This window comes from Hemicordylus capensis, chromosome 1, assembly GCF_027244095.1.
Source record: "Hemicordylus capensis ecotype Gifberg chromosome 1, rHemCap1.1.pri, whole genome shotgun sequence".
NCBI classification, from domain to species: Eukaryota; Metazoa; Chordata; class Lepidosauria; order Squamata; family Cordylidae; genus Hemicordylus; species Hemicordylus capensis.
The window spans coordinates 107,993,405-108,054,352 of NC_069657.1; the positions used below are offsets into that span (position 1 = coordinate 107,993,405).

Below are 60,948 nucleotides of genomic sequence, written 5' to 3' on the forward strand. Positions count from 1 at the left end.
GAATCCTTCAAATGGCTGATGCTGGAGTCTAACTTAAGTTTCTTTTTAGGTTGTGAGTCCTTTCGGGAGAACAAGCATGAAAATAAATCCACCAGTATTTATGAAATAAGAACTTCTTTCTATCACAGTGAGAAATTTCAAAGCCTAACAGCTAGAAAATAGTTTCCTGATTCTATTTTTGTAACTTGGTGTTTTTAACCTTCAGTATAGTACTGATATATTTTCACCACGAGTGGTGGCTTGTGGGACACTTGTCTGTAGTGTCATACAGCCTTTTCAGATGTGATTTGAAAAGCTATTTTATTTATGAAAGCAATAAATATAAAAACAGATATATCTATAGACTAGAGATGTTCAAAAAAAATTTCTTGCCACTTTCTGCCCCCAATCTGCCCCAAAGACACCAAAACTTCAAATATTCCCAAAAAATCAGGCTTCTGCCCAATCCCCCTGAAATTGGGGTGGCAGCCTACACCCATTAGGCACTACCACCCCACCACACTCTTTTGGGGCAGATCCACTTTCTGCCCCCAAACTGCCCCAAAGTCACTAAAACTTCAAAAATTCTCAAAAAATCAGCCCTTTGTCCAATCACCCTGAAATTGGGGTGGTAGCCTCCACCCATTAGGCACTACCACCCCACCCCACTATTCTGCCCCAGTCCCCACTTTATGCCCCAATCTGCCCCAATCTGCCCCAAAGACATGAAAACTTCAGAAATTCCCCAAAAATCAGCCCTTTGCCCAATCCCCCTGAAATTGGGGTGGTATCCTGCACCCATTAGGCACTACCACCCCACTCCACTCCTTTTGCCCAGATCCCATGCTATGCCCCCAAACTGCCCCAAAGTCACTAAAATTTCAAAAATTCCCCCAAAATCAGCCCTTTGTCCAATTCCCCTGAAATTGGGGTGGTAGACTCCACCCATTGGGCACTACCACCCCACCCCAAAATTTTTCCCCGGGCCCCTTTTTACCCCCCGAATCGATTCAGATTTGGATTAAATCCAAATCCGAACCAAATCAAGGGTGATTCGGGTGGCCCATATTCGGGCACAAAACAGAACAGGGGTGATTCGGTTCGGGTCCCGAACCGAACCACCGAATTCCTGAATTGCACACCCCTACTATAGACTGAACTAAGCCAGGGAGAAGACTTCACCCAACAGGCTTGTTTCTCCGCACCCCCGCCCTCAAGTTATTTAGAGTCATCTATATGTTATCTTTTGCTATCTTGAATCAGCATTGTCTCCTCCTGTGCAGTATGAGATGATGCCTTTCAGCATCTTCCTATATCGCTGCTGCCCAATATAGTACCAGTGGGGATTTGAACCGGCAACCTTCTGCTTGTTAGTCAAGCATTTCCCTGCTGCACCATTAAGTGGCTAGATTTAATGTAGGCCAAGGGTTTTTTTTACCGCCCATGCTTAATGTTAACAGACTAGCTTGCAATGCCATTTTTGTGTGCTTCAGGGCACACCACAAATCAGAAACAAAGCCATTTTCTTAGCCTGTTTGCAAGAAAAGCTATAGCTGGCTGCATTCCAGAAATTACAGGTGTAGTGATAGTCAAGACTGAGGAGAACTAGGCCTCAGTTAGAGTAACTGCTTGGAAAGTGGACCTCTCCAGATAAGCAAGAAAGCCTGCGGGAATCAAATCCCAATCCCAATCCCAACTACACAAATCCATAGTGAGGGACAGGGTTTACTGGACAACAGTCTATAGAGAAGTAGAGGACGGGTGTGTTAGAGTTCGGTTGTTCCCTAGAGGCCTCTGTAGGAGGTGAGATCAGCAACTACTAGGGTTGTGCACAAATCAATTTTTTAAATTCGATTTGTGCCCCAAACAAATCACTCCTGATTTGTTTTGTGTCCAACACTATCCCCCAAATCACCCCAGAGTCTATTTGTATTTGCTTCGATTTGATTTTGATTTGGACCGATTCGGATCACTTAACAAGGCCCTAGGGGCACCAGATTTGGGTGGTGTGTAGGTCCCCATGGGTGCCATCTATGATATAACCGCAAAATCCGGTTCTTTTGCTGGGTGGTATTGACACCAATTGATACATACACAGAGGAAAAGCGTAAACCATTTACTTCTGCAGAAAAGTAGGCAGCTCGGGGTGAACCCAAATTGAGAGCAAAGTTACAGAGTTGTAGGCAACTATTTATACATTCAAAAGTTCTTTGTTCTACATATCTATGACATAGCAATATATTGAAAGAAGACACTTTAGCAATTACATACGTAGATCAATCTCCATCTGCATCAAACAACAAGCAATTGACACCACATTGACATATGATGGTCCTAAGTGTTGGCTAACTTCTAGAATTTCAGTAATCAACAAGTTGTGGTCCTACTCCTTCTGCTTTGTTTCCTAGCATTTGTTATTGTAATCTAGGGCGCCAGATGCCTGCTATCTGCAAGGTTGTGGTTTGTTCTTATTCCTGTGTGAAGCAAGCAATAAAAGAATGCATTTACATTCCTAAAGGTCAGGAAATGAGTGCAAGGGGAAAAGGCAAGTGAGGGGCCCCTTGTACTGGTTTCTGGAAGTGACTAGAAGCTACTATAGGGTTCCAAAATGGCTGAGCTTTGGTTCACTTTTCAGAGATACTGAGTTTGCATAGGTGGTCTGGGGGGTATATCAGTCCCCCCTTTGGAGCCAGAGTCCAGCTCCCCCTGGACTCGCCGCTCCAATCTCAGTGCTGACATATAGATTTGGAGATCTGACCTCTGGTTCTGAGGCTCAATCCTACAGCAGGAAACTATCACTTGAATGAGGGAGGGTATGTATTGTATGAAGCAACATAAGACAATACTTAAGAAAATAATATAGATCATAATTTTTACAATAATTGTCCACCATTGTCCCGTAGGAAGCCATGACCACAGTGCCTCCCAAAAGTTGTTGGAGGAGGATAACATATCTTCTAGTGTACTCCTATCTCTTTGGAGATTTTCCACTATGTGGCGGAGATCCTCCTGGGAGGTTTCTAATTTCCCAGTCTCCTCAACATACATACAACAGGTTTGGTTTAGATATTTACATACGCCCCCCTGTGAAACCAGTATAGAGTCTAAAGCAAGTCGGTTCTGCATCACCACCTTTTGGAGGGAAGAAACTTCGATTTGCAAAGCTGTAGTCATAGTTACAGTATCATTAGCCAATTTTTCAAGAGATATAGACATATTGCGAACAAATCTGTCCGGGGTATGGATATCCTTGTAATTCTTTGCAACCCCATAGGAGGGGAAGAGACTCCACCCAACCTGTGTCCAGACACTGTAGGTTGAGATCCCAGTGTCTTTCTTGGGGGACTCTCGCTTAAACCTGGATTCTAAGTGTTTAGAATATCTGATTGCATCTACTGGTAAGGTATGGATTCCTCCCGGCCAGATCCCCCAAATTTCAAGGCAGTGGACTCTTGGTTGATTTTTAATGCATTTTTAACTGATTTTGAACATTTCCGCCATAGGAAACAATGGGTATTTGAAGTTGCTATATCCTAACCCTAATACGGATCCCCAGCTTTCTTAAAAAAGAGGGGGGATAGCTAAGTTCTAGCCCTTGAAGAAGTGGAGTTATGGAGCAAATGTGCAGTCATTATTTTTCAAGTGTTTGGATTCTTTGGCATATAATAACTTTTCCTCATAATGGATTCCTATGAGGATTCATTGCACACCTTCATTTTTTCTGTCCATTTTGACTGTCATTTGACTGTGCCAACTGTCAACTGCCATGTGCCAACTACACCCCCACCTGCAAAGCAGTGGGGTACTCATTTTAATTTTTAGTCATATTGAAATGTTTAGATTCTTTGGTGTCTAATAACCTTTCCTCCTAATGCATCCCTATGAATTCCTTTGAGGATTCATTATATGCTTTCGTTTCTTCTATTCATTTTGACTGTCATTGGACAGTGCCAACTGTCAACTGTCATGTGTCAACTACACCCCCCCCACACACACACACACTGAGGTACTCAGTTTATTTTATTTTATTGTATTGTATTTTTGAAGTTTTTAGATACTTTGGTGACTTCATTACACACCTTCATTTCTTCTGTTCATTTTGACCCCACTGCTTTGCAGGTGGGGATGGGGAATTAGTGGCATCCCATGTCCCAACTACCCCCCAGCCCACAAACTACTGGGTATTCAGTTTATATTTTAGGAATTTTTGAGGTGTTTAGACTCTTCGGTGTGTAATTAATCCTCATAGGGATTCATTATGAGGAAAGGTTATTAGATACCAAAAAGCCTAAACACTTGGAAAAAAAAATCCTTCAACATAAACTGGGTAGGAGTGGGGTGTAGTTTGCACATGGCAGTTGACAGTTGGCACTGTTGAAAAGACAGTCAAAATGAATAGAAGAAATGAAGGTATGTAATGAATCCTCATAGGGATTCATTGAGGGAAAGTTATTATACACCAAATAATCCAAACACTTGAAAAATAGTGACCACACATTTTGCTCCATAACTCCACTTCTACAAGGGCTAGAGCATAGCTTTGCTTTTAAAATGAAAATTAATTCTGGGGGAATTAATGGGATGGATCTGAATCTCGAATTGATTTGAATTGAATCAGGCGTGATTAGATTTGTACCCTAATCTAGCCAATGGACCACAGGGATGATTTGTTTTGTCTCCAAATCATTCGAATCAGCTAGATTCAGGTACAAATCTAATTGTACATGAAACAATTTGCACATCCCTAGCAACTACTGAAAGGAAAGGGGAGACTAACAGCCTTGGGCTGGGAATCAACTGGACATCCTTACCTGGAAGTAAATAGGAAAGATAGGGACCAGTTCAGCTAGATATGTCAGGGAAATCACTACATGAGATTTTACCTTGGGAACATCCACTCATACTTCTTCCATTTCACCAGCAATACATCTTCAATATGAACTATTGGGTCTAATCTTTTAAGCTGGGAATAGAGACCATTTTAATGATCATTTGGTATAAATATTATTGAAAAATACAGATCTATTTTTATTTCACTATTATTATAATGCATGCAATTGCACAGTCTTTTAATCACATGATTTTATTAAAATATCATTATATGCCATTTGGATTCTCTGTTAATACTCGCATATATTGTTGAATCCATATACGGTTTGTTTTCTCTTGCCTCCAGGTCATTGCAAGACTGCAAATGGAGCAGGGAGATGCCCCTCTGATTGCATCTGAGAATATGCAGACCAAATCAGAGCTACAAAAGAGACAAAAAGTGATGGAATACTGGCTTACTTATTTTACTGTGAGCCTTCATGATAATGCAGTCCTCAAGGCAGATTTTTTTCAGGATCTTTTTCACTCCTGCTTTTCCATTTCAACAAGATTTGGTGAGTAATGCTAAAGAGTGAGATGCTCCCCCTCCCATTTCTATTCAGATCGCTACCTTCAGCAATCAACCTGCAAAGCAATTCTTTGTTTATGAAGCACCCAAGAGGCAACACCCAGTCTAATTGATACCAGAAATTCATACCTTACATGGAGCTGGCATTTCAAAACACTTCCGCTTTTCAAACTCTACCAATTGTCCCCCAAAGGACTAAAATAATGCCCTCAGGCTACCTTTTGATATAAATACCTTGCCCAAGAGGGCATCAATATCTTGCATCAATCCCTTGCACTCTTGCACCCTGACATGCTGCTCTCACACCCCATTTCAACACGTGCCTGAGCCAACTGGAGAGAAGGACCCCATCTATACCAGGTAGATATGGAAAACATCTCTATTCTTTCTCTTTTTCTCACCCCATGATCTCTATCCCCCTTCCTAGCGCTATGACATGGTGAGTGTGTTTTGGGAGCCACCTAAGCCATCTCCAGAGAGTCTGCAATACCTCTTTACAGGGGGACCATCATTAGCAACATTGGTACATGCTAATCTTTTGCTAAAGCCTTCTCTTTTCACTTTCTGTACTCCTACTACCCTTCAATAAAGAAACACTATGTTTTCAAGGCTCATATCTACACTCTAAGGTCATTCACACAACTGGAAACTGTGTCCTACCCAGGTTTGGGAGCTGTGTGTGCTCCCAATTTTTGGTTTTGTGGGTGCAAACAACTAGGTAGGAGGAGGAGAAATGATTGTATGGAATCAAGGTAGGAAGAAAAGCTACCCAGCACTGTTCTGTCCAGCTTTCCCTCCTACCTTGATTCCACACCATCACTTCTCCCTCCTACCTAGTTGTTTGCACCCACACAACCAAAAATTGGGATCATACACAGTTCCCAAACCTGGGTAGGAAACAGTTTTCAGTTGTATGAAGGATCTCTCTTTGTCATTTCCAATGCATCCACACTGTGATCAGTCCTGGCTGCTCTATAGGTGGCACTTAATGGTTGGAAGCAAGCCAGGATGCTGGGAACTGTTGCAAACAGCCCTGATTGCTCACATGATCGGGGCTGTGAGGTAAGATGGAGCTTTCCTTCTCTTACCTCAGTTGATACCATGGTAAAATATAGGGTAGTCCTGATCTGGAGCTGCAGGGTAGGAGTGGGTCCTGTGCTCCACATGAGACTCTCTACCCTGGTTTTCCCACTCCTGCCCTGCTTTAGACATTCCTGAGAATGACCTTATTGCCTCATGCTCCTATGGTAAAATCAAATTACCATATGGTGGGAGGGGGGCATGCTGGTTTACAATAGATTTCTTTGCTGGAATAGCTTTCTGTTTGTTCCAGATGGGAATTCTTACACACAATGATATCATCACACAAAAACAAAGCTTTTTCTCTCCAAAAGAGGGATATTTCAGTTGAAAAAATGGCATGTAAATTAGCCTGTGGTAACTTGTCCAAAGCCACTGTGTCTACTTCATGGCTGAGAAAGGATCTGAAGCAAGAGTTTCTATATTTTTCCTGGCAGGGCTCCTGTGACATTAACACCAAATGTAACACCTTGTACTCAGAACAAATCCATCAAAAGGATTGATCTTGCACACCAGAGCACTGAGGAAACAGCTCAGAGGATCAAATCCTTGATCTTCAGGTGTTTTCTCACATGAGGCTGGAACTGGCTTTTTGCTTCTGCCTTCTGTCTTGAATTAGCAGTAATCACCTGTGTGGCACAACAAGTTGGAAAGAGATCGGCTTAAAGTGACATTAAAAAGAAAAAAGACTGAAAGCCTTTTGTGAAAAAGGCATAAGCCTGGGTGCAACGGGACCCCTCTTTACTTCACTTGCAGCATTTCAAACTGTTCTCATGCTGCAGCTGCTAGTCTAATTGTTAGGAAGGCTCTGCAGATTTGTAGATTGCAGTGCTCCATTTTGATCCACATGTAACAAAAGCAGCCCCCCCCCCCGCCGGTGTTCTTGCTTTGTTTCTGTTGGGATGCCATGTTACCTGGCCGCTTGGGTGGCCCTGTAGAGGCTGGTGAAGGGTGTGGCATCCCTCCTCTGCGGCTTTCATTCCGTTTAGAGGGCAGTGGGGATTAGAAGGGACCAGGCTGGTTGGATCCCAGTGGGGTTGAGAGGGCCAGGCAGGGAAAGCAGCAGGAAACAGCTCCCTGGAGATAGCTAGATTGGGTGTGGCAGGAACTGGAAGCAAGGACAGGAAGGGGGAGGGGTTGGAAGTAGGCTTTAAGCCCTGTCAGCTCTGCACTGGGGTATTTAAAGCCAAGGCAGCTGATGATGAGGGGCTGCCTCTGAGTATGGGAGCCAGGAGAGGGAACTGGCTGAATGCAACAAGCCTGGAGGAGGAGGAGGAGGAGGAGGACAAGGACATGCCAACCTCCTCCCCTGGCTGTTCCTGAGGCTGACCTTTTTGGGGTTGCTCCAGTCATTTTGGAATTGAAGAAGGGCTAGGAGCCCACCATGTCCCCTGGGAGTCTGCCAGTTTCAACAGCCTCTTACTAAATGAAAATGCAAAGACCTTAAACTAGAGGTTGCAAGAGGATTCAGTTTTCTGCCCGCCTTTTTGGTAAAAATGTAGTACTGAGGAGCAGATCAGATTCAGCAGCAAGCTCTAGTAGCTTCTGTGTTACTTCTTGAGACTTACTGCACACAAGTGGGTACCAGAAGCAATTGATTAGCTTAGAAAGGGTCTCTTAAGAAGCCCTTTTCATATGTTTCAAAAATTGGGACACGTATTTCTATATGGCATCCAGAGTGCTCTCTGAAGTCCCACCCCCGACATGTCTTTCTCCCTCTCCCTGTGCTACTCACACTTACAATAGGATGTTCATCTGAAGAGGTGAATGCCCTGAGCATAATGGCAGCCACTACCAATCATGCGAATGGCTACCATCATTCTTAGGGTGTTTTCCTCTTCAGGTGAACATCCTAAGTATGAGCACCATGGGGATATGGAGTAAGAAATGTGCTGGGACAGAACTTCCAGGAGTGCTTGGGTCAGCGTACATGACTATGTGTCCCAGTTTTGAAATATCTGAAGGGGGCTAGAGGATAAGACAGTACTCCATACTATAATAAAGCAGGAGATGGGCTGCTCTTTAAATCCAAGAAGGCTGCTTTGGATTGCTATAAGAACTAATGGCTAAAAACAATATTTAAGAATTTAGAGGGAACAAAATGAGAAGATGAGCTTTGGGAGGCAGGGGAATCTATTTAAAGGTATGGAATTTTGGAATACTCTCTGTAGAGCAGGGAGCAAAGATCCTAGAACTGGACACATGTATGGAAGATTTTTATTCTGTCCTTTCAGTCCAGATAGGAGAGCTTGTACTTCTCAGAGATAATTTGGCTGGTCACAGTTACAAAAAGAAGGCTGAACTAGATAGATTTTTAGTCTGATCAAGCAGGGCTATTCACCTGTTTTTATCACCTTTTCCAGTGCAGTTCTTTTAATCAGAGACAATGACGACTGAACCAGGGACCTTCTGCTTGAAAAGCCTCCTAAACTCTAACTGGATCCTAAGAAACTGCCTTATTCCAAGTGTGTCAGATTGGCCACCTAACCCAGAACTTTCGATTTACTGGCAGAAACTGTCTAGGGATACAGGTAGTCCAAGTGCTTTACCTACCGCACTGTCAGACATGATCTGTGGAGCTGCCATAGCATGACAGATTGCACCATCAGTGCTTCCTGCACCCTACAGGCATGGGGCCAAGTGGAAGCCACTGTTCTCGCAAGAAAAGTGGCAACTGGAACTGACGACTCCTGTGGGTCTGCCATGGAGTAATTGTTTTATCTCCTGATGGCATGGAAACCAGTTCAGTGAATGTCAACCTTATATGCAGCAGGAGCACTTTAGGGAGCAGGCAACACCACTACTGTAACTTTTTATACATACAGCAGAACAGCACAGATTCTTCCACAGACACAGTTTAGCTCTCTACTTTCTCAGTACTCCCAAACTAAAACCAAACCAAACATGGTTCTTGGGTTTTATTATTCTTAGCTTTTTTTAATTTTGTAAAATGGAAAAAATTTGGTCCAACTCTGTCAACATGTACACGTAGTACCTTGCAAAGCTTCAAAATTTTCACTGGACTGTGGTACTCCAGGACTACCACCCAAAATGTGTGCTTATTTTATGATGGCTGCTAGTTCGGTGGCTATAGGCCACCTCCAGCCTCAGAGGCAAGATGCTTCTAAATACCAGTTGCAGAGGAGCAACCGCAAGAGAGAGGGCATGCTCTCATCTCTTGCCTTGGGCTTATCGGAGGTATATGGTGGGAGGAGGCACTATAACCCCTGCACCTTGCGTCCCCGGTCCTTGGCCTCCAAAGTATTGGGGGGGCTCCAAATTGCCGGGAGGGGGGGCTCCGGCAGCCACCCCACACCCACCCCACTGTGCTGAACTTCTGGGTTTTTAAAAATTTTGCTGCTGCATGGCCAAGGGGCCGCTGCCGGGGTGTGTGTGTGTGTGTGTGTGTGTGTGTGTGTGTGTGTGTGTGCCCAGCGTTCCTTCTCCCCCTTCCCCCGGCAGTGGCAGCCAGAGTGACGCTGAGCTTCTCCATTCGGCCCAGCGTCTCTTTCTAACTGTGAGGCACACCTGCACAGTTGAGATAGATCATCGCAAGCCCGTGACATCACCACCACCCCCGGCAGCCACCCTTCAGCTGTGTGGCAGCTGAAATAATAAGAAAACAAAATGGAGGTTCAGTGAGGCAGGAGCCCCCCCCCCAAGTAGGTTTCAGGGGGCCTCGCACTGGGGGGGGGGCCTCGCGGCAGGGGTGGTCCAGACACCAAAATTGCCTAGGTGTGCCCCTGCTGGTGGGCTACTGTGTGAAGCAGGCTGTTGGACTAGATAGGCCTTGGGCCTGATCCAGCAGGGTTGTTCTTATGTTGGTAGGATATTTTCCCCACATTGTCTTGAAGAGATGCAACTTCTTCTCCTTTCCAGTTTCAGGAAACTTGCAGGGCATATCCATTAATGGGAACTACTACAGTGTCAGCACAAATGTCGTTGCAAGCAATTTCAAGCCGGACTGGCCCAAGCCACACACACCACCGGTACATGAAGCAGCATGGTGAACTATCATCCCCATACTTTCTCCCCAGCTTTACATATCCTTGTCATGCCAGGTCTTCCTTCCTGGCAGGTCTCCCTTTCCACTTCTGCACCGCAGAGGAGCTCCTCCACCTCATCTTTCCATCTCCTTCTTGGTCATGTGGAAACCAAACCATTTTTCCCTGTCCTCCTCACCCTTGCAGGGTCCCCTCTACTACCACCTACCCCACCCTGGCCATGTCTGTTTTCTTCCCCCACAGTACCCAATCTGTGCACTTTTCCTTCTCTCCAGGTGAACTGGAGAGATCCCAGCTGTTCCCCTCCCCTTTTCTTTACATAGAGACACATTGGCAATGCTGATTACTCACCTGTCTCTGGCATTTTAAAAACTTAGTGGGGAAGAGAATGAATGGAAATATGGAGGAGAGGAAAGTGCTGGGCGAGAACAGAGAAGCTACCCTTTACTGTACTCTCCTCCTCCACAATTCTTTCAGTTCCCTTTCTCTCTAGCTTCTGAACATGCCAGAGGTGAGAGCAAAAAAGGAGGACAGCAGCAGATGTCCTACCACTAGGTAATGTTTGGGGGAGAGTTGGGGGGCAGCAAGCCATCAAAGGCAACCAGAGGTGTTGGGGGACAGCTAGTGGGCTATTTGCCTCCTCTGCCAATCTGCCACCTGAGATGGCCACCTCACTTAGCCTCATTAGCATTCTGGCCATGAGTTCAAGTACTTCTTCTTTGCAGCCACAAGCTATTGAGGCTCACAGGTTGTTGGCCATTGTGGCTGCGGATTATGAGTCCCACAACATCTGGGAACCCAAGTCTCAGAACCCCTGCATTATAGTGTTGGCAGCTTCAAAGATACTACCAAATTTCTTGGATTAATTTCTGGAGTTAGAGTTGGGAACAAATTGTTTGGGGTTCCTAATGAGAACTTTCTGGGTTCTAAGATAAAGGTCCCAAGAAAAAGGTGCAAGAGGCCTGCATGGCTATAGGCCACCTTCAGGTTCAGAGGCAGGACGCTCTGAATACCAGGTGCAGGGGAGCAACAGCAGGGAAGGAGGCATCTCCAGCTTCCCAGAGCCATCTGGTTGGCCTCTGTGGGAGTGATGTCATCTGCTTCAGAGTTTAGAGCTACTGTGCATGTCTGTTGAGGCCTAGTGCATGTCCTCAACAAAGCGACATCCCAGAGGCCTCATCAAAAGTGTGCCAAGGGTTCTGCGCTCCATTCTGCCAGTGGTATCCACAGCTTGCAATTTACAATGCCCAGCAAGGGCGATGTGTTTCGCTGTGTCTTAAATCAAATGAAAATTCCTGAGGATATGTAATGTGAAAAATGGGAATAGAAAAGGTTAACCAATAGGTTCAGTACCCACAGGATTTGTTTGTACTTGCCATAACACCAGTACCAGGAGCAGAACATGGAATAGTTGCTCTTCTTAGTCTGTCAAAGCACACAGAAGCCTCTCTAGTGACCTTCCAAAACAAGAGAACTTTTATGCTTCCAGATTGTGTGAAAAAACTCTAATTCTTTTCTGATGCCTTTGGCAATCACCTGCACAAGATCATGACAGAGGTGTTTGGGGAAGGTCACTGTGCATTTGCGAAAGCCAGAACACATATGCATAGTAATGCTGCCTTTTGCTTCAACACGCTCCATGCCTCAAAAAGGACAAAAGCTGACCTTTAGAAATATGGCTTAAAACTACTGTGGGGCTAATATTAATACCACCCCCTTTTCACTGACCTTTATTATGAGGGTCTACGTTCCCAACTGGCAAGACACTCTACCGGGTCTCTGTGTACAATGTCTCACCACGAGTCACTGGACTTCAGCAGCAATGGTGCTTACCTTTGTCTTTAGTGCTACATGTAGCTATTCCTAAAATTAAAAAGCCAGTTTCACTGTGAATTAATACAGGCTATCCAGAACACCTCTACAAAGCTCCATTGTGTCACATTTCCCACCCTGAAGAATAAGAAGCACCTCACTCTGTTAGAATGTCAATTAAATGAAACTAGAACTATATGTTTGTGTGTACACACACACACACACACACAAATATGAAAGCCTGTGTATTGCTATGCTGACTGCTAAACACAACTTCTGTATGGCGGGTTCCTCAAAGCTCTAATGTACAGAGTAGACTGCTGCTATCACAAAGAGAATTCAGCGTCACTGCTCAATGACTTCTGATGGCATGAAGACTCTCCTCTTTATGATAAGAAGATAAGCAGCTTATTTAGATGTTTGTTCAGCAGCAGCAGCTTCCACCTGGTGATATGCTAACTCCCAACTCTTTGATGACAACTGCCACTTATTGGATAATAGCACTCACAGAGGAGCACAGAAGTCATCACAACCTGTTATAGGTTACTTCAAAATCACTTTTCACATAGCTTAAGATAACAGCACACACATGTTCATAAAAGTAATGTGTGGGGGGGGGAAGATTCACACACATGTTCGTTTCTAAGAATAGTGTGAACTAAAATAGCATCTGGAGGTTGTCTGGAAGTCCCATATCTTCTCTTGGGGAAAATGCACATTCCCCTTCCCTTGATACATCCCATAATACCTAAAAGAAATATAAGGAAGAACAGGTCAGAAATGAAGTAAATATTTCTTCCTTATTGCTATCAGGCTCAGCTGCTGGCACAACAGCATTTGTGAAATGTACCACCTTAAGCTGAATCCCACATGTTTAAGCAATGGAGAACAGCATAATCAGAGCATGTGATAAATTGAATGGCAGGTAGGTAAGAATGAAATAAGGCATAATACAGTAGGCTGGTTCTTACAACTTGTGCAATAACAGAGGAAGGGGAAAGGGGTGATTTGAGAGGCACACACACTTCTGATGATCAAATCCTAGATTATGATTTCAATTAAATGTTGGGTTGGTGCAGTGCCAACCCAATGTCACTAAATAAATAAATAAATAAATAAATAAATAAATAAATAATATCCAAGTTCTTAAGACCATAAATTGGGAGTGTGCATGCTTTAGAGGTGTGCATGAACCAAAAAGTGCGGTTTGGTTCAAATTCGGACCAAAATCTAACCAAACGGAACCACTTGTCCCAGAACATGTTTGGTTGAACTGCCTGGTCTGATCCGTTCAACTGAACCAGTCTGATGGTTTGAGAGCCTATACTTGTAAAGGGGAATCCAGTGAGGATTGCCCCTTACAAGCAAAGGGGTGGAGGAATCCTTGAAAGGTGTTCTAAAGGGTGGCTGGGGTGGTATGGGTGAGAAAAGAGAATTGCGGTTCTTACCAGTCCACAGTGCTGCTGCTCGCCCTGCTGGCATGTGTGCAGCGCTCCCTCTACAGAAACCCACCCATGCAGTGGCGGTGTGGTTCTGGCCTCTGAGGATGCACGGAGGCCATTTGTGTGGCCTCCATGCATCTGTGGAGGCTGAAACTGCACTGCTGCTGCACAGGAGGGTTTCTGCGGGGAATGTGCAATTGGATTGTGCCAGTGGGGTGAGTAGTGGTGCTGGTGGCTGCTGCTGGGCCAGTAACAACCATAATCTACTTCTCTCGCTGCCCCACTCCTTTCAAGGATTCCCCCACCCCTTTGCTTGCAAAGGGGAATTCTCACTGGATTCCCCTTTACAAGTATAGCCCCTTGATTCCAAATTGGTCTACCCAAACCGGGCTTGATTTGGTTCAATTGTGGACCAAACCACCTCTGATCTGGTTCACAACTGAACCATCAAACGGTTTGAGGTAGACTGGTTTGGGATCAAGTGGTTCGTTCACACCTCTAGCATGCATCACAAATCTTCACTTTCCCCTTCCTCTAGCATCATGTGAATCATGAGAAGCATACACATGTATCAGTTTTAGTGGTGAATAATTGTACATCAAGAACAGCAGCATCTCATAGTCAACAAGACACAAACAAATTCAAATGTCACTATTTAATTCAAAAATGGATCCCCAACATATTTCAGTACAGGCTCTACTTTAGAAGATGAGACTTAAAAATGTAGCTGAAATATACATAGTGAAAATATTTTAAAATTACACACAATGAGGTCATTCACACAACTGAAAACTGGGCAGGACGAATGTCCTACCCAGGTTTGGGAGCTGTATGCTCCTGATTTTCATTTGTGTGGGAGCAAACAAGGAGGGAGAAGTGATTGGACAGAATCAAGGTAGGAGGAAAAGCTGGGTAGGGCAGCTTTTCCTCCTACCTTTGTCCAATGCTGGGTAGGACAGCACTGACCTACCCAGATTTTCCTCCTACCTTCATTACACACAATCATCCATTCATGTGTGAATGACCTCATTGTATATAATATACTAAATAGGTAATGGACATTATCCAGACTAAATTTCCATTCATAGAATGTCTCTCACAAGGGGAAGGGGTGAATTTTGCCAGTCCCCTTCCCCTGCTGAATCTGATCCTCTCTCAAATATATCCCTGAATATATTTCAGGGACATAGTTTTAGGAAGCATTGGGGCAGCAAAGGGAAGGATGGATTGGCAAAATCCACCCGTCCCTCTTGTGTGAAAGTAGGAACTATTCTGAATATTGCCCAAAATATATATTGTTTATTTTCTTTCCTTTTTTAAGGTGAAAAGCTTTTCAAAGAAGTGGTATATATAATGGGCAGCATCACTAAGATGTTACTCTGTACAACGCTAACAACATTACTCTGTACTCAACATGCATCGGAAATATCTGAATATTTCAATCAGAATTTGGACACCCACTGAAATGTGATTATTTCTGCTTGATGAACAATTTTAAACTGACACTTTTGTTGATCAGTTGATGACAACGCAAGAGGGATATGCAGATATTCCAGCTGTGTATGCTAAATTTGCAGTGTGGAGGAGAAACTACATATATTCAGTTGAATGTCCACAGAGAGCATACACACATAAAAGCATACATCCATAGGCTCCCTACAGATGTTGACCTGAATGTGTATAAGTTGAGGCTGGGCATGCCACCATGTTCTACTTCCCACACACGCAATTAGGTACAGAGAGAGTATGAGAAGGGTTAACATGTTTCTTTCATGAGACTTGCTAAAACAAAGTGGCTCCCACTTCTTTCCATGGCATCCCTACTATGAATTAGTGTGCCGTTTTATTCCCTGATCGCATTTGGGTGTGAACATGTGGCTGGTGTGCTCATGCATGTACATTTCATCATTGTGCTTGTCTTTTCTGTTCTCCTGCACAAAGAAAAATGTAAAAGCGTTCTGCTCTTGGCGGCACTTACCCAGCAGGATTCTTGTAAATTTCTTTTTGCTGCTTGCATACAGGAATGAAACAGACAGGCATAATGGGAGATGTATTAATGCGCATCACATCCACACATACCTCTTCCACTCAGGATTCAACAGGTTGGCCACACTGTTTTCAACCTATAAACCTGGATAAGTAAAGCATTGTTTTTAAAGAAGTGCAGTTGATTTAGGCGACAAACATGGCCCTAATTAAAATTTAGGACACTGTTCTGGTTTTCTAGGTTCTGTTCAGCTGAAGTTCACAGCGATACGGTTTGTGATCTGCTCATGGAGAAAACAAACATGAGCTATACAGCCAGGCATGAAATCAAATGCTTTTCTATTATGCAACATTAACAGCTGTCTTTAAATAATGAAATATTTTCCCCTGGATAGATTTGACATACAGATACTTTTGACTGTGTCTGAGAGAAGAGAGAAGCATTATTCAAATTAGCTCAGTCTGTGTACTACATAAATGCAATGAATAATCTGCCTGGCTGGAGTTCTTAAAAAAAAAAAACATTCTCTCTCTCAAGCACTATGAATTATGCAGCTCTATAGCACATTCATATTCAACCTACTGGATTATTTTTTAAGTCTAATGATGATGATATACCAAGGACAGGAGGTAAATGTACAGATCTGATGACTAGGGAAATGCCTTCGTCATCTGCATGTCCAGTATAATGATAGTGCTTAGTGGTTTATGTAATGCATCATCAGTACTCCAAAATGGGTCCGTAAAATCAGACACGCAGAAATTCAGTTTCTGGATTTCAACTCGAAATGAAAGAGATGAAATTATGGGTGTATGAAACCTGTATTTTCCTACAGAATTGCGTTTCACCCTGCAGCTTTTCAACAGCACCACATGCCCACAGCAGCAAGAAAACATGAATAATTTTAAACAGTGATACAGGAATATCAGGGAATGACAGAGTTGAATGGAGATTGCATCGCAAACGCTCTCTTTTGAGAAAAACGAGTTTGACAGGTCTATCTGGATTGTGCCTTAAGAAAGACTAGCGGCCTATCTAGAGCCACATATATGACCTTACAACCAAAGATGGGAGAAACCAGTGGCTGTTTAAATTTGCTACATATATCTATCTGAAATTGAGTTAAGATTAGCATTTTAAAATAATGCTTAAAAAATAATAGCACAGCATATTTCAGATGAAGGTCACCTGATGAAATGTTTTGTATAGAGCTGGATCATATTAAGGCTGCAGTTCTTTAGGGGGATGGCCTCTTGGACTCAATTGCCTCAGTCCAGCTAGGCCATATACCACCAAAAGCTGAGTCCCTCCATACATGACAAACAACATGTAGATCTGCACACAAGATACCTAACTCCATTTCAGCAGTTTGCTGCTACATGCATGCATGACTTTGGTCCAATGGTTGGCAGTGGGGCTGGTCATCTCTTTGAGGGTTAAATCAGGTAGCAGAAGTAAGCCTTAATTTCCCCTCCTCATTTCCCTCTCCCTTCCAAAGATTACTGGTGCTATTGTAGATTACGTGACCAGGCCTATGTACAGTATCTTACTAGAAACTCTCAACAAAAAGATGTTTTTAGTGCACAAACAAATAAAAATGAAAGTTGGTAAACATGAAAACATAAGACGTTTTGATGTGACACACCATCCTCACTTAAAATAAATGAGCACAGATGAAAACCTCGGTTACCCAGTGGTTTCTTAGATGTTATAACACACAGTTCCCTGATTGGTGGAGAGATAATGAGGCTATTCTCACGATTTTAGCCCGGCGAGTCCGGTTACCTCAAAGCAGGTAACCCGCTTGCGAAGCCCTCCCCTTAGCCCAGGTTAGTGGAGTGAGCGCTCTGCTAACCGGTGTTTCTGGATCGTGGGTTGCTGCGGCGCGGCTCTGCACCACAGCAACTCATGAGAAGACCCCCAACTGAGAGGCTAAAAAGCAGCCTCCCAGCTCAGGGGTCTCTCCAGCATGCTCTGCGCACTTGCACAGAGCATGCTGGAACTTCTGGGGGCTGTGCGGCCCCTGAACTCCCAAGCCCCTGTCGGATCCAAGATGGAGACAGCAGTTGTGTGGGTGGCCAATCTGGCTGTCCAGGGCTTCCCATCCGGTCGTCTGCGGGGACAGCGGGCCCCGCTCTCCCTGCAAACCCACTCTGGGCGAGTCTCACCAATCATGAGACTCACCTCAATGAGTGGGGGGGGGGCGGGGAGAAGGGGGAACACCTGATTTTTTTTAGAGGCTAATAAACTTCATGGTCAGTGCCTCCTGGGCATTAATGTCAGGTATCAATTTCTCTATAAATAATACCTCCTTAATTTTCCTTCTTTGTAGGTTCCTTTCAATCCCTAAAATAGATATTTTAGTGGGCACCATTTGGCCTTCATGCTTAATCCTCATATGCAATGACCAGGGTTTCATTCTCTTTGCACAATGCCTCATATCTGCTAGGTGTTTTTATATCTATCTTTCAATGACCTGTTGTATTCCCCAAAAAAGAATGAAGTGCAACCTGAGCACTGAATTTTATATATTGTAACTTTCCTCCCACAGTTTTCTTCCCCCTGTTCACAAATTTCATAATCTTGTACATCACACCTCTTATCATACAATCTGGAGTTAACTAACAATTGTTTAGGTGTCATTGGTGCTGTGCAAATCACATTCACCTTAATTCTCTGTCTTTCCAAGAGTCTCTGGGTTTGCCATGCAAATCTATCAGTAATAAATGGTATTTTAAGTACTGACAAACACTTAATGAATCTCGCTCTTTTCCAACTTTCCCAGCTCTTTTTCACTCTTTAAAACAGGAAATCCATACCCATTCTTCCTAATTAAGATTATATGAAAGGAGATGTGATGTATAAGATTGTGAGATTTTGTATAAGATTGTGAAATCTTTGTGTTCTTTGAGGCCACACATTTTTAAAGAAAGTCTAACAAGGGAGATTCATTTTGGACTGCACATACACAGCTGGAGGATTCTGACAGCGAGTGAGGATTGTGAGCAGATGCAAGGAAAGGGGGATTCAACCACTGAGGGAAGAGGCTGCACTGAACAAAGTTCAAGTGAACCTAGAATACAGTAAAATTCTAAGTTCAAGGGAACCCAAAATTCACTAGAATTCAAAGTTCAAGTGAAGCTAGAATTCACTGCCTCAGTATATACTGTGGTGGGAAGAGAAAGAAAATTAGAGCAGAATTCTGGTGATGTTCATCCCAGGAAATATGAGGGTTGCTCACACGACAGCTTGAGCTGGGGCCGGGGGAAGGCAGGGATCATACTTATCTTTCCCCACAAGACCACTGGTTCCTGGCAGCTGTGCTGCTCATGTGCCCACAAATGGCGCAGCACTCCATTGGCAAGGAGCAAAGTCCAGCTGCCAGGAATCCCACAATGCATAGTGTGGTGCATTGTAGACATTTCTGAGGCTGGGTAGCTCCTTCCTCCAGCCTCTATGGTAGGAATGGCTGCCAGTAGCCCAAACAGAGCTGTCAGAAGCACCTGCGCCCACATGACCAGGAGGTGGAGTAGGAGGGCATGTGTACCCATTCCTACCTAACTTTTAGCCTGGATACAAAACCCAGGCTACCCGGTGGAGGAGCACCAGGATTGGTCCCTATCCTGGCGGGTCTCATAACCAGCTCTATCCAGGCTAGTGCTGCCCTACCCATGTAGGGCTGGTCATAAGAACAACCTCATTGTCATATTGAGTTATACACTCAGAAACAGAAAATTTTTCAGATTTTTTTTAAAGGAAAAGAGACAATATTATGTAAACATGTAGATCCTACTTGTCCATGTTGCTAAACAAACACAGAGGAATACATTAAGTTGATAATATTGGCTACTGCCTCTTTAAGAGGCAAACCCAGATGGCCTCAGGATGGCGGGGGGGGGAACTATGTGAAAGAACTGGGGAACAGCTTCTGTTTTGCAATAGAAGTCTGTGTGATTAGTTGGGTGTGAATGATCTCCTCAAGGGCTTAAACAGTTATAGATGGACTGGAAAATCTATAGACCTTATCTACAGATAAGCGGTGCTTTTTCTTCCATCACTCTATGTTTTATGCACTGAGCTTTCCCAGTGAGTTTTTAGCAATAGTTGAGCTGTTAAAAAATGTTTGCTGTGTGCAGCTTCACATGCCCAATAGACAATAATGGAAACTTAGAAAGAAAACATGAGGACATGTGTGGAAAGGAAACGTATGTCTGAGTGGTTTGGGCAAGAATTAGGGGGAAAAACAGAGAAGGCACGCACACGAGCAGCCCTACTTGGGCTTGTACATCCCTACCTGGGTAGGGCTGCTCATGAGCACATAGGCGTAACTATAGGGGGGGCAGGGGGGCACGTGCCCCGGGCGCCACTTGGCAGGGGCGCCAAAAAGTGCTCCTGCCGATTTGCCGGGAAAATTTATTTATTTATTTATTTATTTATTTATTTATTTAGCAGAGCAGTCCCACTCCCCCAGTCCTGGCGCCCCCCCCCATTGGCATTGCTCATCTAGCACTGGGCGCCGTGGCGTCTTCGTAGTCCAAGTCTCTGACTCTCACTCCCCGGTGCGCCCCACTGCCCCGCCACCAGTCGCACATGCGTCGAGAGGAGGACACGCACCAGAGCAAACTTCCTGAACAACTCCCTCTTCTGAACAACTTCCTGAACGCCCAAACCAGTTCCCCTTTTTGCTCATTCAAGTCCTTCCTCCCCTATAATCTAACCATGTTTTAACTGAAAAGGTTCAGGGAGGGGGAGATGGGGGGATGTGGAACCTTGGGTTCCACATCCCCCCATCTCTCCCTTCCTGGACTTTTTCACTATGTAATGCAAGCTAATTTAATTATATGTCATCATCAAAATGGATTAGCTGTTTCAGCCCATCAGGAAAGTCTAAACCTCCACCGATTTAATTAACCAGACTGAAAATCAGATGAACAGAGAATGTTTTAATGAAAGGTGGTTTATAAATTTACCAATAAGTAAAACTATCATTAGGAGCAATTAGCGATTACTTAAACATTGTTGCTGCCAAGCAATTTGTAAATAAAACTTGAAGCCCTTTGAAAATAAGCTGGAATTAATTGTAGGTTGGGCAGGAGGTGAAAGTATATACTTCTAAACATTTATTGTTAAATTTATATACCACCTTTCATTAAAAACAACCCCAAAGTGGTTTGGTTTTAGTCCTGGATTTTAATTTTAATTGCTCTTTTTGTCAATGTGATGAAGATTAGTTAAATCTGAGTGGTCTTAGGCAACCAATATTGCATCTGAAATGCCATTTCATTTTTTATTGTCATAAATACTCTCCAACCAATTTAAATAGCAAAGGTGTATATTATCGCTTTATTCAATTCCAGGGAATCTCAAAAAAGCAGGATTTGCAACTAAGGCAGTGCATATCTTCTCTAAAATGGCCCTTTTATAGTTTTTCTAACTTTGAAATCGTAACATAAAACAAAGCATAAATGCATAAATGCTTCCCCCTCCATTTGAAACCTTTTCTGGTGTAAATAGCGCGCGGTTTTGGAAAAGGGGAGTCTTTCTTTAACAGCGGGAGAATAAGGAGTCTTTAGCACTATCACCCTAGTCCCTCAAATTACTTTGGAGTCCTTGGTTTTCGTTTTGTTAAAATACAGTCACTCACAAGGGAAAGTCAGGAACAGAACCAGGGCGTGAGGGAGGGGCATCATAATCATAATAATCATCATTGCATCATAATTCTGATGTCTGAGATACAAGCCAACTTCACAGGGTTGTTGTGAGGAAAAACCTAAGTATGTTTTGAAAACATTTTGAAATTTTTGGTAATTTTTGTAATTTTTTAAAAAATTTAAATAAAAGTTTTCTGAAACATGTGTGTCAGTCAGATGTATGTTGGGGGGCAGTGGGCGGGGGACGCGGCGGGGGGGACGCAATTTCAGTGCTTGCCCCGGGCGCCGTTTTCCCTAGTTACGCCTCTGCATGAGCAGTGCTGGGATCAGGCCTGATCTCTCTCAGCACTGCCCCACCAGGTAACCCGAGTATTTTACCTGGGCTATCACTGAGCTAGAAGAACATGAGCATGCCCTTCTCCTTCAGTTACCAGTCATGTGCAGGCTCAGGCTGCCTACAGCCCAAGTGGGCCCAAAACTGGATGGCAAGAGCAGCCGGCTATGGAGGAATCCCCTAATGCACTGGGTCCTGGCACATTTATTTATTTATTTATTCATTCGATTTCTGTACCGCCCTTCCAAATATGGCTCAGGGCAGTCTACACAGAGAAATAATAAATAAATATAAGATGGAACCCTGTCACCAAAGGGCTCACAATCTTAAATGAAACACAAGATAGACACCAGCAACAGTCACTGGAGGTACTGTGCTGGGGTGGATAGGGCCAGTTACTCTCCCCCTGCTAAATAAAGAGAATCATCACATTAACAGGTGCCTCTTTGCCAAGTTAGCAGGGTGTCAATCCCAGTGCATTGTGGGATGCCAGAGGACCTCCTCATCTGTCTCCCGGCTTTGCTGCTCACCACAGCGCTGATCATGTGATGGGCGGGTGGCAGAGATGAGGAGAGGACAGCTGGTCTTGTGGTAGCAAGCATGACTTGTCCCCATAGCTAAGCAGGGTCTGCCCTGGTTGCATGTGAATGGGAGACTTGATGTGTGAGCACTGAAAGATATTCCCCTCAGGGGATGAAGCCGCTCTGGGAAGAGCAGAAGGTTTCAAGTTCCCTGCCTGGCTTCTCCAAGATAGGGCTGAGAGAGAGCCAGCGTGGTATAGTGGTTAGAATGCTGGACTAGGACCGGGGAGACCCGAGTTCAAATCCCCATTCAGCCATGAAACTAGCTGGGTGACTCTGGGCCAGTCACTTCTCTCTCAGCCTAACCTACTTCACAGGGTTGTTGTGAAAGTGAAACTCAAGTATGTAGTACACCGCTCTGGGCTCCTTGGAGGCAGAGTGGGATATACATGTAATAATAATAATAATAATAATTCCTGCCTGCAACCTTGGAGAAGCTGCTGCCAGTCTGTGAAGACAATAATGAGCTAGATAGACCAATGGTCTGACTCAGTATATGGCAGTTTCCTATGTTCCTATGAGGTAGGCAGGGAGATCATGTGTGGGTAGCAGGCAGGAGCCTGTGTCCCTGCCCGCCCTCCCCAGCGTGGTTGTGAGAATGACCTCAGATTGTTGGGGAAATGACAGTTAGATGAGCATAATTTTTTTTAAGACTGCAGCTAACCATCCACAGTTGATGTCGACTTTGTGAGACAAAGGACAATTATAGCCTCAATCAGGGATACATTTCTGAGGGTGGGAGAAATTGACAGCATGATATAGAATTGGCAACATACCATACAGATGAGAGTGTGGTGGGGTGGGGGGTGGGGAATCATACGATCCAAGAAAGACAGAGGGGTGCAACAGTGTGAATAGAGAAAAAAGATGATACATTTCACATTTAAGTGAAGGGGAGAGATAAAAAATAAGGGGTGCACACATAAAATACAATAGATATGGTGTGTATTGTAGAAGAGCAGCAGTTAATAACAATCAGAAAATAAAATGCAGAACTCAAATAAAGAGGAGTGAAAGATTTGGATATAAATATAAATATAGAAACCCTGTGAGTGGCAGGGAGAAACCTGTTGACAACAGTGAAGACAACAACAAAAAACCAGCTGGCAATTTATGAAGTTTCATGTCTTTTGCTCACACGATTTAGTGCTCATGTAGGGGAGGAGCAATTTTTTTACCAACTCCCCGCTCCTTTCTAACTCTCAAATATTTTCTCCTGAGGGTTGGTGAGAAGATTCTCCTCCCCACTACCATATCTGAGTAGTACAATATACCTGGGTACAGAGCTGTGTGTGTGAACAGAACTACCATCATTACATATTCTGCAGACCACATTCATATTCTGCAGACCACAAAGTTCTTGGAGAACTTGTATTCCAAAATCAGAGGTTGTCTAGCAATGAGCCACAATGCATGATCGGTGTGCTATCTTCATCCTGGGGTCTGTTTGTGCTGAAGTCCTGTCTGCACTAGACAATTTTCCTAAGAAAATACCAAACCCAACAGCATCACTAATGTATTGTGTTCAATTTAATTGAAATTAACTTGCATTGATCTTCCCGCTTTACTTGAAAGGCTTAGCCATATTTTAATTCTCCTATGCGGACACTATGAACTCTTGTTGATATTCTGCCAATGAGACACCTCAGGGGGAAAGCACATTTTAAATGTTATTTTGAGAAAATGGGGGGGAAAGGGGGGGGTAGGGGACATGTTCTGCTTGGTAGTTATTTCTCTAAATAAAGGGAGTGGCATTGATCAAAAACAACTGAACTGTAGCCAAACAATTTAAGAATGCATTAAGCTTAATCCATAAAGGCTCTTCTTAGCATGTAATATATCCATTAGCAATTTAAATTTCAAATCTATGGCAACTTGAAGCCAAAACAAGACAAAGGAATATAGCTAATCAATTATTTTAATTGAAAACTTTTACTTGAAAATAACTTCTGTTTAAGAATAATGTGTGTTACTTCTGCTATAATCAAGCTTAAATGGAAAACCTGTTGCATTGGGGTGAGAAGTAGGGATAAACCATTTAAAAACACATTAAAGGCAGACACTGCCTTTACAAAATTAATTGAAGTTGGACTGAGGAAAAGAGGAAAGGAAACATCATTTGAATAGTTTTCATAGCAAAAAAATGGTTGATTTCTCCTGGAGCAGAATTTTCACTGTGAGAGGAGAAGTAACAACTGGGTGCAATCTTCACTGCAGAAGCCATAGCTCCTCCTCTTTCTCAGCCTGTCCTGTTTCATCTGCCTCCTGTTTGGTAAGTTTTTAGTCCCAGAATTGCTTCTCAGCAATCACTGTGATGTCACACAGGACTATGGATGTTCACAAATTGATTTTTTTCATTTTGATTTATACCCAATTCAAATCACCCCCAATTTGTTTTGGGTCCATACCTTACCCCCCATTGATCACCCCAGATTTGATTTGTACCCAAATTTTCCAAATCTATTTGGGGCAAAAAAATAAGTCCAGGGGGCAAAAGAGTGGGGTGGGCAGTAGTTCCCAATGGATGGAAGCTACCACCCAAATTTCAAAGAAATTCAGCAAAGGGGTGATTTTTAAATGATTTTTGAAGTTTATGTGTCTTTAAGCTTTCCCCCATAAGGAATAATGGAGATTTCAGCAGCCTTAGTTATAACTCCCTGGGGAGGGCACCAGGGTGGCCCAGAGTGGGTTGTGGTGGGTGGTAGAGCCCAATGGGTGCAAGGAAGCAACCACCCAGATTTCAAAGGAATTGGGTAAAGGGGTGATTTTTACAGAATTCATGAAGTTTGCAAGTCTTTAAGCTTTTCCCCTATAGGGAATAATTGGGAATTTCAGCAGCCCCATAACTTCACTTGGGGGGCACCAGAGTGGCCCAGAGCTGCGTGTGGTATTTTATTTATTATTATTTATTTATTTGATTTGATTTGTATACCGCCCTTCCAAAATGGCTCAGGGTGGTTTACAATTAAAACAAACCACTAAAACAGTAAAGAGCTAGAACTAATTAAAAAACAACAATTAACAATTTAAAAACATTAGTGCACATAGTATAGTGCACATAGGGTGCAAATCACCCCCAAAATGACAAGTCCATGAGGCACTGGATTTTGTTTCTGAGGTGTTCTGAAAGTAGATTCTCTAGTAGGAAATGAGAGTGGATTCAATGTTTGTAACTGAACTTCAAAAATCAGGGGTGACCCTTTGCCCAATATCTTTGAAATTTAGGTGGTAGCTTCCACCCATTGGGCGCTGCCACTCAATTCACTTTGGCCACAAAATGGAGGTCCAAATCTCCGAATTTTTTAGGTCTGAATCTGAGGTGATTTGTTTTTTATCCAAATCTGGGCAATTGAGGACAGGTGTGATTTGTTTAGCCAGATTAGGTACAAATCATTTTGTACTCGAATCGTTTTGCACATCCCTTCACAGGACTCTGGGTTGTACGAGACTTAACTTGTTGATGGTGGTTAGCCAGAACACCTTCTCATGTGGACTGTACTGCATGTCCTACTCAGTGTTTGAACTGACTCTAAAAGATGCTTTGGCAGACAGCAAAATATCTGTTACAAATGTTTAGGCCTGGAGTATGGGCTGATTAATATACTTCTCTGACTGATGAGCCTCATAACACTGTGAAGGAGCAGCACATGTTTTCTCCAACTGTGCATGTAGGTCAGGCAGTTGATCCATATGGAGGCTTATGGAAGAAAGCCCAGTAGTGGAGCACCCATTTAGCAGATCACCATATGTGTGTGGGAGGCAGGCTCCTTTTCCTCCACCATCCAGAGGATCATCAAGCAGGTGAATGTGACTAGATGCCCTATGCAGTAGTTATCACATAGGAAAATTAAAACAGCTGTTTTGTAATTACTTCCCCCTACCATTGCCGTAGACTTGCCAAAATGTGATGACAGAAAGGCATTGCAAATGCCTGTGATGATTTATGCGCTCATGTCTTGCAGGACCTGGAGCTCTACAGTTCACTCTGTTTCTTCCAGGCAGTGAATCATTCTTGTTTAGCTGTTGTTCTTGCCACAGTCTTGCCAGCCAAATATAAAAGTGAACATGTTTCTGAAATTCCAGTCTAGCACCCTAGCCTCTAAAGCTTCAGAAGCCAGTAGGAAGCCAAAACCAAAATAATTGTTACTTGTATATGCAAACAGAAAAGTTCTAGAAGTATTAAGAAAAGTTTAAAAACAAGTATTAATGCTCTGTCTACAAGCCAGCAGTAGATGGAGGATCAGGTACAGCCACCACCCACTAGCAGGACGATTTACCTGAAGCAATTTCTCTTCTTGGTAGACATCAACAGTAACCATCCAATTTTTTCCTGATGGAACTAAATATCAATGATCAAGTTTATTTTTGCCTGCCTAAGCCTGGTAACTACTATTTCTGAGCAAAAATTTCCCATTGCCAGGAAGCCCTCATTATTTTCTCTAAGCTATGGTGGGTACCGACATTTTGAAAAAATAAAATTCAAACTAAATTTCAGGGTTCCTTCCCAAAGTGAAACACAAGACAACTTCCCAATGAAGCTAAATGAGTTTCTCTAAGACAAATAAAATGCACCAGGGGATGTCTATATATCCTTCCTGTAAATCCGCAGTTTTACATTTATTCCATCTCTTACATCTCTTTACATTTTTTACAGCTGTAAAGAGTTTACATCTCTATTGTAAACTCTTCCTCTTCCTATCTAACACATTTGTTATACATTGTAGGTCTTCTCCAGTCATACACTTTCCTATGGCTGCATTCACATGCAACGTGGACCCGCAGTTCGGCTCCCCCCGCCCACCCAAATTCAGATGTCACGGAGAGCTCCCTCTCTGCATCCAGTGAGACTGCCAAGAGGAGGGGAAACTGGCTGCCTGGGCTTCAACACTAGCACTGCAGAACCAGAGGTACAGGTGGCAAAACTCACTACAAACTGAAGGTACAAACTGGAGTCTGGGGAGGGAAACCACTAGTCCATTCTGAGGCAAAACTGTGGGTGCCTGCATTCAGACATACAGAAATTGAAACTGGAGGCCCCATCACCTCCATTTTTGTGTTATGTGTGAATGCGACCTATGGCTATATTGGCATGCAAATAAAACAGCGACTGATCCCCCTGTACTTCTTTCCCTTTCTACATTGTTTTGCTTATTTTCCTTTAAATGCATTATCAGGTTCAATGCCTGCCAAAGCATTACATTTCCCCAAGCCTGTACTTGCATATCAAGAAGCTTCGGGCACTAATCTTAACTGAATTCTGGACAAGATCAACATAGCATCATTGAGCTGAGATGTTCTAAAATTCATTTACAGTTGTCCTTCCAAATAATATAATTGAACATGATCCCATTAGAACTTGCAATAAAATAATATTCAGGCTTGGTTCACACAGTAATTTGAATCTAGGTTTACTGTGGGTTACCAACATTAGATTTATTGTGTGAACCCACCCCAAGGCAGGAACCTCAGATTCATCTTGGGCCATAAATAACCTTGGTGTGAGTTCACACAATCATGCAAATGTCAATAATCTTCTCCTGATACCTTTTAATAGATAGCCACCTGCAATTTTTCAATGGACTGCCCTCTTACAATATTAGTTTTATGCAGCAAAGAGTTGTAGCAAGGGCTGCATCATACTATACATACTTTTGAGCAAATTTAAAGCATCATATGATGGTTGGGAATAAGCAAGCGTTCTCCATTTTGTGGACAATCTGCTTCTCTGTTCCATCTTCTGAAATCCTGCACTGACGGAAATATTAACTGCACATGGTTCACTTTTTTTTGTTTAAATGAAGGTTCACTTCTTTATGAAGGATGGTGGGTATAAGATTTGTTCCCCTATGAATGAAGGTTGATGGGCATAAGATCTGAGTAGCTAAAGTACAATGCTGAATGCCTTGAATCCAGAACTTAAGTACAGAGTAGTCCTGCTGAAGAGATGCCTATATGCCTACAACATTCCCCATTACTGGAGAGTGGATACTTAAAATGAAATCCTGATTGCACTTAGTTTGGAGTAATTGCAGCTCCAGCAACTACTCAGCAAAAAGTGGTTTCAGAATTGTTGAAGGCAGTCTAAAAAGCACTATGCTGGATGAAGCATCATTGAAGCCCACATGCATAAGCCTCTGAATCAAGTTACAATAGAGCAATGAGCAGCCCTGAGATCTGTGCAGTTCTATTCCTGGGGCTGCTGCTGACTTCCAGTGAACTTAATTCTTCTATGTTTTCTACTTCTGTGTTTTCTACTTTGTAAAAAAAATTCATTGCATTCACTGCCTGCAAATATATTTGTACAGCAAGAATGATTTCATAAAAGGTATTGCTATCCCCCAGTGGGGAAATATCCAAATAGTTAAATATTACTTTTATTATAATTCCTGTGACTATGGTTGGTTTCTGTCTGCATTGTCACAAGTACCTGGAATGAAGCTTTATTTTGTAAATTGTTATTGTGGACTAAAATGTGCATATTAAACTTTCAGTTTCCTGATTTCCCCCTCTCACATCCATATGATAGAGTTAGAAGAAACAATCAAGATGGACTAGCTTCTCCAAATGCCCCACTCTTACATTTATGTAATCTCATTTGGCATAGCAAAATTACTTTCCCTCTATTGACATGGTGCTATTATCCAGAATGACACAGGCACTTTGCAAGATGCTGTCATTTTCATTAGCTTTCCACAGGAGGAGCACAACATTTTCCTTATACCATCCTTCTCTGTCTTATATTTGGAAATGGGTGAGTTGGCTCATCTACTGGGATGATGTTAACACCAAGATGGATTTCTGCTTCCTCTCATTATCTCATAAAACAGGAGCAAAACAAAATAGGGGTGTATCCTCTGTTGACAGAAATATTCTTCTAAAGACTTCTGAAGATTGCTTCCAATTTCTGAACATATTTGCATGGCCTGATTACTAAGCATCTTGTCTTAGACTTCTGATCCCATTCAGGAAGGGCAGTGCTGATATAATTAGTAAAGTAAAGTGTGCCGTCAAGTCAGTGTCGACTCCTGGCAATCATAGAGCCCTGTGGTTGTCTTTGATAGAATACAAGAGGGGTTTACCATTGTCATCTCCCATGTAGTATGAGATGATGCCTTTCAGCATCTTCCTATATCACTGCTGCCTGATATAGGTGTTTCCCATAGTCTGGGAAACATACCAGCGGGGATTTGAACTGGCAACCTCTGCCTTGCTAATCAAGTCATTTCCCCACTGCATTACACATGTAAAAATATTGAGTAAATTGATTATCTAAAGGTCTTATATGGTGGCAACTGATGAAGAAGCTTGTTAGGGAAACTGCCAATTTAACAGCCACTACTAAATGGCAACTGAGATAGGAGGGAATGAGCCTCTTCTCATGACCTTTGAGAAGGGCTCCAGATTGGGGTGCAGGGAAGACAGGTTAGACTTACCTTCCCCACAGATGACTGATCCTCTTGTGCTGGGCGTGCTCTCCCCACGCCCAGCGATTCCCCATGCACCCAGGCAGAGGCCAGGGTTGGGGGCCGGGATGTGTCATCCCGGCCCCTGGAAATACCATAATGCACCATGTGGGCACGCAGTGCATCATGGGGATCCCCCTCCCCACCCTGGGCTCCCTGCAGTCTGGCAGCCATGGCTGTAAGCAGCCTGGCTGACACACGGCCACAAAAATGGGGTTAAGGGAGTGCTGCTGACTCCCTTAACCTCATATTAAAGGGTTTGCCACCGTGGTGCCAGCAAGATTGGGTCTGAACCCTGCAGTTCACATGTGTGTGCAAAACCGCACTGGGCTCCTTTGCATGTGTGTGTAAATAGCCTTAAGGCCACACTTACCAGTAACCATTAGGAGAGTAGAATAATGGGATTTTGGAGCTGGAAGTCTTTGGATGTCTTCTATCTCACCCTCTGCACATTGAAGGAAACTGCTACAGCATCACTGACAGATGGCTCTCCAGTCTCTGTTTGAAAACCTCCAGTGAAGGAGAGCCCAACAATGCCCAAGGCAGAATGTTCCACTGAGGAACAGCTCTGACATTTAGAAAATTCTTTCTAGTGTCTAGCCTAAATCTTCTTCTTAGTAATTTCAGCTCAGGAGCAACAGAGAACTGAACTGCTTCTTCTTCTGTGTGACTGCCCTTCAGATATTTGAAGATGGCTATCATAGCCGCCTTTAATCTTCTCTTCTCCAGGCTAAACAAATTCGGCTCCTTCAACTGTTCCTCATAGGACACCATTTCCAGATCCCTCACCATCTTTCTGAACCTCCTCAGAACCCATTCTAGTTTATCAATGTCCTTAAAATGTGGGGCCCAGAATTGGGCATAGTGGCTGACATCACAGTGGGCACAGGACTCCTTGGGAGAACACTGCAAACCCTGACATTTGGAGAGAATTCCCATTATGGAGAAATATCTCCAGTCAGCAGCATCTTGGAAGCATGTGGCTGCGAACTGGTTGCCTTCACTCATGCCAGCACCATACACCAGTGTTAGCTAGCCATATAGCAACTGCATATTTGCATAATGCTAATTAATCACCCTTGCCTCATCCATCAGTATGGGTGGGAATTAACGTTCCTTAAAGGTGCAAATTACTTAACAACGTTGCACTTCTCTAAATTTTGGGTCTCATTTGCTCGGGCTCAGTTAAACGTGTTGCCTTCTTCTCTTTTGGAACGGAGGTTTGCTTGTGGTGCTGGCCTCCTGGAAACTGTCACCCATGTTCTGCTATACTGTTCTTTGTATTGGGATGCTAGAGAAGAACTTATTTCCCCTTTGTTACTCAAATTTCCTGGAAGGTGCGAGCGTTTTTATACATATTACTGTCTTGTGGATGTAAGCTCTGATATTACAAAAATTGTAGCAAATTTTTTTTATATTGCCATTAGGTTAAGGTCTCAATTAAGTGCTTAACTGTGGGAGCTGTTTATGCTTTTTAAACTAATTTTTTTATGAATGACTGTATTTTGTTGTATTGTGTTTTAGTTTTGTTGTATTGGATATGTTTGTTATTTCTATTTCTGCTGGCCAATGGCTGTAATAATAAAATTGATGATGATATAAGAATTAACGTTCCTGCCCTTAATTGTCCCATAGTAGTGGCTGGTGGGTCCTACTAGAGAACCACTTCAATAGCTAATGCAGTTGGAGTATGGTGGAATATTGGGAACAGTTTTTTTTTGCACCATTTTGTATGATACATCTGAAATAGTCTCACATACATGCAGTTAGGGACATGTCCTCACATGTCCCACTGCCTCTCGCAGTGTGCCTTTCCACTTTTCATTACAACATGCAGAAGTGGTTTGAATTGCTCTTCTGCGTGTGATTAAATCAATGTGGGGGCTGTTCCAGCTGCCACCCCCAGTTCTCTATGAAGTTATGAAAAGGTGTGCCAGGAAAGGAAAGTGCTGTGTATTTCCATTTCCCTAATTTTGTGCGGGCAGGGCTGCATCATCCAAAATAAACTTATAAACATAATTCAAACTTATTTCACACCTGAAATTGGTTTTACTTCATGGTTCTTTTAGAGGCAGGACAAATTGGCCAGACAATTATAATTAAACTGTTTCTGTTAAAATACTTCCAACAAAAATTTGACATTTTAAAGGACTGTGAATGCAGAAAAGGTCTGCATAGGTGCAGATATTTTGTTGTCACTGCAATAATTAACCTTTGCTTCTCCTTTGCCCATTCATGCATTTACTATATGAATTAATCATGAAGTGACTCGGTGTGCTTACCAAATGTGTGTATGGTGACTGACAAATATAACTGAGATGATATCTTTTTTAATGAGCCAATTCATAGAGATCCATTTATTTATTTATTTATTTATTTAATATCTTCACTGGGTGTGTATAGAAGAAGTAACACAAACTATGAAGCGTGGAGAGCTGTAGACGTTTTCAAAACATTGTCATAGCATAATATCCCAATTTAAGTAGTGGCTGGAGCTATATTGCTTGAGTGTGATGTTGAACCATTCAGAATGGAATTTAGTTTGTGTGTGTGTGGCGGGGTCTCTTTCTTCTTGTTTTTTTAAAAAAAACACCTAGGTTGTAATGCCTACAATGACAGCCTTTTGCCTTTACAATGTCTGGCATATATCTAATAGAATCTCAGAAATAATCTGAAGAAAGGGACACTAAGATATTCCATGGTCAGAGACTGGAGCATTAGTGCCAGAAATAGCTCCTTTCTTGTTCTTATCTTACAAATGGCTTGCAGAAGCAGAATAAAATATATAGAATAAGTACATGTAGTTCAATGTGTTCAGTTTTCATAATCTATGCAGGTCACAGAATCTGGGTGTTGAACTTCTTTATTTACTTCATTGAGCATCACAGTCCGGTCAGTGACTTACTCTGCCATGGCATTATAGCATCCTATTTTGTGACAAGTTCAGTGCAGTGCCAATCTTGCATTTGGTCCTCTGTGCTGCTGTATTCATGCAACAACTGTAATACGTGGACATTGTTATATCTGAAGCCTAGCAAGATATGTATGACTGAGTACGACTGGGAACTACAACATCATAATAGACTTGGACCTGGTACACAAGGGTCTCCAGTGGCATGGAAACGGCAGCTATGCCACTCTTTCCCTTGCCACTGGGCTAGTACAGAAAGCCCTGAATCATGGAGGAGAAGCCTGCACTGTGGCTCCTCCCCATGCCAGCATTTACCAAGTGTCCTAAGGGCTGACACTGGGGTGGGTAAGAACTGCCAAGGGGGCTCCTCTCACATGGACCAGGCCTTTTCATCTGACTCATTGGTGTAGTGGGGAAATGACTTGACTTGCAAGCCAGAGGTTGCTGGTTCGAATCCCCGCTGTTATGTTTCCCAGACTATGGGAAACACCTATATCAGGCAGCAGTGATATAGGAAGATGCTGAGAGGCATCCTCTCATACTACACAAGAGGAGGCAATGGTAAACCCCTCATATATTCTACCGAAGACAAACACAGGGCTCTGTGGTCACCGGGAGTCGACACCGACTCGATGGCATACCTTTACCTAGTAGTGCGGAAAGGAGCAGTGTTACAGCAGCCACTGGCATACCAGAAGCCATATGCTGATGACACCAGTTCTGTGCTAGAATGATGTGCTTTCTTGATCCTCTTAGGTACTGGCCAAGTTAAAGAATTCCTATAGCATTGGTTAAGAATTAAGGACTAGACCCTCCAAGCCCACTGAGGTATAATTGAAAAGGCATGTAATACTTGTTGACATGTCTTGCAGCATAATGGGTGTGTTGCAGTCCCTCCTGTGCTGCTGCAGGGCTCTAAATCACCAGTGATGCTGCTGTGCAAGAGGGCAGTACCAATACTGCTGACTCTTGTGTGATCAGATGTCATGCTGCTTCCATTATACCCAATGGAAATACCGTATTTACCCAAATTGAAGACGACTCTGAATTGAAGACGACCCCCTTAAAAAGTAGAAGTATAAGCCACCTAATGGTGCATCAGGAAAATGACTTGATTATCAAGCCAGGGGTTGCCGGTTTGAATCCCTGCTGGTATGTTTCCCAGATTTTGGGAAACACCTATATCGGACAGCAGCGGTATAGGAAGATGCTGAAAGGCATCATCTCATACTGTGCAGGAGGAGGCAATGGTAAATCCCTCCTGTATTCTACCAAAGAAAACCACCATTGTCACCGACTCGACAGCACACTTTACCTTTAAATACAGGTTATACCTGCATTTACTCAAATAGAACAGGACTCTGCATTTAAGACAATCTTCCAATTTCTAATATCAAAAACCTTGGGGGAAAACTAGTTTTGGATTCAGGTAAATACAACATGCGATCATGCAAGAATCAGCAGTACCAGCACTGCAGTCTTGTGCATCAGCATCACCAGGTGATTTAGAGCCCTGTATTGGCACAGACAGGACTGCACCATCAGCATTACGCTGCAGGACATGCCATCCAGTAACGTTCGTGGTAGCCTGTGGCAAGTAATAATCCTCTCTGAGTGATCACAAGGAAAGCTTTTGCAACATGGAAGAGAGATCATTGTTTCCACCCTCCTTCCCCCAGAATACTGATGGGTCTCAAATGTCTGATGCAGGTGTGAGTGGTGAGACAGGTAAATAACACTTTTGTAAGCCAGCAACATACAACAAGAATATTATTATTATACTCATCCACCATAAGGCAATCAGAGTAGCTAGCTTTGGCTCTCGATGCCTCAGAGGCCCAGCAGAGGAAAGGAAGAGAACATCAGTAGTATAGGGGCATACCTGCTGTCAAAAACCATGTGCTTTTGTTTACAAACAAAAGCACGTGGCTGGAGGATGACGTCACAGTGACGTCACGGGGGGCGGGGGCTTGCAGCTGTCAAATGTGCTTACGTCACCGGAAATACGTCATCGGAAGGGGCTGAGGAGACCCCCACGTGACCGGAAAGGGTCAGAAGTGGGGGACGCCCTTACCCCGGAAGTCTGGCACCTACCCTACCACCCCTACCCCAGAATATGTCCAGACATGTCCGAAGGGGTGCATGTGACCCCTCTACGAACACGCCTAGCCACCCTGGACCAATAGGAACAGGTTTCAGGCTCCGGAGAGGTCCGAGTGAGCGGGTGTGATAATGGTCGGGCGGCCATTTTGTGCAACTTTATTGGGCGAAAAGGCCCAGAGGAGACCCCACGTGGCAGGGCAGGGTCAGAAGTAGGGGTACGCCCTCACCCCGGAAGTCTGGCACCCACCCTGCCACCCCTACCCCAGAATATGTCCAGACATGTCCGAAGGCAGACATGTGACCCCTCTACGAACACGCCTAGCCACCCTGGACCAATAGGAACAGGTTTCAGGGTCCGGAAAGGCCCGAGTGAGCGGGTGTGATAATGGTCGGGCGGCCATTTTGTGCAACTTTATTGGTCGAAAAGGCCCAGAGGAGACCCCATGTGGTCGGGAAGGGCCAGAAGTAGGGGAACGCCCTCACCCCGGAAGTCTGGCACCCACCCTACCACCCCTACCCCAGAATATGTCCAGACATGTCCGAAGGTGGACATGTGACCCCTCTACGAACACGCCTAGTCAGCCTGGACCAATAGGAATAGGTTTCAGGCTCCGAAAAGGTCCGAGTGCGCAGGCGTGATAATGGTCGGGCGGCCATTTTGTGCAACTTTATTGACCGTATCGGGGTCAAGTGAGCTCTCTACGAACACGCCTGGCCATTCTGATTCAGTAGGAATACTCCGTTTCTCTCTGAGCCACTTTGTTTTTGCAGACCCACGGTTTGAGCGATCATGGGTTCCCCAGAGAGATCCTTGGAGGATATTGTACAAGAAACAATTGTAAACCCTAGCCCGAGAAAGCGGTATATTAGTACAAGTTCTGATGATGAGAAATTCCCACCAGCTAAGCGTCCCGAAGAAGAAGACCAAGAACTTTATGAAATCTGGCAGGGAATCTTGGAAGATGCAGCGGCAGAATCTTTTGGAGCTCAGGTAAATAAACACTGTTGGTGTTACAGACTTGGGGAGTATGTGAGAGTTCCCAGGGCTGCAACATAAAAACTGTGTTCTTTAATGTTTTCCCAGGAGGGTGACGACCGCGGCCTTGACACACTGCCTCTAGCAATATGGAACTATACAGAGCCCGGGAACATGCATATCAGGGTGCGTATGGAGAATTTAGGGGTGGGAATATCTCTTTTAAAAGAAAGATAGAAAGAAATAGTAATAACAGCATACCTTCCCCATCCTACAGAATCCTCCCGCTGTGAGAACGCATCAACCCAGCCATGTTACTATGCAGAATTTCCTAGGACTACAAGTGGATGATTCAGATTACATACCAGCAAGGAAAAGACGTTCTGCTATGAAAGGCCTTGTCAGAGCGGGGGTATATGGAATTTTAAAATACTGCCTGAAGAATTACATGTATGATTCATGCTACGGGTGTATGGTTCAAGCAGGGGGGCAAGACTCACATGAATGTGTTACTTGGACCGATAGAAATGTTTCCAGATTTATTAGAACATTGTCATCAAGGATGTGTGTGAAAGCAGTGCTCCACATAATTATTATAATTGCTTACAGCTTGAAAATGTTATTGCTATCTAGTGATACCGTGAATCAGACTCTAAACCTCATCAGCAGGGTTAAGGGTTCTGATGACCCGCAGGCTGTGTTAGAAGCTATCCCACAACAGAACGATTCCAGAATGCTCTCTTTTGTGAACTGTGTCCTCGAAAAAAGGGGATACAGACAGTTTCTTGTTCCAGAGATACCTGAATAAATTCCCTCGCAAAAGTCTAATGGAACTGTTGTACACGACTGCCCTCTAGTGGTATGTGGTTTTTTTTTTGGTTTTTTTTTGTTGTTGTTAATACATTCTTCCTAGAATACTGACTGTTTTTGTATGTCTATTAAAATACTATATTATTATGTATCAATTCATAAATAAATAAAATAACCCTGGCTCTAAACAAATGACTGCTTTATTTTTGCTGGGGATACCCTATTACAGATATATTTACAAGGAACTTCACCAGCCCTGAGGGTTCTGTAGTAGGTTGGGGTCCAACAAGAGGATGCGTTCATCAGACAATGGGTCCTTTAGCAGTGGGGAGATAATCCCATCAGCCATCATGAATCTTTTACCACTCCCCTAACCAGCATGCTGGTGGACATCCAATCAGAAAGGTCTTGCAAGACCATGTGGGCATAGAACTCACGTTGATAAAACTAGTTTGAAGCAGGAAGTCTTTCTCTTTCGCCCAGAAGCACTCCCCAGAAGCAGGACCCTGCAGAGAAAGAAGTCTGAGGTATGGCTACCCACCATTTTATAACTTGCTTTTTCTAAAATATGCTACTGGGCCTGGTTTTGAATCTGTTTGATATCTTTGGAATCTTTTGATATTTTAGTATGCTATTATTTTATATATGGAGAGCCTGTTTTCAGGGCCTTGTATGGTTTAAAAGTGCATGTAACTTTAGTAATTTACCCCCTTTTCTCTCATTTTTTCTCTAAGCCATGCGGCCTGATTTTGAATCTGCCTGAATCCTTAGCAAATGCTTATTTTATATATGGAGAGCCTGTTTTAGGGGCCAGGATTGGTTTAAAAGTGCATGTAACTTTAGTAATTTACCCCCTTTTCTCTCATTTTTTCCTCTTACGCCATGCGGCCTGATTTTGAATCTGCCTGAATCCTTAGTAAATGCTTATTTTATATATGGAGAGCCTGTTTTCAGGGCCTTGTATGGTTTAAAAGTGCATGTAACTTTAGTAATTTACCCCCTTTTCTCTCATTTTTTCTCTAAGCCATGCGGCCTGATTTTGAATCTGCCTGAATCCTTAGTAAATGCTTATTTTATATACGGAGAGTCTGTTTTAGGGGCCAGGATTGGTTTGAATGTTACCCACAGGGTCTTTTTTAAAAAAATGAGAACCCTGACCCTTGTTATTTTTAAATTTTTATTCTTAAAACCTATATTTACACAGGCAGTATTATATACAGCATTTTTGATGTACGCCTCAACATCTGTAGAAATCTAGTATTCCAAGGGCAGTTTCTGTTCTCTGCAAAACAGCTCTCCTGCAACAAACAAATAAAACAGGGTCATGCATGCACAACTCACAATCCTGTAAATGGTTTAAATTAAATAAACTCACCCAGCACACGTGTTCATGCCAGCCACTCCTCACAATGTAATCTGTAATAAAAAGGGCCATCTTGTCCATGATTTGCTGGCTCACCGCAGGACATAGACGTTTTGTGAGACTTTTTGTAAGCAAACCACCGAACAGAAAAATAGTTAAAAATCTGCCCTTATTGATTTTCCCATCTGCAAATTCTGCAGCCATCACGGATGTGAAATAGTTCTCAATATCTAGCAAGCTGTTAGGGTGAAGAGAGTCCATGTGGGGTCTTAGTTCGGCCTCCATTTTAAGCAGCAAGGGGCCTATCCCCACCGCTTCTGGTTTTCCACAGGCCTGCCGGATACAGCCCACAGCAAGAGAGTAAACATGCCGATATTCCATCTTGTTGCCCGTTTAGGTTCTGTTTGGGGAGGATATGTCTGAGCATGTCCCTGGTTGGGTATTTTTGTATATATTCAACAGCACTCACCAAAACAAAGAAAGAAAAACACCACCAAAGAAGATGAGCATAAGGGATGATGAAATGAGCAATCTTCTCGATATCCCTCAAGATATGGGTATGGCTATATTCTACTCTCCCCACCCCCACCCCCACCCCCTTTTTTAGATTGTTTTAAAATGTTATGAAGATATATACATGACTGATTTATATTTGATGTTCTACAGAAAATGTTGTTCAAGCCCCTCGGTCTGGGAGAGCCACTTTTTCGCTCTCAAAGGGTTCGGACCCATATCTCATCCCAAAGGATGAGGTTCTCACATCACAGGCTGTTAGAAACACAGTATCTGGTAAATTACATTTTAAAAATTTAAAATAAATTCTAGATGAGTACTGTTTTGAAGGGTTTTCTGAGTAAGACCAACTCTCTCTCTCTCTCTTTATTGTAGATGGCATAGGGCAGAGAAGTGATGATAACATAGGTAAGAACAGCCCCCTCCCCCAAATCTCTCTGTAATATCTCATTCTAAAATTCAACAAATTGTATTATTTCTCTGTGTAAACAGCCCTGAGCCATTTTTATTATTTATTTATTTTGGAAGGCCGGGGGGTGGGGGGGATACAAATAGAATTATTAATAATTATGGTTAACACATGCCTATGTTGTTCACAGTGGACCTGACAAATACCCAGGACGGGTTGCGGAATCTGACTGAGAGTGCTCTAGAGGGTAAAATAGCTTTATTTTAAAAGCATCCCTGCAAACGTATACGCCGTGTGGAAACCTCAGACTAATTCTATCTAACATGCCCCCCCCCCCCTTTTTCTCCCTACAGAAGAACCTGAACCAGCCCCCGCACGTCTAAGCAGATTGAAGAGAAAAGCAAAGAGTAAGGGTAGGAGAAAGAAAGAATGAAATGTTTTAACTATTTTATTTATGTATAGCTTTTATTGATAAAACCGTATGATTCCCTTATCTGCAGATGTAGTATCCCATGAACAGCATCAACCCGGACACATGGCGCCCAGGGACTCCGACGTGGAGGTGCAGCCAGCCTACAAAAAACCCAGAAAGGCTATCCTGGAACCTGGTAAGACATTTCCACACTGCATGACACAAACAGCTACATACTTCAGTAACACACATGTTTGTACCATGCGGGTAAGACATTTCTGCACCGCATGACACAAACACGCTCACACATCATGCACACACCTATGTGTCATGTTGGGGAGGACCCCCCCCCCTTGTCTGCGTGGATTCCTGAAGACGTTCCCTCTACTACCTGACGATAGCTGACCCGGAAACCCTAGGAGCGGGCAAAACCACAAGACACCCAGAGACCCTTTCAGAAGCATGGTAAGTCTACCCCCCCCCCCCCCCCATGGCACAACACACACAAACACACACACACACACACGTTCAAACCTACTAGCTGTGGGTGATTTACTCCAGACATACATGGTGACCCCCTGCCCCCCTCTGATCTATCTGTTTCAGAACATGAACCGGGGGTCCGTGATGTCCAAGAGTTGAACGCCCAAGATAACGAGTTCTTGGCCAGCATGGCACGTGTTACAGAACACATAGAGACATTGATAAGGACTAGGGCTGTGGCTTTTGAACGCAAGGCCGAAGCTGAGCAACACCTTGAACAAGCAAAACGCATTATACGTAAACAAATGGCGGTGATTAGTGATACTTCACAACAGCTAGAATGTCTAAAGACACGTGCAAACCCTGTGTGTGATTTCGTAGACAGAAATAAAAAAGATCAACCATACCCTGTCTGCATACAGGTGGGGGGAGGGGCCACATCTAACCACCAGCCAGGAGGGTATAGGAATGCTTCTGATTCTTCAGACGAATTTGAACCATCCGAGGAGTCACCTAGTGGCCCCGGTCCTCAGAATGCTTTTACTGAACAGTGTGAAACCCAGAATGGGTCCTCTCTAGGTGAGGCTTCTGATGTTGGCCCGAATGCCACCCCCAAAGAGCGGGCTACCCACAGCGGAGCTTCTCGAGGAGGCTTGGCGTTCGATGTTGGACCTGCAGCGGGTTCCCAACAGTTCTCTTCTGAAGAAGCAGCAGGCATTTCTGAAGAAACCCCACCTGTGGATCTTCAGTTTATACAGCGTTATAATAGGAGCTATGCACGCTTTAATGGAACTGAAATGTATTACGAATTCAAGTTTGTGAATTTGGACAGAGTACACTCCTTTTGTGATGCGCTATCTGGGATGCATTCTGCTATTCAAAGGGTTTTGGATAATATAAACAACCATATAGAACCAGGGGACTTTGTACAGCTCAGATTGCGAGCGCCAGGGATTTCAAACCCCCTTTACTCAGCAAGGAGACAGGCAGGCCATCTGAACGCTGAGGCATTCCTAAGCGCTATATCTAATCTGCTTCAAAGTTATGCACAAATTTTAGCTGATGGTGTATTAACACTGGCTGTGATTGTCATCACACCCCCACGAGGAGCCGGTCGCAGGCATATAAAATCAATACCCTATAGCAGCATTATACAGAAAAAGAGGCTGCATCTGATAGATGTCCCCATGCCTAACACAGCCCTCTGTTTTGCAGCGAGTCTCATGGCTGTTCTAGATTTGAGAGCCACCGCTACACAGATAAAAAAGGGAGCAAAAAAGTTGTACCAGGATCTTGGGTGGAGTGAGCAAAAACAAGTGTCTTATGCAGACGTGGAAACCGTAGAGACACACATGAAGGTCAATATTGTTGTTGTGCAATGGGGAACTTCTGGATGGAGTATTTTAAAAACTCCTGAACAGAAGTACCTCAAAACCTGTTTTCTGTTACTTCATAAGGATCATTATTATGGGGTTAAGAACATCAAGGGGTTTTTTGGGACCAGAAATTTTTGTTATGTCTGCTACACGCCCTACAGACACACACACGACTGTTTGATGAGGTGCCACCGCTGTTTAGAGGCTGGATGTGTAAAACACGTGGGGCGTGTAATCAGATGCCCCAAATGCAAGATGCAGTGTAGATCACATGAGTGTCTAGGAAAGCATATGAAGCTCGCCGCCGTGGGGCGGGTAGAATGCATCCCGCGTGATCTATGTGAAAAGTGCTTCCGCTATGTCGAGCTGGGTCATGAAACTGAACGCATCTGTAGGGGAAAGCAGTGCTGTGTCTGTTATGAGTACCTTTCCCCCGGGGTAGAACACGCGTGTTACATTCCACGTCTACAGTACCCCGAGATATCAGTAAAATATGTGTTTTATGACTGCGAATGCAGGCAGGAGGATGGGGTCCACGTCCCAAACTATATTTATGCCAAGGCCTTTGAAGGGGAGACTGTGGAACCTGTTAAAGCATATCAAGAGAAACAGAAAGATTGGGAGAAGTGGGGGCCCCAAGGGGATTATTGGGAATTTAAGGGAGATAAATGTCTGAATGAGTTTGTATTACGTTTTACATCAGATAATAAGTTTATGGGGTGCACTTTTCTGGCTCACAACTCGCGGAGCTACGATGGCATTTTGATACTGAGAGAGCTAATCAATGAAGGCCTCGATGTAGAGCTGCTCACACAGGGGGGAAAACTGCTGTGTATAACAGTTACAAAAAATGACATAAAATTTATAGATTCCCTATGCCACCTACCCATGGCTCTAGCAAAACTCCCCAAAGCTATGGGTTTTCAGGGCTGCAAGGGCTATTTCCCACATTTCTTTAATAAAAAAGAAAATGAGAGTTATGTTGGAAATATGCCAGACCCCCAGGACTACGGTGTGGATGCTATGAAGCCTGCAGATAGGGAAGAATTCATGAAGTGGTATGAGAAAAACAAATCAAAAACGTTTGATATGCAGAAGGAATTGGCCTATTACTGTCAGAAAGATGTAGACATCCTGATGCAGGCCTGTACAAAATATAGACATGAATTGGTTGAGATGACATGGGATGTCGTTGATAAACCTATGGGGAGGAAAAATGCCAGGGTGCTGGTGGGTATTGACCCCTTCCAATACCCTACGCTTGCTAGTGTGTGCTTAAGAATGTACCGCTACAAGTATCTGAAAGATGAAGAGATCGCCATACCGGCCCCAGATAACTACCATCATCAGTGCAAAAGATTCTCAACTATGTCCATTCAATGGTTGGAATACATAGCCCACAGGGAAAACATACATATTCAACACGCTTTGAAAGGGGGTGAGTTTAAGGTTGATATTCCTCAGGAGCTTCAGGAGGCGTCGGGGGGTGTTAAGGCATATTATTTAGATGGTTATTCTGTGAATGGGGGAAAGAAATGTGCTTTTGAATTTAATGGCTGCTTTTATCACGGGTGTGTAACCTGTTATTCAGCACACAAACAGCACCCCATGTTGTCGGAAACCTATGGTTTTCTCTACAATGCTAGTGAGAGGAAAGCAGATGTCTTAAAACGCATGGGGTTTGAAGTCCGTTGTATATGGGAGCATGAGTGGCGTGACATGGTCAAGGGGGATCAGAAGGTGGTAGATTTTCTGAAGCAGCAGGGATTTCCAGAACCTCTGGAACCTAGAGATGCGTTGTTTGGGGGCAGGACAGGATGTGTGAGTCTGTATTATGAGGCGAAGGAGGGAGAACAGATTCACTACTCAGATTTTACCTCTCTCTATCCATTTATCATGCGAAATCGCCAGTTTCCCATAGGACACCCTAAAGTAATTTATGACGATTTTAGACCACTCTCTGAATATTTTGGAATTGCCAAGGTGAAGGTATACCCACCACGCCGTCTCTTTTTCCCTGTCCTCCCTGTCAAAGTGAACGGGAAGCTCATGTTTCCGCTGTGCAGTCTCTGTGCAGACTCACAGCAGCTGGAGCAATGCAGGCACAATGATGAGGAAAGGGCTTTAGTGGGTACATGGTGCACTGTAGAATTGAATGTTGCTGTGGCTAAAGGTTACAGGGTGGCACAGATCTATGAGGTTTGGCATTTTGAAAGGAGTTCTGGCAGCCTCTTTTCAGAGTACGTCAAAACATTTCTCAGACAGAAGCAAGAGGCATCGGGCTACCCAGCAGAGTATGTCAGCAGGGAGGATAGGGAGAAATACATTGCTGAGTATTATAAGAAAGAAGGTCTGTGTTTACGCCCCGAGATGATTGAATCAAATCCTGCTAAACGCCAGATAGCCAAGCTTTTCTTAAATTCCTTGTGGGGGAAATTTGCTCAGAGGTCAAACCTTCCTAGGACATCCATAGTAAAAAGCCCTAATGAGCTTTTCCAATACCTCTTTTCAGATAGCTATGAGGTCTCTATGTGTGAATTCCTTGATGATGATACATGTTGTGTGTCTTGGAAAGATGCAAAAGAACGTATAGTTCCACCAGGTCACACAAATGTTTTTCTGGCGTGCTTTACAACCGCCTATGCACGCCTGCATTTGTACTCTATCATGGAGAAGCTGGGGGAACGGTGCCTGTACCATGACACAGATTCTGTGATCTATGTGTCTCGTGAGGGGGAGTACAACCCACCCCTTGGAAACTTTTTAGGGGAGCTGACAAACGAACTACCGGCAGACCAGTACATAACAGAGTTTGTGAGCACAGGTCCTAAATCTTACGGCTACAAGCTGTCAGGGGGGGAATCGTGTATTAAGGTCAAGGGAATTACTCTGAACTTTTCTAATTGTCAAAAAATTAATTTTGACAGTCTGAAAAATCTGGTTTTTGCCTACGTTTCGGACCGGAACCCGCCACGTGAGATTGTGGTAGAGCAGAATGGCATCATTAGAAATAAGAGGAGATGGGAGATAGAAACACGTCTTTTGAGGAAGACGCAGAGAGTGGTGTTTGATAAGCGCGTCATCGTTGAGGGTTTTAAGACTATCCCCTACGGGTATTAAAATGGATGTTCGATGGCAACACCCCTTCTCCGCTATCCTTGCGGGACCAAGCAATAGCGGAAAAACATTTTTCCTTAAAAAAATGCTGGACAATGCACACAGTGTGCTATCTGTGATGCCTGAAAAAATCGTATGGTGTTACTCTTGTTGGCAACCTTTGTACAAACAAATGCTCTGTAAATACCCTATGATAAAATTTGTAGAAGGTATGCCTGAGAAAATTGATGATGATGGCTTGTTACCCCCAAATAAAATCTGTTTTCTTGTTCTGGATGACCTGATGAGTGCTTCATCTGACAGCCACCAAATTGAACGCGCGTTCACTGAGTTTGTTCACCACAGGAATCTGAGCGTTTTTCTCATCACACAGAATGTTTTCTACAAAGGGAAAGCGGCCCGCACCATAAGCCTTAATGCCAAGTATATGGTGCTCTTTAAAAACCCAAGGGATAAATTACAGATCATTAATTTGGCGCGTCAGATTTTCCCCGGGGATGTCAAGTATTTCACTGAGGCCTACCACGATGCCACACGGGAGCCTTATGGTTATCTAGTTGTGGATTTAAACCCTAGAACTCCTGAGGATTATAGGGTCAGAACGGGTCTTTTCCCTCCCGAATGGCCTGTCGTATACATCAAGAAAAAATCAAAGGGGGGATACAAAAGGGGGTCACACTGACGCTTTCACAGGTATTCCTGTTACCCCACTGCTCTGAGAGCCATGTCTACCCGTGTGAAGAGAAACCTAGCCCTCTTAAAACTCCTTATTCGTGCCTCAGCACGGCAGAGGAAAGCCATACTATGTGCAGCTTCTGATGATTTAATATCAGCCATATCCGAGATTGCCCTAAACACCTTAAAAGGAAATATTCCATTGTCTCCGCACCAGTTGCGTGTGCTAAGAAAAAAGCGTGGATTAATTAAAAAACTGAGTAACAAGCGTGTATCTCTGAGAAAGAAGAAGCTTTTGCTCAAGCAGTCTGGAGGGTTTCTAGCGCCGCTGTTAGGTATTGCAATTCCTCTGATAACAAGCCTTTTAACCAAACAATAATGGAGTATGCGGAAAAGATGTACATGGTCCCCAAACATCAGTTAGATCTGCTAAAAGGGAACCCTCCTAAGGAGGAAAACATCAGAGCTGCTACAATCTACGCTTTAGACACTGAAATGCAAGGTGTTCTTCAGAGGTCTGACTTAACAGAATATGAAAAGGCTAAACTTTACGAGGGCCTACTTCAAAAATATTTAACACATGTGAGAATGGGTGATACCGAAAAGGGAAGACTAAACCTGTTTCTACCACAGCCTGAGATGCCAGCTGTTGAAGCTACACACAGCTCTGATCCCTCCTTTCAGGAAATCTTGGACACTCTCCCTGTGCGTTCTAGGAACTCGGCAAAGATTTTGTTAAACAAGCTGAGGCAGAATGCTGCAGTTACAGCGTGGGATGAGCGGGGGCGTTTTGTCTATAAGGGGACGGCTGTTGACGGTTCCAACATGGTGGATCTGATCAAAGCATTCACTCAAGTTCATACCCTGCGTTCCAAACGCTTCCCTAAAGGCTGGGATCTGTTCATGAACGGTTTGGCAGAGTTAAATGTGCCTACCTCTGTGGCAGGAAACCAGACCAGTAGGGAGTTTTTGGAGCATATGAAGAATCCTACCCCTGCAGCTAGCCCTCTAACCTTAACACCTACACCCAGGACTTCTAAAATACCCGTGAGAACTCACTGGCTCCAATTGTAACCTGCTACATATATATTAAAACATGTAAAAGTGTCAAATAAATTTTTTCTCTGAAATATATTTTACAGGGTGGTAGTTGCTGCTTTGCGGGTAAGAATGATACAAGCACACACATGTATACTTTTTAAAGACTCAAGGCTTACTTTATTGTTCTGTGAAAATCAGTACAAGATCCACAACCTTGCGTGCTTTGAAAACAATTTGCGACATGCCTAGGCATGCATTTCTTTTTCTTAACATACAGTTCGACCATCTGGTCATTTCTTTCTAAATCCCCAGAATACAATTCTTGAATCTGCTTAAATGTTAATCCCCTACCCCTCTGCAGTAGAAAGAACAAACAGTGGTAGCCACAGGTCACAGAGTCGTGAGCTTGGAGCTGTCGGGGTTGAAAGACTGTCTTAGAGGCATTTTTTCTTAAAAAATTCATTATCGCTTTGGGAAAACGTGGGTGATTTGGGGGGTGTCCATAAGAATCAAAAAACTCTGCCTGGTTGTCCTCTGGCAGGTAGATGGCTAACCAATGTTCACCCGGTAGGGTATGGTCGTGTGTGTTCACTACTAATCCCACAGGTCTTTGTAGCAGTCTCTTTCTAGGCAACCAGTCACTAGGGAAAACTCCAAAGAACGTCTTTCGGGTGCAGGGGCTGGCAGACAGTACGCGTGTTAATTGTATGCTATCCATATTACATATAGTCGAACAGTACATCCCGTCTGTGGTTTATCTCGATGAGATTGTCAAATACCGCATACACAATCATGTTAATGGTCAGTTGAAGCGGTCTGGCAAAACGTATCTCGGCCCTCAGATTCCCTGTCTTAATCAGGGAATAGTGGCTCCCGCATTCTTGGTCAGGCGTTAGATCAAAAGCAAACAGTGTGTAGCCTTTCCCATATTCTTCCCTATTAATGAGCAGGGGTCTGTCTTCTAGATGCTTGCCTGTGGCCTGTAGCAACCCCACATACTCACGGATATAGTTACGCGCTGCAAAATCTGGCTGGTAAGGCTTCATAGGGACGGGAGTACTATCCATATAGAGGCAGGCAAAGTTAATGTCATAATGCTTGAAATTAAAGGGATTTTTGGTATATGATCCACTAAATGCATCGTTATCCACAAAACCAATGATGACAGTTTTTGGCAACTGCCCTAAATACAAATTTTCCTGATTGCAGACACGGCTTCCAGCGGGGATACTGAACACTTTCATACTCACACGGTCCACAGGGTATTTTGCATTGGCTGTGAGCAACGCCTCCGCATGTGCTAACCGCACAGAAGGGTTCAGGGAACATTTCTTGATAAAGAGGGATGCCGATAGTATTTGCAGCTTGTAGCGGGGGTTAGCTCCACCTGCCATCAGACAGAACGTGTCCTTGTTGCGCGTTAGTTTAATTTTCACATCTACACCATTTAAAAGCAGTTTTTCTTGAAACATAATATCTGTGTGTAGATGCCCCATTAGGTCCACCTTCCGACTTTCAGATGTGAACGCTGCTCTGTCTAAAAATCCTAAATTCTGCCCATCTAAAGCTGTTATCTCGTGAAAGCCCGGGGCATCCTTATAAAATAACCCTGCTGAAAACTGTGTAGATAGAGTGGCCTCACTGTAATTCATCATCGCTTCAATGAAAGCCCTGTAGGGGTAGGTGCTACTGCTCTGACTGACAAGACGGTCTCCCAGGGTCACATCCACCTGGCTAAACATGGCTGCTAGCGGGTAGTTCACAAACCCCACAGCAGAGTCCTGTGCCAAGTTGGTCCCATCCTCCTTGACAATTTTACAACACACATATAAAAGCGTGTTATTCAAATCCAGGTAAAAATCTCCAGACCCCGCAATGAAAAAGTCCAGAGGGGCTGTGTCTGTCAGGGCTGTAAGCGGTGGAACCTCGACATATACGCTTCTCTCGATACTTGTTTGTGTTGGTGCGATTTGGAAAAGGTCCAGTTCCGATTTCATGCATTCTTCGGAGCTGCAATGTATAAAAGCCATTATGACTTAAAAGATGTCACCGGGAGCACGTTTCCTCTTCCCCTTGGGATGCCTTCGATGCTTCTGAGGCTTTTTCAGGTTCACCCCTTTTCTTTTAAGAGGTTGGGGAGGTCCTAATAGCTGCACACGTGCTGCTTTTCGTTTTCTTTTGATATACATCAGCCCTGACCCCCCTTGTGAGGAAGAAGCTTGATCCATCCTGTTCAGAACTGCTTGGGAGGCATGGCCCACTACATCTTTGGCAATACCTCGCGCTGCTGTTTTGATGTGTGGCCTAATGATTTCCAGCCCCCGCCTCAAAAGAGGTACAGCTTTCCTGAAAAGGATCCTAAATATACCCCCAATTCCAGCCCCATACATGACAGGCACCCCCATGAAGCCAGGAAGAGCGCTTCCGGCTTGGGCCCTGTAATAGTTCTTGTAAAGGGTGGGGTCGCCATAGGTTTTCAGAATCGGCATTTTTATTTCCCCTTAAAGTTGTAGGCCTCTTCTGGGGCGAAAGTGTAGCTTCACAATAACCTTGCCAAAACGGAATGGCACACATTTGTCCTGATCCGTCTTTATCTGGACCGTGATCGTATCAATATGGTGCTTGCTGACAGAGATGTAGTGTGGCTTATCATAAACAATGTTAACACATTCACCGTTCAGGCCCTTCACGGGGATACTTCGCAAAAGGGGTACATGGTGGTCTCCCACGATCTGATACTCTACAATGTCTGTATAAACAAACAGAGTGTTGAACCCCCCTGTTATATCTGCAGGAAAAGGGAAACCTTTGCCTGCTGTATCATGAACAAACAGAGTTTTGACCCCACTGGCTATGCTTGATGGGTAAGACAGCTCTTTTGGGTGTTTGTCAGGGAGGAGTCCTAATATGTGTGCTAATTCTGCCCCGGCAGAAAAGGTGTATGCGTTGTTAGGACTCATAATCTGTATATATCTAGTAACAGAATCATAAAGCAGGGTAGTCCCCTCTAGAGCCTTCTGGGTGCTGGTGATTTCATTCATATCGTGCAGCAAATCGTTTATGGTGGAGTAATATCCCTTTCGTAAGTAGAAGGTCCATTTCTTTAACCCCTTGCTATATTGAAAGGGGGTGTCTGTCGTGATGGTGTCCCATGTGCACGGGTACTGTATCTCTGAGAGCCCCACCTCCCACTCCCCGGGAAGATCCAGTGGCCTGGCTAGTTGGATGGTGAAATCTGAGCTAGCGTTCTGTGGAAAGGCCTTCTTGCTGGCGTTACTAGGGAGTGTGATGTAAAAACCCCTATCACCCATTGCAGAGGTCTGAAGCAGGTACCCAGCTATTGAACTTGTCAGGCCACCCCACCCACTTCACTAAATGGCGTTTTACTTTGCCATGACCTTTTGTAGCTAGAATTTTTTCAATCCTGTACAATTTGCCCTCTCCTGCTTTAACTTTCTGTAATTCTTCACGATAGAAGCTCCCAATAACTGGCTCATCCATGTAGTCTTTTACCAGATAGACCGGGCGTTCAGCTTTTCTGATGACTCGGTCCACTATAAACAATTCTGTGGTGTAGTTCTGTTCATAACCTTTCTCAAAAACCCCTTTAATTTTTGAAATCCTGACGTGATCTCCTTTTCTTAACACTGGAGACTTTGCTTTTTTATGGCTACAGCTTCCATAGACTCTTCTCCAAACAGACAGGTCGTTGCTGGTTGTGACATCTACAGGCCTGCATTGTATGGTTCTGTGAAAGCTGTGGTTATAGCTCTTTAGGAGTTGAGGCAGGACATCAATATACCTGAATGTGTTATGAGCAGTAAAATACCTCCACATACGTGTTTTCAAGGTTCGGTTCAGTCTCTCCACAAGAGCAGCTTTGACATCGTTGTTGGTGACAAAGTGGTGAATACCTTGCTCCTTTAACAGGGTCCCTACAGGTTTATTTAAAAATTCCCTCCCTCTATCTGTCTGGAGCTTGCCAGGCTCTCGGCCTTCTTTGAAAATAGCTTTAAAAGCACCGGCCACTTCCCTCCCTGTTTTATCTTTTAGAGGTACAGCCCAAGCATATCTAGATAGAATGTCCACAACCGTCAAAATGTACTTGTACCCATTGTTGTATTTACAATATTGCTGCATGTCCACTAAATCGGCCTGCCATTGTGCATCCACCCCTGAAACAACAGTCTTGTTTCTTTTAAAATGAATCCTTGCAGGCCTGTGCAGAGTGTAAGCATCCTGCTCTGAAAGCCATGCCTCAACATGTCTTTTACGCAGATCTCTACTCTGCTGTCTGGCCTCTTGAAATAGTGGGTTTACACCTCCAAAACTCCCCACTCTCCCAGGGTTGTAATATATTTTCTTTAAAACTTCTTCGGCCCCTGCCATGGTTCTGTTTAACACAAGTATGGACACACATATTTAAAACAAATTTCTTTTATTGGTCCCCATCAGTACACGCACAGGAAATGCAGGACACATTGACATCCCTGAGTTGCATGTTCTCAACACCCCGTACCTGCACAAAAGAGGGAAATATTTTGTTGGAAATTCTCTGTGGTGAGAGAATCCCTTTTTCAATATAGCAGAGTGCACAGAGGCACAAACACAGCGGATTTAGTTATGCATGCATGTGTGCTAAGAGTAAAGTAACTTGGAGCCAATTGCTAGTTTCAAATCAATATAAAAGGTATTTATTAAGGAACTCCATTCTAGATAGGAAAGTGAGGATTTAGGATCTCTAATCTATCTATCTAAATGGATGCAGATGGATTCACCATCTTCTCTGCACATATGGTGCAGGGCAAGAGACTTGCCATGTTGCAAGGTCAACAGCCAGGTAGGAAGAGAGAGAAGGAGGAAGGAAGTTGAATCCCCTAAGATTAGCAATCTACATTTCAAAGGGATAGCATCAGAGCAGCAGGAAGTGATGACCAAATGTCTTTGACCTTCTAGCCCTCTGACTTACTAGTCTGTCCTCCACTGTCTGAGGCAAAGAGACAGCGCAAAGTCCTTTCCTTCCAACACCCCCTCTCGTTGTCTCGTGACTCAGTTCACAATATTCATTTTCTCTCTCAGCTTTTCAAAGCAGGGTCTTGGTAGTGGCTTAGTGAGTAAGTCTGCGAGCATTTCATTTGTCGGGCAGTAGAGCAACTTGATTAGTCCATCTTTCTGCAGACTTCTCACTACATGGTACTTCACATCAATATGTCTGGTACTCCTCTTTACATCTTCTTGTTTGGAGAGTTGAATGCAGCTTTGGTTGTCTTCATACACTGGTATGGGCTGTGGTACATCTGTACCTAGGTCCTTCAGTAGTTGACACAGCCATTGTATCTCGTGACAGCCCTGTGCAGCTGATACATATTCCGCTTCAGTGGTTGATGATGCTACTATGTCTTGTTTTCTGCTTGACCAGCTTATCGCTCCATCTCCATAGAAAATTATGTGACCACTGGTGGATTTCCTGTCTGTTATATCTCCACCCCAGTCTGCATCTACGTATGCTTCTAGTTTTGGTTCACTATTAGCTGGCAGCTTGAGCTTAAAGTGTGCAGTACCCTTTAGGTACCTAACAAGTCTTTTCATTGCATTCCAGTCCTTGACTGTTGGTGATGCAGTTTTTCTACAAAGTAAACCAACTGCTGTACTAATATCTGGCCTAGTGAGTGTACTAATGTATAAAAGCTTACCCAATGCTTCACGATATCTATGGTTGTCAGATAGTGGCTCAGTTTGATCTTCTTGCTTTATGTAGTTCACTTCCATTGGAGTTGGTGTAGGATTTGCATTTTCCAGTCTGAGCAAGTTTATCAAGTCTTTAATTTTCTGTTCTTGGTTGATCAGGAAACTTCCATCTTTCTCTCTTTGTACTTGAATGCCCAAGTAGTGTGCAATGTTGCCAAGTTGCTTGACTTCCACTTCTTTGTTCAGATGATCCATTATTTCCTTGCTGTCATCTGGATTTTCATAGGCAAAAATCAAATCATCAACATACGCCAAAATGTAAGTCCATTTCCCATCTCTGCATCTCGTGTACAGGCAGGGATCAGCTTCACTTCTTTTGAAGTTTGCTTGAAGCAGCATATCATTCAGCTTTATATTCCATGCTCTGGCAGCTTGTTTTAAACCATAAATGCTCTTTTGCAGTTTGCATACATAGTCCTCTTTGCCTTCCTGTAAGAAACCTGGTGGTTGTTGCATGTAAATGTCCTCTTCTAGTTCACCATGCAAGAATGCAGTTTTCACGTCTAGGTGCTCAACATGCATTCCTTTGCTAGCAGCAATACTTAACAGAGTCCTTACTGTGGTATGTTTAACCACTGGTGCAAAGGTTTCATCATAATCTTCTCCATATTTTTGTGAATATCCTTTTGCTACTAATCTGGCTTTGTAGCGCTGAATCTCACCATCAGCATCATGTTTGAGTTTGAAAACCCATTTGCAGCCAATAACTTTTCTTCCTTGTGGTAACTTAGTAAGAGTCCAGGTTTTGTTTTTCTGTAGAGCCTCAAGCTCTTCAATTGCAGCCTGTTTCCACTTCTGGGCTTCTGGTTGTGGTAGCTGGGATATTTCCTCCCATGATGAAGGTTCTGGTTGTTCCGCTGTTCTTGCGAGGTAGGACAGCCTCGGAGCTGGAACACCTCTGTTTGAGCGCGTTGATCGCCTCACCTCACCCTCTGTGGTCTCTTCTATCACCTCAGGTGCGTCTGGTGGATCGCTGGGGGTCTCTGTGTCAAGTGTGGTTGGATCTGGATCTGCTGTCTCCTCCTCCTCCTCAGTTCCTCTGAGATCAGGAAGCATAATCCAGTCATCAGGGTGCTTGGTCTGGTTGCTTGCTTCAGTGTAGGCCCCCTCTGAAGGTGTAGCTCTTTCATCCTCTTCAAAACACACTGCTCTGCTTATGGTTATCCTGTTGGTGTCAGGATCCAGAATTCTGTAGGCTTTGGATTGTGCTGCGTAGCCTACAAAAATCCCTTTTGTGGCCCTAGGCCCTAACTTAGTCCTTTTTTCCTTTGGGATGTATGAGTAAGCCGTGCTTCCAAAGACACGCAGGTGCGTCAGGGATGGCTTATGACCATGCCAAAGTTCATAAGGTGTTGTTTCAATAGGTTTTGTGTTCATTCTGTTGTGTATGTATGTAGCAGTCATGATGCCTTCTCCCCAGAATTTCTGTGGGAGGTGTGCGTCAGCAAGCATGCATCTTACCATGTCCAGTAGAGTTCTGTTCATTCTTTCTGCGATTCCATTTTGGGGCGGGCAGTAAGGCACCGTAGTTTGATGCACAATTCCATGTTCTCTTAAGAACTGCTGTGTAGCATTGGACATGTATTCTCCTCCATTGTCTGTGCGCAGGATCTTTGGCTTCGAGCCAAATTTGTTGCTTGCCATCGCCACATATTGTTTTAATTTCTCCAGCATCTCTGATTTTTCCTTCAGTAAATAAACACACGTGTATCGTGAGAAATCATCTGTTATAGTTAGAAAATATTTATGATTACCTATGGTTGCTGGTAGTGGTCCAGATATGTCACTGTGGATCAGATCCAAGGGTCCTTTCGTCTTCCTTTCACTCTGCTTTGGGAATGGCTTGTTTACTGCTTTGAACTCGAGACAAGAAACACAGTTAGTTACAGTGTCACATGGTACAAAATCAATGCCATTAGCTAATCCCTGTTCCTTCATGTTTTGAATTGATTCAAAACTTCTGTGTCCTAGTCTTCTGTGCCATAATTGTAAGCAGTTTCCATGCTGACACAACTTGGCTAGGTTCATTACATTAGGCTGGTATGCCTCAGGTCTGGACTGGGCTGGTCTTTCTCTGTCTGTAAATTGCTCTTCCACATGATAAAGACCTTGAAATTCCGAGCCCACAAGGCAAACTTTTCCATTCTGGGTAACAACACATTGTCCATTTTTAATATACAATTCACAGCCTTGTTGCTCTAGCTTGGATATTGAAATCAAGGAGCTTGAGAATTCAGGGATATACAAAACATCTCTCAGAAAAAATGGTTTAACAGATCCATCCAGCAATTTGCAATATAAAATTCCTTCGCCCTTTTTCTTTGCTTTAATTGTAGTATTATTGCCCAAATAAACGGTCTCTTCAGGAATATCAAACAGTTCAGTATAGAAACTTAGATTTTTAGAAATATGGACAGATGACCCAGAATCTAAAATCAGCTTTTCATTATTTTTCATTAAATTAACACTATAGTTCTTGTTGAAATGTCTGTCTGTATACTTGGAATCTCTATTTTCATTCTCCTTTGTTTGACTGATATTCCCAGACCTCCTGGTCTGATTCTTGGGACAATGCGCCACCCGGTGGCCAAATTCGTTACATAGGAAACACCTGAAGGCTTTGTTTCCAGCTGACCTCATTTCAGCACTGGCGGTCATGTGACCTCTCTCTCTGGGCTGAGTTTCTCTGGTGTAATCGGCTCTCTTTGTATGCAAATGTGAGGTGCCCATGCGGTTCCCTCTTGCAGCATTTCCTCCAGCATTCCCTCCCCATCTCGGGTTACGTCTGGAATGATCAATTGTTGCTTTAAGAGCAAAGTTGCTAGCCAGTTCACTTTCATAGCGTGAGTTTAAAAGGTTTCTTCGGTTAGCCTCCGAAGACAATGTTTCTACAGCCTTTTCAAAGTTTAGATTGGTGTGGGTTTCCAATTGCCCAATTATAGTGCTATAGGAAGCAGGCAAGCTCAAGAACAGAGTCTCCAGCTTTTGACTCTCTGTAAATTCCTCTCCTGCTTGTCTAAATTGAAAAAAGAAATCTTCCAAAGTCCCAATAAAAGTAGAGAAACAGTCCCCATCTTTATATTGGAGATCTTGCAATTTTCGGCGTAAATTAAACGTGTATGCCCATCCTTTCCTCATATGCATAGAATCTAGCTTGTTTAGCATCTCCTTTGAGGTTCCAAGATCACAAATAGCATAAAGGAAAGTTTTACTCACGGAAGCTGCAATCATCGCTTGTGATTTTCGGTCCTTAATTAGCCAGAGTTCCTTCTCCTTTTTCTCAGCATCCGAGGTTCCATCTGGCGGCGGGTCTTCCTCAGTAACTTGGTGGAGTCCCTCTGCTTTCAGTGCAATCTTCAGTCGAGTCTTCCATTCCAAGTAATTATCCGCTTCCAGGATGGTAAGCCTGAGTTTTCCCTCCAGGTATGCAGCCATGCTCACCGGCTCCAAAAGGCAGTTGCTGTAGATTAGCAATTCAAAGTGTCCACGCTAGATCTCAATGGATCTCCTGGAACAAACCTAACTATCTAGTTGCAGCACACGCAGCTCAAAATACTGCTCCCATAACTGGCTGGAGCCCATAACCTGTTGGAAATTCTCTGTGGTGAGAGAATACCTTTTTCAATATAGCAGAGTGCACAGAGGCACAAACACAGCGGATTTAGTTATGCATGCATGTGTGCTAAGAGTAAAGTAACTTGGAGCCAATTGCTAGTTTCAAATCAATATAAAAGGTATTTATTAAGGAACTCCATTCTAGATAGGAAAGTGAGGATTTAGGATCTCTAATCTATCTATCTAAATGGATGCAGATGGATTCACCATCTTCTCTGCACATATGGTGCAGGGCAAGAGACTTGCCATGTTGCAAGGTCAACAGCCAGGTAGGAAGAGAGAGAAGGAGGAAGGAAGTTGAATCCCCTAAGATTAGCAATCTACATTTCAAAGGGATAGCATCAGAGCAGCAGGAAGTGATGACCAAATGTCTTTGACCTTCTAGCCCTCTGACTTACTAGTCTGTCCTCCACTGTCTGAGGCAAAGAGACAGCGCAAAGTCCTTTCCTTCCAACATATTTTAATACTAACAGGTTAAAAAAAACACATGTAAACAAAACAAGACTGCTTAAATCGCCTCCAACTCACCAGCTTGCCAGTTTCCGCACTGGGGTCTGGTTCTTCAGGCTTTGTAACCACAAGGCCATCCAAGGTTTCCTCCTCCTCACCGCTTTCAGATGATGAAGTAAAGCACACAGCCCTACAGTAATCGGCCCATGGGTCGGTGGGGTCTGGGGTCAGGCAGTCACAAGATGATCAGTCTTCGCTCGATCTGCAGCACTTACGCTCGCAATAGACAACCCTTGACCGGGATGACAAGTAAGATTCGCACCCGCACTCATCTGAATAAGTATACTCTCCACATGAGCTATCACAACACCTCTCGTCGCACCAATCAAATTGGGGTCTGCTCTTCACCCATTTTCTCTTCTTCCTAAGCCGCTTTTGTTTCACAGGCTCTTCTGTTTCAGAATCTGAGGAACACACGTTTCCCACTTTGGAGATGGTAGTTGGAGGCTCTTCATCTTCAGTTTCCATGGTGGTTAGAAGGCTGGTGTCACAGCGCCCGCAATCACATTCTAGTCTACCACCCTCATCCGAGGGCCCTGCTGCAAAGTTAGTCTCTGGAACCTCCCCAGCAATAAGATCAGCCCTCTGAGGGGTTTTCATACCCATAGGAGGGAAGGACAGACTCCGCACTTGCATAGGCTTAATCTTTGTGGGTGCCTGTGGCGATGATAGGTCTGTGGCACGCGGTGGAGTCCTAGCGTCAGCCATCGTCTCTGTACAGCTGTAAAATGGCTTCCCTCTAAACGCACCACCCCTAACCCTGTTCGTAGAGGGGTCACTTGACCCGGTTTCACCCAATAAAGTTACACAAAATGGCCGTCCAACCATTATCACGCCTGCGCACTCGGTCCTTTCCGGAGCCTGAAACCTGTTCCTATTGGTCCAGGCTGACTAGGCGTGTTCGTAGAGGGGTCACATGCCCACCTTCAGACATGTCTGGACATATTCTGGGGTAGGGGTGGTAGGGTAGGTGCCAGACTTCCGGGGGTAAGGGCGTCCCCCACTTCTGACCCTTTCCGGTCATGTGGGGGTCTCCTCAGCCCCTTCCGATGACGTATTTCCGGTGACGTAAGCACATTTTGACAGCTGCAAGCCCCCGCCCCCCGTGACGTCACTGTGACGTCATCCTCCAGCCACGTGCTTTTGTTTGTAAACAAAAGCACATGGTTTTTGACAGCAGGTATGCCCCTATACTACTAACATCTACTTCCCATTCAGTGCTGCCCATGGTGAGAGCATGTGGGTGTGTTCTGTTTGCTCCTGCTGCTATGTGCCTGCTCTAGGAGTGTGCGTTGCGTTTCGGATACAAAACGTTTTGTGCCCAAAACAGGCCATTTCGGCTGTTTTGTAGCAGAAACAAAACACCCAATGCTCAAAACAGAAAATTTTGTAGCCAAAACAAAACGTCCCTGTTTCAGATACAAAATGTTTTATTGTTTCGGCTGTTTTGGAACTCCATTTTGAAATCGCGAAAAGGCTTTCTCCTTCAGTCTCCATTTTGAGTTTTGACATCTGTTTGAATTTCCGGCCCTTTCAGCCTGCAGATTGGCCAGCGAAAGCATGGGCTGATCTGCTGGCAATTGCCTCCTTATTCCTTTTAAGGAAAGTTAAGGATAGAATTTACCCTCATTAGCCAGTAGGGCAGTGTGCATTTCATAGTTTCACACTGTTGTGTGTCGATCAATTGGATTTCTGGGGGTGGGGGATGTGGATGTGCATGACCTTTGGAAATCTGCCTGGTTCTTTGCAAAGCTCTGCTGTTGTTTTTGATGTTATTTGATGTGGATTTGGGGCAGAAAGGTGGCTTTGGGGGCAGAAGAGTGGGTCAGGTGGTAGTGCCCCAATGGGTGCCTCCTGCCACCCAGATTCCAAAGGAATTGGGAAAAGGGCTGATTTTTAAAGAATTTCTGAAGTTTACATGTCTTTGGGGCAGATTTGGGGCAGAAAGGGGGTCTGAGGGGCAAAACAGTGCATTGGGTGGCATTGCACCAAGGCGTGCCTGCCACAACCCAGATTCCAAAGGAATAGAGCAAAGGGCTGATTTCTTAAGAATTGTGGAAGTTTACACGTCTTTAAGGGCCCCCCTCCGGGAATAATGGAAGTTTCAGCATACCCATAACTCCACCTGTGGGGCACTGGGATGGCTGGGAGCGAGTGGTGATGTAGTGCACATAGGGTGCCAACCACCCCCATGGGTTGCTAGGTTATGTTGTTTCTGAGATGTTTTGAGTGTAGATTCTCTGGTAGCATATGAAATTTTCAACGACAAACCATGAATCCACTCTCATATGCTACCAAAGAGTCTACACTCAAAACATCTCAGAAACAACAGAACCCAGTTCCCCATGGGTTAGCAAACCATGGGAGTGGTTGGCACCCTATGTGCTCTACACCACCGCTCGCTCTGGGCCACTCCAGTGCCCCCCAAGTGCAGTTATGGGGCTGCTGAAACCTCCATCATTCCCTGTGGGGAAGAACTTTAAAGACGTGTAAACTCCATTAAATCTTTAAAAATCAGCCCTTTGCCCAATTCCTGTGAAGTAATTCTGGCAGCTTCCTTGCCGCCACTAGGCACTACCACCCACCCTACTCTGCTCTGGGCCACCCCTTTCCCCCCAATGTGAAGCTATACTTTTGCTGAAACCTCCATTATTCTCTATGGGAAAAATCTTAAACTTCAAAAATTCACCAAAAACCAGCCCTTTGCCTAATCCCTCTGAAATTGGGGTGGTAGCTTCCACCCATTGGGCACTACCACCCCACCCACTAGTTTTGCCCTAGGGCCATTTTTTAAAATCTAAAACATTTCGGATTTGAATTTTGCAATTTTGAAAATTAGGGTGTTTCGGATTGGCTTATTTTGAACAAAGAACAAAATGAGGGTGTTTCGGATTCGGGCCAAAAACAAAACAGAAAAAAACAAAATGCACAACCCTAGCCTACTCCTTGCTTCCCCTGTGGGAACGCACCCTAGGGATGTGCACAGAACCGGCGGGGGCTGGCTTGAGTGTGGAGTGGGGATACCTTTAAGGGTGGGGGAGGGTGCTCTTATTCCATTCATGCATTCATTCTACAGTGAGGGAAATAAGTATTTGATCCCCTGCTGATTTTGTCCGTTTGCCCTATGACACAGAAATGACCAGGCTATAATTGGAACGGTAGGTTTATTGTAGCTGTGAGAGACAGAACAACAACAAACAAACCCTCAAAAGCCCAGTGCCCCAAAGTCAGCGATGGATTTGCATTGTAGTGAGGGAAATAAGTATTCGATCCCCTATCAACCAGCAAGATTTCCAGCTCCCAGGTGTCTTTTCACTATATGCAGGTAATGAGCTGAGATGTGGAACACCCTCTTTAAGGGAGTGCTCCTAATCCCAGCTTGTTACAGTACCTGTATAAAAGACACCTGTCCATAGAAGCAAGCAATCACTCAGCTTCCAAACTCACCACCATGCACAAGACCAAAGAGCTGTCGAAGGATGTCAGGGACAAGGTTGTAGACCTGCACAAGGCTGGACTGGGCTACAAGACTATCGCCAAGCAGCTTGGTGAGAAAGTGACTACAATTGGCACGATAACTCGCAAATGGAAGAAACACAAAATAACTGTCAATCTCCCTCGGTCTGGGGCTCCATCCAAGATCTCACCTCGTGGAGTTGCAATGATCATGAGAACGGTGACAAAGTAGCCCAGAACTACACGGGGGAAACTTGTCAATGATCTCAGGGCAGCTGGAACCATAGTCACCAAGAAAACAATTAGTAACACACTACGCCGTGAAGGACTGAAATCTTGCAGTGCCCGCAAGGTCCCCCTGCTCAAGGCAGCACATGTACAGGCCCGTCTGCAGTTTGCCAATGCACATCTGAATGATCCAGAGGAGAACTGGGCGAAAGTGTTGTGGTCAGATGAGACCAAAATCGAGCTCTTTGGCATCAACTCAACTCACCGTGTGTGGAAGAGGAGGAATGCTGCCTATGAGCCCAAGAACACCATCCCCACCGTCAAACATGGAGGTGGACACATTATGCTTTGGGGGTCTTTTTCTGCTAAGGGGACAGGACACCTTCACCGCATCGAAGGGACGATGGACGGGACCATGTACCGTCAGATCTTGGGTGAGCACCTCCTTCCCTCAGCCAGGGCATTGAGAATGGGTCGTGGATGGGTATTCCAGCATGACAATGACCCAAAACACACAGCCAAGGCAACAAAGGAGTGTCTCAAGAAGAAGCACATGAAGGTCCTGGAGTGGCCCAGCCAGTCTCCAGACCTTAATCCCATAGAAAATCTGTGGAGGGAGCTGAAGGTTCGGGTTGCCAAACATCAGCCTCGAAACCTTTCTGACTTGGAGAGGATCTGCAAAGAGGAGTGGGACAACATCCCTCCTGGGTTGTGTGCAAACCTGGTGGCCAACTACAAGAAACGTCTGACCTCTGTGATTGCCAACAAGGGTTTTGCCACCAAGTACTAAGACATCTTTTGTGAAGGGATCGAATACTTATTTCCCTCACTACAATGCAAATCCATCACTGACTTTTGGGCACTGGGCTTTTGAGGGTTTGTTTGTTGTTGTTCTGTTTCTCACAGCTACAATAAACCTACCATTCCAATTATAGCCTGGTCATTTCTGTGTCAGAGGGCAAACGGACAAAATCAGCAGGGGATCAAATACTTATTTCCCTCACTGTATTTCTATACTGCCCTTACAAAAATGGCTCATGGCGGTTTACACAGAGAAATAACAAATAAATAAGATGGATCCCTGTCCCCAAAGGGCTCACAATCTAAAAAGAAACATAAGACAGACACCAGAAACAGTCACTGGAAGTACTGTGCTGTGGGTGGATAGGGCCAGTTACTCTCCCCCTGCTAAATAAAGAGAATCACCATGTTAAAAGGTGCCTCTTTAGCAGGGATTGCTAACTGCACTTAGCAGGGATGTGTACCCCTCCCATCACACACCCCACCGTGGGGCTGCAGTTTAAAAGGGTCCAGCAGGGCAGAAGCATACCTCCATGCTGCCCTGTTGCCTCATCAGACCAGAAATGACCAAAAGTTCTGGGTGCACATGTGTGTGCCTGACGTGTGCGTGAGCGTGAGCGTAATGTGAGCACGTGCACCCAGCACTTCTGCTCACTTCCAGTCCAACAAG

The 60,948-nt window shown here is 44.1% G+C and overlaps 3 protein-coding genes across 3 annotated transcripts; 2 read left to right on the forward strand and 1 right to left on the reverse strand.

Moving 5' to 3' along the window:
- The first annotated feature begins 35,535 nt into the window (after positions 1–35,535).
- Positions 35,536–36,570, forward strand: LOC128341007 (uncharacterized). Its single transcript, XM_053286985.1, has 2 exons — positions 35,536–35,907; positions 35,999–36,570. Exons 1-2 carry the CDS (start codon positions 35,818–35,820, stop codon positions 36,527–36,529), a joined length of 621 nt encoding a protein of 206 aa, XP_053142960.1. The 5' UTR covers positions 35,536–35,817; the 3' UTR covers positions 36,530–36,570.
- A 164-nt stretch (positions 36,571–36,734) lies between these two features.
- On the forward strand, positions 36,735–44,207 carry LOC128322629 (uncharacterized). The gene is made up of 10 exons (XM_053244285.1): positions 36,735–37,058; positions 38,357–38,451; positions 38,561–38,683; positions 38,783–38,815; positions 39,007–39,063; positions 39,170–39,229; positions 39,317–39,424; positions 39,835–41,885; positions 42,183–43,618; positions 44,015–44,207. Exons 2-10 carry the CDS (start codon positions 38,397–38,399, stop codon positions 44,205–44,207), a joined length of 4,116 nt encoding a protein of 1,371 aa, XP_053100260.1. The 5' UTR covers positions 36,735–37,058; positions 38,357–38,396.
- On the reverse strand, positions 37,708–38,462 carry LOC128341008 (bcl-2-related protein A1-like). The gene is made up of 2 exons (XM_053286986.1): positions 37,907–38,462; positions 37,708–37,829 (listed from the first exon to the last, which is right to left on the reverse strand). Exons 1-2 carry the CDS (start codon positions 38,273–38,275, stop codon positions 37,728–37,730), a joined length of 471 nt encoding a protein of 156 aa, XP_053142961.1. The 5' UTR covers positions 38,276–38,462; the 3' UTR covers positions 37,708–37,727.
- Positions 44,208–60,948: the final 16,741 nt, after the last annotated feature.

What these genes read in the sequence shown, in the direction of transcription:
- LOC128322629 (XM_053244285.1), top strand. Translation starts at nt 38,397, where the DNA reads ATGAGCATAAGGGATGATGAAATGAGCAATCTTCTCGATATCCCTCAA. An exon ending in GACTGAGAGTGCTCTAGAGG is followed by an intron (nt 39,064 to 39,169) that starts GTAAAATAGCTT and finishes TTCTCCCTACAG; the next exon opens with AAGAACCTGAACCAGCCCCC. An exon ending in GAGAAAAGCAAAGAGTAAGG is followed by an intron (nt 39,230 to 39,316) that starts GTAGGAGAAAGA and finishes CCTTATCTGCAG; the next exon opens with ATGTAGTATCCCATGAACAG.
- LOC128341007 (XM_053286985.1), top strand. Translation starts at nt 35,818, where the DNA reads ATGTTTTCCCAGGAGGGTGACGACCGCGGCCTTGACACACTGCCTCTA. An exon ending in CCGGGAACATGCATATCAGG is followed by an intron (nt 35,908 to 35,998) that starts GTGCGTATGGAG and finishes CCCATCCTACAG; the next exon opens with AATCCTCCCGCTGTGAGAAC.
- LOC128341008 (XM_053286986.1), bottom strand. Translation starts at nt 38,275, where the DNA reads ATGGAATATCGGCATGTTTACTCTCTTGCTGTGGGCTGTATCCGGCAG. An exon ending in GGCATGAACACGTGTGCTGG is followed by an intron (nt 37,830 to 37,906) that starts GTGAGTTTATTT and finishes TGTTTGTTGCAG; the next exon opens with GAGAGCTGTTTTGCAGAGAA.